Source organism: Loxodonta africana, chromosome 22 (genome assembly GCF_030014295.1).
Source record: "Loxodonta africana isolate mLoxAfr1 chromosome 22, mLoxAfr1.hap2, whole genome shotgun sequence".
Lineage (NCBI taxonomy): Eukaryota > Metazoa > Chordata > Mammalia > Proboscidea > Elephantidae > Loxodonta > Loxodonta africana.
In genome coordinates this window covers 32,864,290-32,934,999 of record NC_087363.1, presented here as the reverse complement: position 1 = coordinate 32,934,999, position 70,710 = coordinate 32,864,290, and the positions used below count along the sequence as shown (strand labels likewise).

The following is a 70,710-nucleotide window of genomic DNA, read 5'->3' as shown; positions in this document are numbered from 1 at the left end:
TATGAATATATATACGTGTGCACACATATCTGTACTTACACATATAGATACTTCTGTGCACACATATGTACACATGCACCTATCTGTACACATATATGCCCATACACCTACATATGTGACCTACACCCGATTTTTGGCTATTGTTGGTGGCGTTGCCAAATTATATGTCATATTCTCTAGCACAAACATCCTTTTCTCTTAGTGGCATTGTTTACTTTGGTCAAGCTGTCCTCATTCACCCCTTGGGGCCCCAAGAGGCACAGCCCAGGTTACACTCCAGAAACGCCCTGAGCTTTCTTTGTGGCCCAGGGCAGCCTGTCGCTTTCTCTGAAACAGGGTCTCCCTATCTGCGACCTGAGAGCATGGACCAGATAAGCACCGTGGGCCCTTTGGCTCGGCCCTTGGGGATTAAGCAGAGAGGCATCTACCCAACCCTCTGCTAATCGTTACCCATGCAGCAGCCTGAGGGATCTTTCTAAGGCATAAGTCTGACCCTGTTGCTCCTCTTGTTCTGGCCTTACCTGTAGAGCCCTGCCTTGCCACTGCCCATCTGTCCAGGCTCACCTGGATACCCTCCTTGTGACCTTCTGCTCCCTACCAGGCCTTGTGCATAGGCTGTTCCTGCTACCTGCAGTGCTATGCCCTCACTCTTTGCCCCTTAACTCTTCAAGCCTCTGCTCCAGCATCTTTTTCTCAGGATAGTCTCCTCTTCCCATCTACACTAGGACACGTTTATCGAGCTGTCATGGCACCTCATGCTTCTCCATTAGGACACGCCTCAGCAACATGTCAGGGGGTGATGATCTGAGCGATGTCTGGACTGTCAGCTGCACAAGGGCAGAGACCCAGCCGTCAGGTTCCCTGCTGGAGCAAAGCCTGGCATACAGTAAAATGCTCAATAAATGCCATCTGAATGAGTGCTTCTATGCATGCCCGTATGGGTGTACGTGTGGCTAGGGCCGTGTGTGGTCCCAGCCAGGCCACGGCAGAAGTTGAGTGCATGAGCCAGCAACCACTGGTGTCCATTTGCTTGAGAGTAATGCAGGGTGGTGGCTCCCTGAACACTTCCCTATCAAACCAGACATTCAGGTGGTTAATTTAATGACTGTGTCTCCACTAGACTGAATGCAAGCAATATCTAGAACAGTGCTTGGCACAGAGTGTGGCTTAAACTATTGTCAGATGGGTGGATGGGTGGATGGGTAGCTGGATGAGTGGAGATCCCAGGTCTCTCAGCCTGCCCCCAAGATTTGCCCTTGTCACTGCCCCAGGCATGGTCCTTTCTGGACAGGGCCTGGATTTGCAGAGGAAGCCTCTCCATGCCCCATTGTGGATTCCAGTCCCATGTTGGCAGGTCTACACAGGGGCTGCAGGGTTCCCATAGCTGGGGGGTAGAGAAAGACATCATTGGGGTGGGGGGGAGTCTGTCCACCTACCTTGTCCAGGTCATAGAGCATCTGCAGGGGACTCCTCCTTTTCCCACCGAGCCAGCCAGATCCCAGGGCCCTATTTTCTAATGCTGTGGGACACAAGAAGAGATCTGTTACTGCCATATCACACAGACTGGTTGGCTGTGGAGGTGGGGGGCCTGGCCAACTCACTTAGGGCACATTTGACCCACCTCCAGGGCCATTTATCCCAAGAATGTAAGGTTGGTTCATCTTATGAAAATTAATCAATGTAGACACCATATTCATTGAGTAAAGTGTAAAAATCACATATCCTGCCTGCCTCCTGAGACCTTGGTGAAGTATAGGGGGTAGCACTGGCAAGGCCCCTGATCCTCCAGGGAAGGATCCTTGGTGTTACCCCTCCCTCATGTCTTGCCCTCTAGAGTTGGAGGGTGTCAGATAGGGGGGGATGAGAAGGAAGGTGGTGCCTAGCCCACCAGCACCTCTGGGATAGCCTGACCACCCAACCTCACCCACCTCCACCTGCCCTCATCTTGAGCCTTGCCCCCATGGAGCCCTGAGGGGCTCCCCAGGTTGGCTATCTGTCCAATCTTCCCAGAATCTGGGGTGGGTATCCAGAAAGGGCTGGGTGGCAGTAGAGGCAGTGTGGCCAGGCTGCAAGCTTTCAGGGGTGACAGCTCCCCAGGTTAAGTGACCTATGGTGGGTTCCTATGGCAGCCTGTGTTTACCCTATCAGTGCTATGCTGCCACGTGGTAAGTGCAGGTTTAATTCTCTGCCAGACTGGAAGCCTCTGGGGGTGGGAATCTATTTATCTGTCTTCTTGCTGCATTCCCCAGTTTTTTTTAAATACACTGAAAAATAGTTTGCTAAATTTGTTCTTTTACCTAAAATGTATTATAAGGAATATTTTCTTAAACATATTAATATGAATATATTCTTAGTAATACAGTCACTATAGTTAAGGATATGTTCATGATCAAATGCTTCTGGATATTTTTCTTGAATATGATTATATCTATTAATAAATTAATATTCTAATTATAATTCAGTCTTTGAAAAGATCATCAAAATTGACAAACCTTTAGCTAGACTGACCAAGAAAAAAAGAGAAAAGATTCAAATTTCTAGATTCAGGAATGAAAGAAGGGACATTACTACTGACCTTACAAAAACAAAAGATTATATGGGAATACTGTGAACAATTGTAAACCAGCAAATTAGGTAACGTAGATGCGATAGACACATTCCTATAAAGACACTTGTAAAACCCATTCCCGCTGAGTTGATTCTAACCCATAGTGACCCTATATGACAGAGCAGAACTGCTGCCCCGTAGGGTTTCAAAGGCAGTAGTCTTTACGGAAGCAGACTGCCACATCTCTCTACTGTGGAGCAGCTGGTGGGTTCGAACTGCTGACCTATCAGTTTGCAGCTAAGCACTTATTCACTGTGCCAGCAGGGCTCCTTTATAAAGACAAAAATTGCCTAAATTGACTCAAGAAGAAATACAAAGTCTGAATAGATCTATAACAAAGAAATTGAATTTGTGAAAAACAAAACAAAAACTTCCAACAAGGAAAAGCCCAGGACCAGATAGCTTCAGGGGGGAATGTTTCATGAAGAATTAACACCAATCCTTCACAAACTCTTCAAAAAAACAGGAGAGAAAACTTCCCAATTCAAGACATCCCAAATAAAGACATCATAAAATAAATAAATAAAACTATAGACCAATACCCTGTATGAACAGGGAGTCAAAAATCTTCAACAAAGTACTTGCAAACCAAACTCAACAACATATAAAAAGGATTATACACCAGGGCCAAGTGGGATTTATCCCAGGAATGCAAGGTTGGTTTACCATATGAAAACTAATCAATATAATGCACCATATTAATAAAGGAAAAAAAAAATCATATGATCATTTCAATAGCTGCAGAAAAAGCTTTTCACAAAAATCCAGCACACTTTCATGATAAAAACACTAAACAAACTAGGAACAGAAGGGAATTTCATCCAACTGATAAAGGGTATCTACAAAAAATTCACAGCTAACATCATAAAAAGAATTTTTTTTTTTTTTTTATGATACTTAACGTGAAAGACTGAAAGTTCTTTCCCTTTGATCAGGATCAAAAGAAGAATGCTCATGCCACTTTTATTTTATCTTTTTTTATAACCTCATGGAGGTTCTAGCTAGAGCAATTAGGCAAGGAAAAAAAAAAAGGTGTCCAGTTTGGAAGGGAAGAGAGAACATTATCTCTGTTCACAGAGGATATGATCTTGCGTATAGAGAATCCTAAGAAATCCACTAAGAAAGCTATTAAAATTAATAAACAAGTTCCTGAAGATGGCAATAATATAAGATCAGTATACAAATATCAATTATATTCCTATATACTAACAATGAGTAAAGGAGCCCTGGTACGCAATGGTTAAATGCTCAATTGCTAACCGAAAGGTTGGCGGTTTCAACCTGACAGCTGCTCCGTGAGAGGAAAGACCTTTGATCTGCTCCTGTAAAGATTACAGCCTAGGAAACTCTGTGTAACCTACACTGTCCTATAGGGTTGATATGAGTTGAAACCACTCAATGGCACACAGCAACAGCAAAGATTGATCCAAAAATGAAATTAAGAAAACAATTCTATTCACAACATCAACAAAAAGAAAAAAAAAAGAGTAACTTTAACAAAAGAAGTACAAGACATGTACACTGAAAACTACAAGAAATCATTGAAAGGAATTAAAGAAGACCGAAGTAAGCAGTAAACAGAAATACAATTCATGTTCATGGATTAGAAGACTTGCAATTAAGATGGCAATACTCTCCAAATTGATCTAACAATTCAGTGTAATCCCCATCAAAATCACAGCTGCCTTTTTTTTTTTTTTTTTTGCGGAAATTGACAACTGATCCTAAAATATATGCGGAAATTGAAGAGATCCAGAATATACAAAGCAATATTGAAAAAGAACAGAGTTAGAAGACTCACATTTACGAGTTTCAGAACTTACTTCACAGCTTCAGCGATCAAGCTGTGATCAAGACTGGCAGAAGGACAGACATATAGATCAAGAGGTTAAATGGAACTGAGTTCAGAAATAAACCCTTACATTTATGGTCAACTGATTCTCAATGAGAATGCCAAGGCAAATCAATAGGGAAAGAATGTTGCTGTTGGGTGTCGTGGAGTCAGTTTTGACTCATAGTGATCCCATGTGACAGAGCAGAACTGCCCCGCAGGGTTTTTTTTTAATCTTTATAATCTTTACAGGAGCAAATTGCCAGTTCTTTCTCCCACGGACCCACTGAGTGGGTTCCAGCTCTTTCCATTAGCAGTCAGGCATTTAACGTTGCACCACCAGGGCTCCTTGGGGAAAGAACAGTCTTTAGAACAAAGAATGCCGAGACAACTGGAAATCCACATGTAAAAGAGTGAAACTACCACATTAAAAATTAACTCAAAACAGATCATAGACCTAAATATAAGAGCTAAAACTATAAAACGCTTAGAAGACAACGCAGACATAAATCTCCATTATCTTGGGTTAGAGGATGGTCCTTAGATATGACACCAAAAGCACAAGCAGCGAAAGGAGAAAGTAGGTAAACGTGACTTCATAAAAATTAAGAACTTTTGTGCTTCAAAGGATACTATCAAAAAGGTAAAGACACAGCCTGCAAACTGGGAGAAAGTATTTGCAAATCGTATATCTGATAAGGGACTAGTAACCAGAATATAAAGACCTCTTATAACTGAACAATAAAAAGACAAATAACCCAATTTAAAAATGGGAAAAGGATTTGAAGAGATTTCTTCAAAGAAGATACACAAATGGGCAATAAGTACATGAAAAAATTCTCCACACCATTCACAATCAGAGATACCACAATAAGATACAACTACACTCACTAAAAAAAAAAAAAAACACTCACTAGGATGGCTATAATAAAAAAGACACGCAGAGGATGTAGAGAAATTGGAACCCTCATCCATTGCTGGTGGGGATGTAAAATAGTGCAGTTGCTATGGAAAACATTCTGGCAGTTCCTCAAAAAGTTAAAGTTACCATGTTATTGTTGTTGTCAGGAGCCGTGGTGTTGGTTCCGACTCATAGCGACCCTGCGTACAACAGAACGAAACACTGCCTGGTCCTGTGCCATCCTCACTATTGTTGCTATGTTTGAGCCCACTGTTGAAGCCACTGTGTCAGTCCATCTCCTTAAGGGTCTTCCTCTTTTTCACTGACCTTGTACTTTACCAAGCATGATGTCCTCCTACAGGGACTGATCCCTCCTGATAACATATGCAAAGTACATGTGACAAAGTCTCACCATCCTCCCTTCTAAGGAGCATTCTGGCTGTACTTCTTCCAAGACAGATTTGTTCATTCTTCTGGCAGCCCATGGTTATTCAGTATTCTTTGCCAACACCTTAATTTAAAGGCATCAATTCTTCTTCTGTCTTCCTTTCACATGCATGTGAAGCAATTGAAAATACTGTGGCTAGTTAGAAACTGGCAAAATGGTCACGAAAGGAGAGACTGGAAGGAGGGAGCGGGCTGACTCATTAGGGGGAGAGTAAATGGGAGTACGTAGTAAGGTTTATATAAGTTTATATGTGAGAAACTGACTTGATTTGTAAACTTTCACTTAAAGCACAATAAAAATTATTTTAAAAAATACTATGGCTTGGGTCAGGAGAACCTTAGTCCTCAAGGTGACATCTTTGCTTGTTAACACTTCAAAGAGGTCTTCTGCAACAGATTTGCCCAATGCAATATGTTGTTTGATGTTTTGACTGCTCCTTCCGTGGGAGTTGATTGTGGATTCAAGTAAAATGAAATTCTTGACAACTTCAATCTTTTCTGTTTATCATGGTGTTGCTAATTGGTACAATTGTGAGGATTTTTGTTTTATGTTGAGGTGTAATCCATACCGAAGGCTGTAGTCTTTGATCTTTGTCAGTAAGTGCTGCAAGTCCTCTTTACGTTCAGCAACTAAGGTTGTATCATCTGCAAATCCTCACAACTGGACCAATACACAACATCATGGTTATTTACATGGTATATTAAGCAAGCCACCATATTTTCAAGCACTTCGTATGCATGCAGAAGTTGGACAATAAATAAGGAAGACCAAAGAAAAATTGATGCATTTGAATTATGTTGATGGCAAAGAATACTGAATATACCATGGACTGCCAGAAGAATGAACACATTTGTTTTGGAAGAAGTACAACCAGAATGTTCCTTACAAGCAAGGTTGGCAAGACTTTGTCTCATGTACTTTGGACATGTTATCAGGAAGGACCAGTCTTTGGAGAAGGACATCATACTTGGTAACGCAGAGGGTCAGCAAAAAATAGGAAGACCCTCAAGGAGATGGATTGACACAACGGCTATGACGATGGGCTCAAACACAGCAATAATTTTTTTTTTAATTTTTATTGTGCTTTAAGTGAAAGTTTACAAATCAAGTCAGTCTCTCATATAAAAAGTTGTATACACCTTGCTATATACTCCTAATTGCTCTCCCCCTAATGAGACAGTCTGCTCCTCCCCTTCACTCTCTCTTTTTGTGTTCATTCTACCAACTTGACCCCCTCTGCCCTCTCATCTCTCCTCCAGATAGGAGATGCCAACATAGTCTCAAGTGTCTACTTGATCCAAGAAGCTCATTCTTCACCAGTATTTTTTTTTTTTTTACCGCATTGTCCAGTCCAATCCCTGTCTGAAGTGTTGGCTTTGGGAATGGTTCCTATCTTGGGCCAACAGAAGGTCTGGGAGCCGTGATCACCGGGGTCCTTCCAGTCTTGGTCAGACCATTAAGTCTGGTCTTTTTACAAGAATTTAGGGTCTGCATTTTTTTTTATCCCACTGCTCTCCTGCTCCCTCAGGGGTTCTCTGTTGTGTTCCCTGTCAGGGCAGTCATTGGTTGTAGCCAGGCACCATCTAGTTCTTCTGGTCTCAGGCTGATGTAGTCTCTGGTTTATGTGGCCCTTTCTGTCTCTTGGGCTCATAATTACCTTGTGTCCTTGGCGTTCTTCTTTCTCCTTTGATCCAGGTGGGTTGAGACCAATTGATACATCTCAGGTGGCTGCTTGCTAGCATTTAGGACCCCAGACGCCACTCTCCGAAGTGGGATGCAGAATGTTTTCTTAATAGATTTTATTATGCCAGTTGACTTAGATGTCCCCTGAAACCACGGTCCCCAAACCCTTGCCCCTGCTACACTGGCCTTTGAAGCATTCAGTTTCTTCAGGAAACTTCTTTGCTTTTGGTTTAGTCCAGTTGTGCTGACCTCGCCTGTATTGTGTGTTGTCTTTCCCATCACCTAAAGTAGTTCTTATCTACTATCCAGTGAATATCCCCTCCCTCCCTCCCTCCCTCCTGTAACCATCAAAGAATATTTTCTTTTTTGTTTAAACTATTTCTCGAGTTCTTATAATAGTGGTCTTATGCAATATTTGCCCTTTTGCAACTGACTAATTTCACTCAGCATAATGCCTTCCAGATTCCTCCATGTTATGAAATGTTTCACAGATTCATCACTGTTCTTTATCAAACGTAGTATTCCATTGTGTGACTATACCATAATTTATTTATCCATTCATCTGTTGATGGGCACCTTGGTTGATTCCATCTTTTTGCTATTATAAACAGTGCTGCAATGAACATGGGGGTGCATACATCTATTCATGTAAAGGCTCTTATTTCTACAGGATATATTCCAAGGAGTGGGATTGTTGGATCGTATGGTAGTTCTATTTCTAGCTTTTTAAGGAAGCACCAAATCGATTTCCCACAGCAAAAATTTTGAGGAAGGTGCAGGACCTGACAGTATTTCATTCTGTTCTACATGGGGTCGCTGTGAGTTCGAACTGATGCGACGGTACCTAATAACAACAGCCACAGGGGCTATTAGGGGAAAAATGAGGGGCGATTGTTAAAGACTAATGTTCTAAAGCTATATATAGTGGTGATGGTTGCACAACTTTGTGAATAAGTTAAAAATTAGTGAATTACATGCTTTAAAAGAGTGAGTTTTCTGACATGAGAATTATATCTCAATAAAAAATAAAAACATTGATTATAAAAATATATTCAAGAACATTTAACATAAATCTGATTTAGAAATTTAAATATATTCAATGACTCTCTAAACATATTCTTGAATTTGTAATAACTAAATATTCATAAGCATATATTCAATAATTCATGAATATGTGAGAAAAAGAATATAGTCATAAGAAAGTTGAACGTTTCTATGACCTTTGGCTTTCAACAATATGAGGAGTCTTTAAAGTGCTGCTAAGAAGAACTGAAAAGATTCAAGAATTTTCCTTAAGACAAGTTTTGGTAAACAAACTTGGGAAATTTGATGAGCTGATCTGTTGGTAAGTTGACCTAGTGCAGTGGTTCTCCAGCTCTAGCATGCATGGGGCCTGTTAGAACACAGATGGTGGTCCAGTTGGCTGGACTGGACCCAAGGATCTGCATTTCTAACAGTTCCCAGGTAGTGTGAGGCTGCTGGTCCGGAACCCCAGTCTAAGAATCGCTGCATGGCAGCAACGCCTAGCCCATGGTATGTGCTTGACAAATAAAGATTGATTGAATGAATGAATGGTTGAATAAAAGAATAAGTTTAACAGCCAGGTTGTCCTTGCCCTGGACTCCAGGGCCCTTGGCCCCTCTGCCTGCCTCAGGCCTCTCCACACTCCAGGCTGACAACCCGAAACAAGGGCAGGGCTGGAACAAGGGGCAGGGCTCTCATGAGCAGGGCAGGTGGACAAAGGTGAGGACCTCCCAGGACTTAAACCTCAACCCCAAACTCGGGGTGCAGGGCTTTCTGTGGCACACATGGCTACCTTCCTGGGACACCACTGTCATTAAAAGATGTGCTCCCAAGAAGGTGTAAAAATGTTGGCCGGCCCCCTGGATGCATGTGTGAGGCCCCAGGTGGGTTGTAGTGGGTCTGGTGACCTGCTGCTGGTCTGGTTATAGAAGCAGCCAACTCTCCTGCATGGGTACCATGTTTTAGCACAGCCCCCACCCCAGCCATGAAAGGGAACGAATCCTTCTGACCATTTTGCAGATGAGAAGGGGAGGCTCCGAGAGGTGTTTCCGCAGCTGGCCCAGGGGTGGGAGGTCACCCAGTGCGGGCTCTCTTGGGGGCCACAGCTGGGGGGCTAAGGAAGGGCTGGTGCCCAACAGTCCAGGATTCTGGGCAGGGATCGGAGGAGAAGCCCAGAGTGACTAGGGCCTGCTCTAACCCCAGGGCCATGACTTGAGGCACCCAGCCTTCCGGAAATATCAGCCTTTGTTTAGGGCTTTTCATTTCCTGCCAGACCACAGCCTGCAGGAAAGTGGGTGCCCACCGCAGACCTCAAGGGCCCAATGATGGAGGGAGAGGGGAAGCAAGTACCAGAGAGAGGCCTAGAATAGCAGCCCCTTTGTGGCTGGCAATTATAGGGCTGGGCCGCCTCCACCCAGCCCCATCCCTGCCCACTGCAGGCCTCACCCAGTAATCACAGACCAGAGAAACCCTGTCCCAGCAGGAGGGGCAGCTGGCCATGGAGGGTGGTGTATGGGCTCGGGAGGGTCAAAAGAGAAGAGAATGGAAGACCCCTGGGTACAGTCCCCACTCTGGACAGCCAGAGGCTAGGCTCTAGGGGTAAGGGCTGGCCCCAAATACAGGGCCACGCTACTTCTTCAAGCCCCCCCCTTGATCTGCATCCTCGCCCCCCTCACTCCCAGCCTCTTGCCAGGGATAGCCAGTCTGTGAGGCCAGTGAGGGGGCCTGGGCCCAAACTGAAGAGCCCAGAGGGGCCATGAGAAAGCCACTCAGGGATTGGCTTCTGGTTTAAAAAGGAAAAGAAAACCGCAAAAGGTTGTAGAGAAAAGGAGAGAGAAGGGGGAAAGGGAGACATGAGGCAGGGTAGGAAGGACTGGGGACCAAGAAATATAGAGACAGAGAGCCACACAGAGTGACATGGACAGACACAGAATCAGAGAGAGACACGGCGACCAAAGATTCTGAAATAGCCAAAATAAACTGGCTGGGTTTGCTGTAGGGGATGACCTGCCCACCATCTAGGAAAGCCCAGGGCCCTGCCTGAGCATCACCCAGGGTCCAGCCATGGAAACCGCCTGAGCCCTGACTCTCCAGCAGTGGGCAGCATGAGGACCCTGGTGTGCATGATGCCCTGAAGGGAAGGGGAAGCTCTTAAGCTGAAGCCAGCAGTCAGCAAACTGGCATGGAGGTGCAGTGTAGGAAGCCACCTGTGGCCCAGCCAGGATTCACGGGCTCCTGAGGTGGACGGGCCCTTCCAGCTGCTTCCTGACCTCCTGGCACTGTGTTAAGTGCTTTGCATACGTTGGCACATTTTGCTCTTATCACGTGGAAACTATTATTTTCCCCATTTAACAGTGAAACCGAGGCTCTGAGAGGCAAAGACACTTGCCCAAGGTCTTCCAGCAAGTGCCGGAAGCAAGATTTGAACCCAGGCCCTCAGCGCCAGTGTCTGTGTCTTTGGTACCCATGCTGTCCTGCCTCTCAGGCGTGCACTTGGAGCCACGCTTGCTGCCAGCACACCCTGCCCATGGCCCCCAGTGTCTGTACAGCAGCCCCCAGGCAGGTGGTCTTCGTTTTATTGACTAACGAAGACATGAGTCAGGGAGGGGGAGTGAGTTGCTGAAGGTCACAGGAGGGCAGCGCAGGGACTGGACACCTGTAAACATTACACCATTTGGCCTCCTGTGCCAAATATGATATCAGGTGAAACCCCCCACAAAGAAACAAAAGGATGGTAGCAAGTCATTTCTTGGCATCCTCAGCCCACTGCAGCCCGTTTTAGGGGTGAGGGCCACTAATCACGTTGTGGGCAGTTTGAATCGTCACCATTTAGTGGAAAACCATTTGGTGGCTGCCACATCTAGTGATCAAAGATTACGACACACAGTTTCTGGTTAATAAGTTCTACCTGGTTGGTGTTGCGAGACCAGACAATCAGGGCAGCCAGGCCTGAAGGACACCGGGCCCCACGGTGAGCTTGCTCCTGCTGGCCCTGCCTCCCAACCAGTGGGCTGTGGGCACGGGTCCCCACACAGCCACCACAGGCCTTGCTTCTGGGGTCTGCCCTGAGGGGCTTTCCCAGGTGTTCAGGCTATGGCCAACAGAAGAATAAGTTGCGCAAGACCTTCAGAAGTAAGAAGTAATTCTGTGAGAGAAACAGAGGTCTTCCTACTTTTATTTAGAATTCACACTACACTATTTCCTGAGCTCCACAGGCCATCTGGAATGAAACCACGATGGGATCAGATCATTCCTGGGTATACCCCTGTTAGTTCTTCCTCCGATACGTGTCAGGAACCCACCACTCTGCGTCCCCCATGGCCTCCCCCAGGGGAAGCCCCCTCCCCCAGGCTCCCCACAGGACAGTCATAGGCACCTTCTTACCCAAGCCTGGCCAACCAACCAACCAATCGCCTCCTCCCAGAGAGCCCATCCCCCCAGCTTGGTGATCTTAAAACCCACATGGCTCCCACCGGCTAACAACACATTCCCATTCTTTCCCAGGGCTCCTCCAGCCACACTCCCACCCCACACAGAAACAGAAGAGCAGAATCAATCATTCTTGGCACTCCAGGCCCGCATCTGGCCTGTCCCACCTCAAGCCTTTACACTGGCTGCTCCCTCTGCCTGGGACGCCCCCACCAGGAACTTTTACCTGAGTAGCTGCTTCTTAGCCTTCAAATCTCAAACAGAGTCTCCCCCGAAAGAGAGCTTTCCCAATCACAGTCTCCAACAGCCCCTACACCACAATCTTTCCCAGTGTTCCCTTTAATTACCACAGCACTAATGACTGCTGAAATCATACACCGGAGGTGTTGTAGACTGATGGTCTGTAAGGGCAGCTCTGTACCTCACCCAGTGTCAATAAATGTTTAAAGACTGGTTCTGCCCACAGCTACCAGGAGAGCACCCCAACTTGTAGCCTATGATTCAAAGCCATTCATGAATGGTCCCCAACTTATACTACCTTTCTAGCTTTCACCCCACCACTCCCTCTAATGAACCTCCAGCTCTGCCCATAGTATACCTCTTTACACACCAGGCTATTTCACTCCTTCATGCCTTGTCTGCGCCATTCCCTCTGTCTTGCAACTACCTTTCCTCATTTTCTCACCTGGTAAACTCCTATGTAGCCTTCAGAGCCCAGCCTAAATGCCCCTGCCCTGTAGAGTGGAAAGAATAAGGAGTTTGGGATTTAAATCCTGATCCCCACACTTCCTAGGTGGGTGACCTTGAGCAAGTCACTTTTTTTCTCTTGATTTCAGTTTCTCCCTCTGCACAATGGGACAGTGGCATGGTGCATGTTTATTGATTCTGTCCCCGCAGCCACTCCCCCTCCTTTCACTAACCCCACTCTTGATTTCCCTTGAGCAGCAAACCTGCCTTACACTGTCATGTGGTTCTGGTAGTTGCCCTACTCCCTCCCAGAGCTGCTGGGGTAGGCATGTGACCCAGGCCTGGCCAACCAAAGCATTCTTTCCCTTCCTGCCACAGCAACTGGCTCAGAGGTAGGTACCATGTGACCTAATCCAGGCCAATGGAATGCATCCTTGGGACTTTGGCTGGAACTAATGGTAACGGCTGGGATTGCTAAACTGGTGGCCTGCCCAAGAGCGAAGCCACCACAGGCAAAAGCTGAACCTCAAGTGGGAGACATGGTTTGTGGCCCTGGATCCAAAATGCAACCATGCCTGAAAGCAGCTACACCTGGACTTTTCAGTTATATGCACAGGAAAGCCAGATAAATTCCATTTCTGGCTTAAGTGAGTCTGAGTTGGATTTGTCCTCTGAGACAGGATGCCTTCCAGGTTCTGACTCCTCACTTGCCTGTGAGTGACCAAGGGCCAGGACTGGGGAGAGAACAAGGGTATGGAGCACAGGGCAAGAGAACTGAAGGGCAGGCTACAGGGTGGGGTCAGCAGCTTAGGCTAGGCCTGTAGGGGGCTGAGTGGGAGACAGTGACACGGGACAGCAGGACTGGGACAGTCTACCTGCTCAGGCCTTTTCTGGCCGCCCAGCCATGGCCTCTGGCCTCTGCACTGGAGGAGTCCTCACGAGGCCCTGCTCAGCTCCAAGGCCAAGCCCATCAGTCCTGACCAACCTGCCTCAGCCCTAGCAACTCAGCTTCTCAGTGGTCACTGGGCACTTCTGCACTGATCTTCCCAGGACTAAATACTGTCTTATCAAGCACCATGAGTGCCCACGGGGCTGCTACACTGGCCATCACGGGCCCTGAGCACAGCAGCACAGGTGTCCATGTGGCCCTGGGTGCCCAGATGCCATTGCATCAAAGGGAGAGAGAGACCATGTGAGCCAGGGTCCCCACCGAAGGTTCCTGAATCTTTCCCGTGGAGATTCTCTAGAAAGGGTGATGCTGGAGAAGATGCTGGGTTAGCACACACCCTTGGGCAGGAGCTGGGCTCTAAGAAAGAAGTGTGGCCTGGAGACAAGGGAGGGCAGCCTGCAGCCAGGAAGGGAAGTAGGTGGTGAAGCTTCAGGAGTGGAAAGGCCTTCCCTTCTCTCCCCCTCCACTCACCCTCCTTCCATACCTGCCCATCCCACCCCCAGTTCTAGGACCCACTGGCTCTGAAGAAATACCAATGACTTCTAAACATCAGGGAAGATGCTCAACCCCTGCAGACAGGAACAGACCCTCAAAAGGTCTCTAGGGCGGGTGTGGTGGGTATTTTCCACAAAGTCCCTGTGAACCAGTGTGGGATTTAATGCAGCATCCTGTCTCTCCCTGGCTGTGCCCTGAAAGCAGAGATTTCAGAGTGTTGAGTTTGGTATTCAGTATAAAATGTAAGCTCCACGAGGAGAGGGGTAAATGTGAATTTTGTTCCCTGTTGTCTCCCAGTGCCTGGAAAGAGGTCTGGTACAACAAGCAGGCATTCAGTGAGCTCTTGGGTTGAGGGAACAACCTGGCGCTCTGTTCAAGACTCCGGGAGGCCAGTACTTGGTTCTAGGTACCACCCAGCCCTGTGTACAGACCCTAGGAGCTGGGTACTTGGTGGAGGCGACCACCTGGCCCTCCCTGTGTAGACCCTGGTAGGTGGATACTTGATCAAGGGTATCACCCCAAACCTAGAAAGGGCAAGTTCGCAGATCCAGGGAAGAGCAGTTGCCACCCCCAGGCAGGGATAGAGAGAGAGGAAAGAGGTTGAAGGGGCACAGGGCAGTGACCATGTATTGGGACCTTGAGGTCAGGTGTAAGGGCAGGAGGGTCCCAGGAAGCTGTCCAGCCTCTCCCTGGGGTCTTCCTCATCCTCAGAACCCTGGCTACTAAGTCAGCATTGACAATGGAGTCCTGGCAGCTGAGAAGTGCCAGGTGGGTTGCTCCAGACCTCCCCACTAGTAAAGGTCCTAAGCCCCTTGGGGCAGCAGGAGCCTCAGGCCTGAATTGGCAGCCCTTCAAGGTTTCCACACCCAACTTGTGGCAACACCTCCTGCTTTGGAGAAGGCAGGGACAGTGCCGGACCCACCACCTGGGAGAGCAGCTCAAATTTCTTCCCAAGTTCTCAAGCCAAGGCCAGAGGCCCTGAGCCACATCCCGTCACCCTCTTCAGCTCACAGGCAGAGTCGTGAGGGTGGAAACGGTGACTGCAGCACACTCCGTGGGCGTGGGGAGGTGTCCAGGTCAGGCCGGCTGTGTCCAGACATGGAGGGGACAGTGTGAGTGGCAGGGTGAGTGAGCACTGACAAGGCCTCCCCAAGCCTGCTTACCTGGTCTTTGGCCCAAACCTGGCCTCCATCCCAGAGGCAGCCAGGGTGAGTGTGATTGGGTGCAGGGGAAGGAAGCCCCTCACCCTAGGGTGGGCACAGCATCACTCCTAATCACAACTGCCAGTATGATGAAAAGGCTCTTTTTTCTGTCCACTACCTCACTGAATTTCACCTTAGCCCTGGGAGAAAGAACTTTTAAGCATCCCCATTTTATAGACGGGAGTACTGAGGCCCTGAGAGGGGAAGAAAGAGGACACCTAGCAGGTAAATGGTACAGCTGAAATTTGAACCCAAGGTCTATAGATTGGCCCTTATGTCCCACCCACGCCTCTAACCCTGCCCAGGACACCCTCAACCCACCAACCTGGACCCAGTCAGATCCTTCAGTGGGCAAGTAGGGGGGTTGGGTGTGGGCAGAGGCAGCCTGAGACAGCCTCATCTCTTCAGCCACCCCCATACCACTTCCCCAGTACCTGCCCACACTAGGGTTAGTTGCTTACTGCCCCCAACAGGTCTGCAAGGAGCCCAGGCGCACACACTGCCCAAGGCTGGGGATAGGAGAAGAGCGAGGACACCCCTCCTAACCACCCCCACCCCACACGCATACAAGGAAAGGCAAACGGAGCTCCAGAGGTCAGGAATCCAGAGGTGGGCTGGGCATGAGCCCCAGGCAGATCATGTGGGCAGCACTTTTGCCATCCACACCATCCCTCGCTGCTGGCCTCAGCTCCTCATCTGGGAAAGGTAGAGACTAGTAACAGTATCTCCCACCCACAGGATTGGTGGGAGGGTTTGAGGAGGGCCTGAGTGACAATTCAGCACCATGCCTGCCTGGTCTAAGGAGTCATGCTTGGCTACCTCAGTTTCCCCAATCAGACTATGAAGAGGGTGCAAGGGAGCCCCAAGTCCTTCCCAGTGTGGACTTCAGGGTGGAGCCAGGAGTTCCAAGGCACGCAAGCAGGATGGGAGACAGCTGCACTAACGGCAGATGGACAGTTCTCTAGGATACAGGAGAGGCCAGCACCCCCCACCCCACGGCGCTAACACGAGGGGCGTGGGAAGCTGAGGGGGTGGGGGCGAAGGTAAATAGGGCCTCCTTCCAGGGTTGGACAAATGCCCCCTGCCACCCACATCTGACCAGGGTCTCCAGGCACAGGTTGCGAGACCCGAACGGTTCCCTCTACTAGTCCGGGCTGGGGTACTTGCGGGGGCGTCTGGAGCCTGCCTGGGCCGCACCGGCGACCCCGCCCCCACCCCCAGCCCCGGCTCTCCTCCTGCCGGGTCGTAGGGGCAGGCCGCTGGCCGTCTAAGTCGAGGGTGGGATGGGAGGTCCTGTTTGCTCATTTCTGCTGTTCGAGGGCGCCCCAGACACTCACCGGAGCGCAGGGCGCGGCGCGCGCAGCACAGGAGCAGGAGCGCGGCGCCCAGACACGCGGCCGCCAGCAGGCGCCGCCGCCAGCAGTGCCTCCTCATGCTGGGCCGGGCTGCCGTCCGTCCGGGACCGCGGGCTGGTGCGGGCCCCAGGATCCGCCCCGGGACCCGCCCCGGGACCGGCCCAGCCCGACCCACGGCGCGTACCAAGGCGCGGGGGTGCGACGGCCGGAGCGCGGAGGGGGCGCGAAGGACGGACCTCGGCCCACGAACTCTTGCGAGTGGAGCCGGCTGGGAACTGGGGCGGTGAGCGACGGCTGGTCGGGCGGGCCTTGTCCTCTGCGCGCTCAGCCGCCCGATCAAGTGGGGCTGTCGCCCTGGGCTCGAAGGGCGGAGACTGGGTGCAGGGGACGGCGCGTGGACGGAGGGGGTGCGCCTTGCGGTCCGGGCGACGAATCCGGCCGCCCTCTTCAGTTTGCCCTGGGCACCCCCCACGGCTAAGAAGCCCTGTCAGAACGGGCGTTGGGGAAAGCATACCCTTCCAGGCACAGCCCCCTCCCGGATGGGCACGGTATTCCCTTGCCTTTTTGTTGCTTACATGCCCGAGCCCAAGGACTTGTCTGGGATAGGCAAAGAAGCCCGGCCCAACTCCCACTATCCAGCATTAGAGTGCCCCCAGAGCGCTTACTTTCCTGAGTCTCCAGATCCTGCCTGAATCCTGAGCCCTGCAAGGAGGAGAAGTAGGGTCTCAGCCCATGCCCCTCTTTTAAGGGCCTAAGGCCTACTGTACCTCATCCTCTCACCCAGAACTGCCCCAGGCACTAGGGGAGTACCCAGAACTCCCTGAGGGCACCTGTGTGTGTGTGGAGGGGTTAGGGTGGGGGAGAGTACAGTCGGTCCTTTGAAAGATAAAGGCATCCAGGACCCTTGTGGGCACATGGCTGTGTTGCCCAGGAGTCAGGTGACCAGAGGGTGCAAACAGCAGTTGGCACATGTGCACACGTTCATGTATTCATGTGTGTGCATGCACAGGCGTGTGTGTGTGCATGTACATGCATGTATATGATGCATATGAGCATGTGTGCGCGTTTATTTGAGGCCACATTTAGCACTGCAAGTGTGTGGCATAGGACACTGCGTTAAACTTCAGTTTTCTACTTGCTCTTACAACACCGAGTGAATCCAAATACCGCTGGTGCCACTCACTAGCTGTGTCCCGTCCCCTTGTCTGTATGACAGGGTAATACTGGTACTCACCCCGTAGGGTGTTGGGAGACTAGATTAGATGTTTGACACCTGGCACTCAGTGGTATAAGTACTTGATATTGTTATTTCATCGTTACTGCCATTCATGGCCCCGGTTTCTGTTATGGTGGTGATATAAAAATTTCTTTCTATCGCATTATTTAAATTTTAAAAGGGTTATTTAAGGAAGACTATTTAGTAAATAATGGTTCCACTGGCTTAAAGATACGCCCCAGGTGGTGATGGATAGCTCTCAAATGGAACGTGGGCGGGAAACCTCCTAATCCTGACTCTGCTGGAGCTCGAGCCTCTTGCTCAACAGTCACCACCCCCTGCCTCACCTGGCCCAGAGGCAGGGCTGCTGCTACTCTAGAACCAGGACCACCCCCACCCCTAGCAGCCCCAAGTCTCACCTAAACTTGCGTTTCCCCCAGATTTGAGTTTTTTTTTTTTATATGCAGCCCTAGCCCTTGGGCTGCCATCTGGTGACCAAAGTTTAAAATAACATCCTAGCCTGTCCCGGGCCATGGGTCAGAGATGCTAGAGCCTTGGCCCCTGGAGGCTGCTGGGGAAAGTTTGTTAGGGGAAGTTGGAAGGTTGCGATGCTTGCCAGAGGTCCAGGGCCTTTCCCTTTCCTGAAAAGACGCCCTCTGCCCCCCTGTGTCCTCTCGCAGGGACTCGTATTCATTCATTCAACCTACTCTGTGCTGAGGCTCTCTTGGGATGAACAGGACAGATGCAGCTTCTGTCTCTGGGGAGGAAATAGGAATAAATGTGTACTATGAGACCTTTTTTTTTTTTTATGAGGCCAGGTAAGGAGCCCTGGTGGAGCAGTGGTTAAGAGCTTGGCTGGTAACCAAAAGGCCGGCAGTTCAAATCCACCAGTCACTCCTTGGAAACCCTTTGGGGCAGTTCTACCCTGTCCTATAGGGTGACTATGAGTCGGAATCAACTGAAAGCAATAGGTTTTATTTTTTTATGAGATCAGGTAAGGAGCCCTCGCAGCGCAGTGGTTAAGTGCGTAGCTGCTAACTGAAAGTTGGGTGGTTCAACTTACCAGCCTCTCTGTGGGAGAAAGATGTGGCAGTCTGCTTCCATAACGATGATAGCCTTGGAAACCCTATAGGGCAGTTTTACCCTGTTCTACAGGGTCTCTGTGAGTTGGAATCGACTCGATGGCAACAAATAGTCAGTGGTGCCATGAAGAAGATAAAACGGGTAAGGGGATGAGGAGTGTGCGGTTCACATGTAACAAGGGTTGTAAGGCAGGCCTGGGAAAGAGGCAATGGTCCTGGAGAGGCATGAGCGAAGTGAGGAGTGAGCCACTTGGGTATCTGAGGAGGAACTTCCAAGCCCAGGCCATAACATGATGTTCCCGTTGCTGCCAGTAAGTCACATATCACCCTAAAATGTAGTGGTTTAAAACAGCCATTTTTTAATACTTACAGGGCCCGGTGGGATGCTTCTCACTGGGGGTCTCATGGGGTTGCAGCCATCTGGGCAGCATTTATCTGGAACTGCGATTGACCTGGCTGCTCCCTCACGCAGGAGGCGGGCAGTGGATGTTGGCTCAGCTAGAGCACTTGCAGGGGCCCTCTGCAGCCCGGAGTGGTGGGGGGGAAGTCCCAGAGCAGCAGACTCCTCCCTGGAGCCTGGCTGTAGGGCCTCCCTCTGGCCTGGCCACAGAGGCCCCATAGCCACACATCTGTGGCTTCCTGTCAATTACCCTAGACTCCCTTGGGGAAGTGCCAAAGGATTTGTGACATGTTTTGAAACTGCTTGTAAAATGGCAGGAGTAGTAGCATCTAACTTCAGGGGAGATAATGACCAGGATCAGCCCAAAGCTCATTCCTGGGAGGTGGAGGTCAGACATACCTCCACTCTCCAACCCTTTTTTTTTTTTTTTTAACCAATTCTGACACCAGCCGTCCCTTCCACGGCACTCTCTACTTGTATTCTGGGTTCCATGAGCCATTGCAATGGCCACACAGATCTCACGGACCGTAATTACAGTTAAGTGGTTCATTAAGGAAGGAACAGGTAACAGCTCAGGATTGGGACCAGGAAGCACGCAGGCAAAGTCTGGAAGGCTCCCCCGGAGAAGCGAGCACATCCGTCCCTTCTTCCTTGCAGGATGGCTCTCAGCCTCTCTCAGCCGTGTAAGCAAACAGACCCTTCTCTCTGCCATGCATACCTCCTCTTGGCCACACAGGCCTTCTCAGGACAGGCTCCTCTCAGCCTCCTGAGGACAGGCTTCTTCTCAGCCCCCTGAGGACCGACATCTCTGCCTTTGGCCTCCCCGCTGCTAACTGACGCAGCTCATAGTCAGTGTAGCAGTTTTGTTCAGCTCTCTTAGCTGCGTTCCTAGCAGCAGGTTTCTGCTCTCACCACCAGCTCTGCCACAGGGCCCCTTCTGGGCTTCTCAGTGTCTTCAGTGTTACAGCCCTCAACCCATTTTACAGCTATTTTAGGAGGTTCCTTGCCTCCTCCCTCTCTCTGCTTCTTCTCTCCTCTCTCTTCTTTCTTCCTGCCTGCTTCTGTCTATCTTTGTGAGGTTGGCTGCATATACAGCCACTCCTCACTTACCGACATGGTTAAGTTCCAGAGACCAGACCACTATTTGAAAATCAGTGTTACATGATAACATATCAGATCACAAAATGGAGGACAACTGCATCATTACCTAACTGCCAAATTACAACATTGCATAACTGCCAAACCACTGAGAATCACGGCCCAGCCAAGTTGGCACATAACCTTAACCATCAAAGCCATTGTTACTCTCACCTCACACCTCAGTGTTTGCTACTGCCAGACATATATCTACATTGTTAATGTGCAAAATAGATAGTAGATTTTTTACAATTGTAAATGTGAAATATTGGATAATGAGATAGTCAATAAGAAGGAGTAGGTATAAGCCAACTCCTGGTCAGTTTCAAGGTATGGCCCTCCCACCAGGGCCAAGAACTGACCAATCCCTACTGGGTAGGCCACAGATGTTTTATTTGCATAGTAAGCTATAGTCATTTCATTTGCATAAAATATATTAACCAGTCCCTGCAAGGTGCATACCAATCACAGGGCAGGCTGCAGCCCAGGGCCAGACAAAAAGTATCAAACCTCAAGTTATTTACAGTTTACCCGGGAAATGTCAATCAACCTGGAGAAAAGTAACAAACCCTCTGGGTAGAAGACTAGGGCAAAGGTAACTCCTCAGGGCTTAGGGGAAAAATCTCTCAAGCTGTTTTTCAGAAAAAAGACAAAGGGCCAGGTAAAGGAACTTATGTCACCATACCATGCCAGGTGGGAACAAGCTATTCCAGGAGCAGAAAGGAGACTCTAGAGTGGGTGATAAGTCAGAGAGGTAGGCAGGGGGGCTCAGATCATGTAGTCTATCTGCATGGGCGGTGGCTAGGGTTGATTATAAGAACAGTGGGACGCCGAGGTGGGCTGGAAGCAGATGGGTGTTGTGTGAGACCCTTCTGGTGCTGTGTTGAAAGTGGTTGGAGGACATCAGGGAGGAGGTGGCTGTAAGCAGCTAGTGTAGTGGCTGGAGAGGGACTGGAGCATGGACCAGGGTGTCTCCACTGTGTCCTGGGTCCTGGCTGGATTTTAAAGGTAGAGGGGCCAGGGGTCGGAGTTTTGGAGAGGCGTGTGGGGGCCAGGGGGCAGAGTGGCTGGAGAAGAGGAAGGAGAAGTTGGGACGGGGACAGTGATGCTGCTTGCTCAGGAAGGTTGCTGGCACATTGGAAATGATCGTCCTGGGCGGGCTGTGCTATATGGAGCCAGCTGCTAGCTATGCTGGCAGGAGAGGCTGGGTTAGGACAGGAGCAGCTACTGGGGTGGCGGGAGGGGACACCAAGGCAGGCGCCTCCTGGCTAGACAGCAGCAGGCAACACCAGGCATCAGGAACCTGAGGGCTGAGGTGCAGGAAGGGTGCAGCCTAAGGGCCTGTTGTGCCTGCCTGCCTCTCTTATTAGTTTTAACAATTTAGTCATTTTGTTTGTCCAGTTACCACATGCCCATGGGGTCAAATTTAAACAGCATCGGAGAGGTTTATAGGGAAAAGTCCGCCCCCAGTCAGCCTATTCCTCTCACCCCATTCCTGAGTCTCCATCAGAGAGCCTGTGTACATAGCTCCATTCAGGTAGTCCCCCGACTTAGGACGGAGCTCCGTTTCAACGACTCTGTAGTCAGTCAGTTCTGATGTAAGTCGAATACCTTGTTTCAGATGAACAAGCGATGCTTCATATGGTACAAAACGCTGAAGAGGATCACGCTATAGGCCTACTCTGCAATGAAGTCAGCATCAGTGTCATAACAATGAAGATGGAGTCCTAACGGCTGTCGGGCGTGTGCATAGTTCACTTGTCGTATGTTGTTAGAGTGGCGCATTGCCCAACTTTCTGTCCTGTAGGACTGGCAACACTGACTACATTGTAGAGCAGACCTGCTAAGTCAGGGACTACCTGTATAACGCCATATGTACATACCCTTTTTGTTCCCTGATATCAGAGTAGTTTGCTCTTTTCCATAAAGGCAGAAATTAAAATGATAACCATATCTTATATAATGTTAAAAGAGCCCTGGCGGCACAATGGTTAAGCACTCGGCTGCTAACCAGAAGGTCAGTAATTCAAATTCACCGGCCACTCAGCACAAGAAAAGACCTGGCAATCTCCTATAAAGGTTACAGCTAGGAAACCCTCCCTGTAGGGTCACTCTGAGTAAAAATCGACTTGATGGCATATGACAACAACGTGCAGTACTAATTTTGTGCCAGGCGCTGTTCTAAGCCTTCCACATGCATTATCTCGCTTAATCCTCAGATTCATCCCGTGAGATAGGCACTCTTACTGCCTTCATTTTACAGATAAGGAAATTGAGGCATAGATTGGTTAAGTAACTTACCCAAAGTCACACAGCTAATGAGTGAGATAGCTATGGTTTGAACTCAGCACTTTGCCATATTTAGTCTCTATGAGACCTTCATTCTTCTAAATTGCTTATACAGTTTTTTTAATTATTTATTTTGAGATAATACCCAGACGTCTCTATCTTGTCTGCTCGGTCCCCAGGGCCTAGGACAAGGCCTGGCACAAGAAGGGACACGGTCAGTCCTGCTTGGAAGGTGGGTGAATGCAGAGGGCACAACTGAGTTCCTGACGATGGGGGCAGAGCTGCCCAGACCTTGATGACAGTGCCTCACTGAGCCAGCAGAAAAGCAGGCGTGGCCAAAAGGGTGTCTGCAGCCAGACCTCTGGGTTTGGGGATTCAAATCCCAGCTCCACCCATGACCAGTGTGTGACCTCAAGCACGTCCCATCACCTCTCTCGGCCTCAGTTTTCTCATCCATAAGATGGGACGTTGGTCTCTGTCGTAGATTGAATTGTGTCCCCCCAAAATATGTATCAACTTGGCTAGGCCATGATTCCCAGTATTATGTGATTGTCCACCATTTGGTCATCCGATGTGATTTTCTTCTGTGTTGTAAATACTATACTGCCTCTATGATGTTAATGAGGCAGGGTTAGAGACAGTTATGTTAATGAGGCAGGACTCAATCTACAAGATTAGGTTGTGTTTTAAGTCAAGTTCTTTTGAGATACAAAAGAGAGAAGTGAGCAGAGAGACAAGGTCACCTCATACCAACAAGAAACAAGAGCCAGGAGAATAGTGCATCTTTTGGACCCGAGGTCCCTGTGCTGAGAAGCCCCTCGACCAGGGTAGATTGATGACAAAGACCTCCCTCCAGAGCTGATCAAAGAGAAAGCCTTCCCCTGGAGCTAGCACCCTGAACTCAGACTTCTAGCATCCTAGACTATGAGAGAATAAATTTCTCTTTGTTAAAGCCATCCACTTGTGGTATTTCTGTTATAGCAGTGCTAGATGGCTAAGACAACCCCCGTAGGACTGACTCAGCAAGTCCCTGGACTGGGCACTCACATAATCTTTTTCTGTCCTTGGCAGCTGGAGCAGTTAATTGCCACCCACGTTTATGAATTGGGAGAAGCCCAAACTGCCGCTGCTCAAGAGCCGAGGTGAACTCACTCCTGGGTTTGTTGCCTCTGCTGGAGGCAGACCCTCCCCTTTGGGTAGAAGGAAGGAGAGGTAGGGTGTGAGCTATTAGGGTAATCCTATCACTTGGTTCAGGAGAAAGATGTGACAGTCTGCTTCTGTAAAGATCTATAGCCTTGGAAACCCTATGGGGCAGTTTTACTCTGTCCTACAGGGTCGCTATATGTTGCCATCTACTCGAAGGCAATGGGAATCTCTTGGTTGAATGGGCAACTTCCAGGCTGGGTGAGTGAGACCTGGACCTGTTTCCCAGGCTGATAAGGAGTACTTTCTTACAGAGCTGTTAATGGGATTGGAGATGAGGGCCATGGGCACCAGAGGAGGACACACCTGTGGCTGGGTGGGTTTCTGCCCACCTCCCCATGAGTGCTTCTCTCCATAGATGGTAGAAGGAGGGGCTCCAAAGGGCACTGCCTGCTTTCTGCACAGGCCCCAGCGCTCTGTGCTCCCCGCACCACCTGTACCACCCCCAAGGAGCATACGACTCCCTACCAGTTCAACATCACTTGGTTCCCCATAATCAAGACATGAACCCATGAACCCCGACACTGCCACCTGGGGTAACTCCCGCAAAAGACTGCCAGAGCAACCCCCAACATCAGAGCCTGTCACCTCCCCAAAGTCATAGCCTAGAAAACACAAACTCTGGAGACTAGTACCCCACTTAAAGGACAAAGGAGCACCATATAGCCCAGCCTTCTCAGCACCAGCCCTGCCTTCCACAGTGCACAGACCTGTCCACTGCTCAGAGCATGGCCCTTCCCCTAAGTCAACACTGTCAGCGGCCAGCCTGGGGGCCAGGGACTCTGTGACCTTTGAATGGCTCCTTCCCCAGTACCCTGGCCCAATGAGGGGTGGGGGAGGTGGCCTTGGGTCTGAGGTCCCCGCCCAGCCAGGCCCTGGTGGCTGGGTCTCCCTGGCCTCCCCCCCAGTACCAGCCTCTGCTCCATCTCAGCCAGACATGTCCAGCCTCCAGGCACTGTGCTCTGGCCTGCCCCTACGGCCCCTCCCAGAGAACCGGGGACGCTGGGCTGGAGTGCCCCACGCCCCAGTCAGGACTCCTGGCTGCAGCCCTGCAGAGGAGCAGGTAAGAAGTTGTACTCTGACTCATCTGCCCCATTCCTCCTGGGGCCTTTGCCCCTGAGTGCCTCTGGGTGGTCCATAGTGAGTGCCCCCTACTTCTTGGGACACTGGTATGCGCCAGGGTCTTGTCACTGCTGGTGTCTTTTATTATTACCCCAACAGCCACCTTGGGGTTGGAATTACAGCCCCCATTTACAGATAAGGCTCCAAGGCTCAAGGTCACCCACTCAATAAGGGGTGGAGCTGCAGCTGCCTCCCAGGCGAAGGGGCAGGGGGCTTGGGAAGCGCCCTAATGCACAGCCAAGCAAGCATGTACCTCCAAGTTCAGCATTTGGGTTTTGTCTTAAATACACACATGACTTTGGTTTCCTGGTCTATCATAGGGCAGCTCTTGTTTCATTTTATGAGTAATAATAATAATAACAAAACAGTTGCCGTCAAGTGTCATGTCAGCTGAGACTCATGGTGCCTCCATGTGCGTCAGAGTAGAACTGTGCTCCATGGGGTTTTCAGTGACTGGTTTTTTGGAAGCAGATGACTAGGTCTTTCTTCTGAGGTGCCTCCAGGTGGACTCGAACCTCCAACCTTTTGGTTAGCAGCTGAGCTCTTAACCATCTGCACCACCCAGGGACTCCAGTTTATGAGTGCCTTCCCAGAAACCTTCAAGTGAGTTTGGTGCTGCTGGGTAGAACCGTACTTGTGGATGGTGGGGCTAGGGAGAGCTGTCGGTGTGAGCGTACAACCCTGAAGGCCCTCACACCACATTCCTGCCCCCTTACAGACGAGCAGACAGGCGCCTGTGCCCTCCTGAGCCCCTTAACACCCCAGACACGACATATGCCACCTGGGAACCTCACTCTACTCATTCGTAAACTGGGGATTGGAGGCCACCAAGTGAGATTTCTGTACTAAAAATTACTAAAGAATTTCAGGAGCATTGGAGGAAAGGTAGAAAATACAAATAAGCACAAAGAACAGACGAGGACTCCCACCCCCATACTCAGATTGCGCTGATTCTGCTCTTCCCACAGCTGCCCCCCTTGATTTTTCCTTGAGGGCCCCCACAGAGGGCATGAGGGGAGAGGGGGAGGTGGGCAAGTCGGCTGTGGTGAGGGGGTGGCAGGGGCTGAGGGTGGCTGCGGAGGAGGGGCATTCCTCCTCCCTCGTGCTCAGTGTATCTGCTTATCTACCGGCTGGCTCGTGGTGATGTCAGAGTAGTTAATGTTTTCTCTGCCTTGGCTAACCTTCCTGCTGGGTGTCAACAGGCTCTGGAGCCATCCCGCCCCGCCCCCTGACACCCTTTTGCTGCATCATAAAGGTCATGGTGTCAACGGGGTTTGGAGCTGTGAAGGGGTGCCCAGGAGTAAGTGCTTTGCTTGTGGATGCAGCCATTTGCTTGAAGTACACGAAGTCCTGGCCACGGTCTCCTGCCTTGCAGATTGTCCCCCCTTGTGCGTCTGGGGAGTGTGAGCTGCTGAAGAGGCTCAGTCTTCCTCCCTCTGGGGGCCAGGGTCAGCCACCATCAGCCTGTCCCCAAAACCCAATGGTGGCTGACTTGCTTTTCCTTTGGCTCATTTTTCACTCTTTATTTAAATATACTTTTTTGACTTTTGACACAAAAATTTGAAAGTGACTTTATAAGATAAAAGGGAGCTCTGGTGAATACAACAGAGAACCCCTGAGGGAGCAGGAGAGCAGTGGGATGCAGACCTCAAGTTCTCATAAAAAGACCAGACTTAATGGTCTGACTGAGACTAGAAGGACCCTGGAGGTCATGGTCTCCAGACCTTCTGTTTGCCCAAGACAGGAACCATTCCCAAAGCCAACTCTTCAGACAGGGATTGGATTGGACTATAGGACAGAAAATGATACTGGAGAGGGGTGAGCTTCTTGGATCAAGTAGACACATGAGACTATGTGGGCAGCTCTTGCCTGGAGGGCAGATGAGAAGGCAGAGGGGGTCAGAAGCTGGCTGAATGGACACAAAAATAGAAGGTGGAGAGGAGTGTGCTGTCTCATATTAGGGGAGAGCAAAAGGTGTATATAAATTTTTGTATGAGAGACTAACTTGATTTGTAAACTTTCCCATAAAGTGCAATAAAAGTTTTAAAAAAAGGAGCCCTGGTGACTCAGTGGTTAAAGAGCTTGGCTGCTTACCAAAGGCTGGTCGTTCGAGCCCACCAGCCACTCCACGGGAGAAAGATATGGCAGTCTGCCTCCCTAGAGATTGGCAGCCTTGGAAACCCTATGGGGTTGCTATTAGTAGGAATGACTCGACAGCAGTCTGTGGGGGGGGGGGGGTACACATATATGCCTGCATATATACATATATACTTGGATGTATATTTTTTAGTTGTTTTTGTTGTTTCAAAATTATATATACCATAGCAATTACCAACAGGTCCTTTTTCCTCGTGTACTTTTTAGTGACATTGTTTACCTTTGTCAAGCTGTGTATACTTCACCCTCATTTAATGTTACCTTGCCATCACCAAAAATAACACTCTAGAGAGTGAACCCCCCTTGGCCCCCACCTCTGGTAACCATGATTGAACATTAATTTCTTTATATTTACTTGTTAATGTTTCATAAAAGTGAGAACATGTAATACTTGTTTTTTTTGATTGACTTATTTCACTCAACATAACGTCATCTAGGTTCATCTACGTTCCAACATGATTTGGAAACTCATTTCTCTTTATTGCTAAGAAGTATTTCGTTGTGTATGTGTATCACATTCTACTTATCCATTAAGGATGGGCATTTAGGTTGTTTCCTTTTTGCTATCGTGAATAGTGCTGTAGTGAACATAGGTGTGCATATGTCTGTTCATGTCAGCTCTGTTACCTCCCTAGTAGGGTATATACCTAGGAGTGGAATTGCTGGGTCATATGGCAGCTCTACCTCTAGTTTTTTGAGGAACCACCAGACTGGTTTCCACAATGGCTATACCATTTTGCATTCCCACCAACAATGAATGAGGGTTCCAGTTTCTCCATGTGCCCTCTGATGCTTGTTATTTTCAATTTTTTTTTTTCTTATTTGTTTTAAATCTTGGCCATCCTAGTGGGAGCGAAGTGGTATCTCATTGTGGTTTTGATTTGCATTTCTCTGATAGCTAATGACGTTGAGTGTCTTTTCATGTGTCTGTTGGCCGTTTGTGAGCATGTTTTTTCTTTGTAAAGAAGCAAGTGGATGCATTCTCTACGTGTAGATTTTTTGAGATTGTTCCTCATCGGTGCATTTAGAGTTGCCTCAATCTTTTTAGAGTTACATGGTATTTCATTATTTAAAAAAAAAAAAAACCCACTGCACTAAAATGCTAAAATGGCTGCACTAAAATGTGCTTAATTTTGTGCTTTTCTTTCTGTGTTTAAATATGGAGCGTGGTCTGTCTCTTGCATTTTAGTCAGTGTATTTCCAGCATGAACACAGTACAACTCTGGGTGGCGAAGAAAATTTTAGTCATATAACATAAGCAGTTCCTCTATTACAGATGTCATTGAAGTTCCCCCTTGTCCTCCACCCTGTATGTAATTACTCCACGTGCAGGGGCCGTGCTGGGTATCAGTATCAGATACCGGATCTGAAGGCCTCCAATATGTGTCTGCATCCCCGCCATTACTGCCATGCTACCCTGAGTTTCACCCGTGAATGTTTGTTGAATTAATGAGCCAGAGTATATGCTAAGTACCCAAAGCAACATCCTGCCAGAGTTCCTCAGGCAGGAGAAATCTGGGAAGGCTTCTTAGAGTAGGTGGTTTAGAAACACGGGCAAGGTCTTTGGACTGGGAAATCAGAATAGGAAGGTCATGTGGAGATAAGCGGAGCATCTTAGTCTGAGTTCTCTAGAGGAGCACAACCAGTGAAATGTATATAAAAATATATAGAGAGAGATTTACTTCAACGAAATGGCTCACACAGTTATGGGGCTGGCAAGTCCCAAATCTGTGCTTAGGAGGCAGGCTGGAGATAGGGTTGAGGGGGCTGTATTATCTTACAGTTCTGGAGGTCAGAAATCTGAAATGGATCTTGCTGGGCTCAAATCAGGGTGTCAGCAGGGCTACGTTCTTTTCTGGAGGCTCCAGGGGGGAATCTATTCTCTTGCCTTTCTCAGCTTCTAGGGGCTGCCTGCATTCCTTGGCTTGTGGCTCCTTCCTCCATCTTCAGAGCCAGCGGTGTAGCATCTTCCAATCTACATCATACCATTCTGACACTCCGCTTGTCATCAGGTCTCCCCTGGCTCTCCTGCCTCTCTCTTTTACTTGCAATAACCCAGGATAATCTTCCCCGTCTCAAGATCCTTAATGTAAGCACACCTGCACAGATTATAAGGATCAAGATGGGGACATCTTTGGAAGCTGTCCACACTGCCAGAGCCCCAGGATCCTCCACCCTAGTGGCTGAACACAGGACCCTTGACAAATGAGTCCTCAGGTGTCAGCCCTAAGGACACAGGCCACTGAGCTTGTTAGATTCCTATGCCTGTTGTTAACATGGGGAGTGTGACTAGAATAGTCTGCCTGATTTATATGTCTTGACTACATCTGATTCCACCAATAAGAGCCACCTCTTGCATGCATCATATAATTAGCAGCCCACCATTTCACCAAGGAAAACCCATTTCTGACATCCTGGACGCTACGTAGCAGAGCCTCTGGTGTAGGCTGAGACATGGGAACTGAGGCGCTTGTGGTAGCACCTCTAGTGAGCGTGCTCGCTGACCACCCTGGAGTGTGAATCTCCGGTAAGGGTGCCTGCTGCCTCTCCCTGTGGGTGCTGTGGCATCATGTAAGGAGGCTGCAAAGGCAGGAATTGGTGACTATTTGGAGAGAGGGTCTGGGGAGGGGAAGGGACTAAAAAATACTCCCCTAGCTCTGGCTTGGGGTCTATAAAATAATGGGTGGGGAAAGGACCAGGCATTTAGCAACTGCCCACCATGTGTTGGGCAGTGGGCATGGTCTTATTAACACTTCCAAGTATGCTACCAAGTAAGTGGTGTAGAGGGATAAGGAGACTGAGGCTGGGCTGTGACCTGCCCATGGTGCAGACCCAGCCTGGCCACTGCTCCATGATCATCAGAAAGCACGTCCCCATCATACCACCGGACTGTCCACACACGGCCTGGGAAGCAGGCCTGAAGAGTCTCTTCCACAAGAAGGGCTCCTGGAGGGTCGCACGATTACCTGCTCCTCTGCTGAGGTTGCCAGGGTACGTGGATGTGCTGGGCCTGCCTTCCAGGCCTGCTGCAGGGCCTTGGGCAAGTGACACAACCTCTCCGAGCACCACTTTCTCATCTCAGTCATGAAAACTGCCCCAATCAGAGAGTTGGAGCATTGAATCCAAGTCAGCAGATGGAGCTTCGGGGTTCAGAAAAGCGGCAAGAATCCTCTCTGTGTTTCTGGCACAGGCTCAGTCTTGGTTTTGGATCAAATTGAGCTAATTACAGCCTTGAAGAGACTTCACCTTTAAGAATAGAGTCATTTCTATCAACTGATACAATTTCACAATTCTTCATTTTCACACCAACCTGTTGTATTTTTTGAGTTATGTAATTAGCTGAACAATGTTTCAAAAGCAGTTGACACACCTGAGTGATGAGCCAGGCCTTCCTTATCTAGTCCATTAGTGAGATGTCAACTTGGCACCAGTAATGGAAGAGGCCTTGCCTTTGGGAACGGTGAGTACAGTGGTTTTCAAACTGCAGCTGCCCTCTCCTAGCCTGTTGTGAAATCCGTTTAGGGGTTGCGATCAGTATTTATCAGAGAGTGAAATAGAAGAAGCTAGAATAAAGCCAAACCAAACTCATTGCCGTCGAGTTGCTTCTGGCTCATAGAGACCCTAAAGGACAGAGTAGAACTGCCCCACAGGGTTTCCAAGGAGCGCCTGGTGGATTCGAACTGCTGACCTTTGGGTTAGCAGCTGTAGCTCCTAACCACGATGCCACCAGGGCTTCTGAAGCGAGAATAGGAGAGAGACTATATGAGAACCCAGGTAGAAAGGCTGAGTCTTGTACATCTATACCTGTGGAGGGCAGTTGTATGTGTGTCCTGGGGTCCTTTGCTGCCACAAGTATTGCTTACGGTGGCTCACCATCAAAACTTTTCTCTTTAGTGTTCAGTCTTGCTATAAGCTCCGAGTAGCAGCTGTACACCCTTGGAGGCCTTTCGCCTCGGGGTATGGCCCATTCAGAGAAATCGGCACAAACACGGTGCACATGCGTGTACGTGCTCCCTGACCACCCTGGGATGTGAACCCCCAATTAGGGCACCTGCTGCCTCTCCTGAGTCTTCTGCTTTTGAACTCCTGGGTGTCTGGCTTCTGTCATCCTGTTTTAATGCTGGCGGGTTGCTCCGTGTTGCTGTGGGTTGTTCTTTCTTATCACTGGTCTCAGGGTACCGCAGTTCTCAGAGGCGGGGCCGGGGTCGGGGGAGGGAGCAGCCCAGGGCCTTAGCATCAGCATCGCCTGGAAGCTTGGGAGAAGAGCTCATTCTTGCCTCCCAGACCTTCTGGGACAGGTTTGCCCATGCCTGTGAGTCTGAGGATCTTGCCGAGGCAGGTTCCTGGCCACTGTTCTTAGAGAGAAACTCATATTTCTGACCAGTTTTCTTCCAAGAGAGAAGGAATCATGTGCTTTGCTTTCCTGGTGGTGCTATTGTGTGAAGATTAAATGAGAGAAACCAAAAAACCAAAACCAAACCCATTGCCATCAAGTCAATTCTGACTCATCCTGGCCCTATGGGACTGAGTAGAACTGCCCCATAGGGTTTCCAAGGCTGTAAATCTTTATGGAAGCAGACTGCCACATCTTTCTCCAGCGGAGCGGCTGGTGGGTTCGAACCACAGACTTTTTGGTTAGCCATTGAGCACTTAATCACTGTGCCACCAGGGCGTCTCCAAAATCTCATCCCACTTTAACATCACACTCAGGGCCTCATCCTGAGCAGGCCTGCTCACTTTCTTACCTCTCCCTATTGAACCATGCCAATGCCCTTGGAGAGTGATGTCCTTGTCACTCAACCCTGGGGCCTGTCCTAGTCCACATGCTGGCTGGCTTCTGGGTGCAGTAGATCCTCTAGGGTGTCCTTTTCCTCCCTCTGCCAGGGCCCCTTTCCCTCTGCTCCCTGTTGGGCTCCCGAGTTTCTGTGTCCTTGGCTGGCACCTGTGCCCCCCGACCCCCTATTAAGTGTTATGGCCTCAGGGCCCAGCCCACATGTCTCCTCCAAGCCTTACACCAGCTCTCCCCTCAATAAGCATTTACTGAATAAATGAGTGAATTCATCATACTCAACTCTTCATTACCCTTGACCCTCAAAGAGGTTTGTTCTCCAGGGTTATTTGGTTGGATAAATGACCTCAATGTCCTCCCAGAAAACTAGGCAGCACATTGGGCCCCTCCTCCACCTTGCTTGCCCCACTCCTGGCTTCATTCAGCGTTTGGGAAGGAAGACCACTGTCAAGAGATCTTCCAGGGCTCCTGCCCTCCTGGAGCTCAGAGGACAGAAATAAATAACTTAATATCAGGGGGGACAAGCTCTGAAAGGAAACAAATCGAGAGAGAGTGAGTGGGCTGTTGCCACTTTAGAAAGAGGGGTCAGAGCTGTGGATGGGTGTCTGAGAGGAGGCCTGAGTAAGGTGAAGGGGCCCTCTGAGAGAAGGGTTGGGGGCTTAGGCACAGGGAAGAATGAGTGCAAAGGCCCTGAGGCAGGACCAGGCTTGGCACAGTCCAGAAAATTAAAGATTGTCTGGAGAAGAGTGACCAGAGAGGCTTAAGTCCGAGTTGTTTGTCCTAGTTGGATAAGAAGCCCTCAGAAGGTTTTTCCTTTCTCTTGGCCTCCTGTCCCTGGCTTTAGGGTCTGTGCCAGGCCTCCCCAGATCTGGTTGGATCTCTCTCCCAACAGTGCAAATGTGCAGTGGGCAAGGCCTGAGGCTGCCCAGCTGAAATGCAACCTACCCTCCACTTGCCAAGCTTGTTGCCTGGCATACTTATTTTTGCCTGGAGGGAGGGAAGCTTCTCTGCATTTGCACAGAAGTGCCACGTAGTCTTGAGGCATTTCTGCTCCCTCTCCCCTTGGGTTTGCAGCCCAAGGGCACTCCCATTATAGCCCGCACTCCACCAGGTTGTGCCTCTTGTGTCCTCATCTGGTGCTAAGCAGCCTGGTGCCTGGGACAGGAGATGAGTAAAGAGGGAGGAGCAATCAGAGAAGTCTTCCTGTAGGCGGTGACGTTGTGATGATGGGCCTGCGGTGAGAACCAGGGGTCTCTGGGTGGGGCAGATTGGGTTCTGGATGGAGCAGAGGCAAATCCAGGTTGGGAAGGAGGATGCTTGGGGCATCATGCTTACCTGGGAGCCCCCGCTTCTCTCATCCCTCTCTTCCCCCAGCTGGCACTGAGGAATGCCCTTCGCTACTTCCCTGTGGATGTCCAGGAGCTGCTGGCCCCTGAGTTCGCCCAGGAACTGCGTCTGTATGGGCACATCTACATGTACCGGTTCTGCCCCAGCATTGAAATGAGGTGAGTGCTGGGGGCGCAGCTTTGGAGCGGGCATTGGAAAACCGCTGGGAGAGCCCTCAGCGGCAGCCAGGGAGCCTGGAGAGTCAGCAGCGAGAGGGAAAGCCAGTTTGGCGGCCCCTGGAGGAGCGTGGAGGTGGAGTACTGAGTAGATAACCCTCACGGGGGTGGAGGGAGTGTTATGTTGTCAGTTGCTGGATTCTGGAGCTGAGAGCTGACAGTGGCCCTCAGGCCTGGCCAGAAGATGGGGGTAAACCTTCTCAGATTCATCTCTCTGGCCTGACCCACCTCTTCTGGGCAATCAGTCTCATGCAATCATCAGGCCAAATTGTATACAAAATCCATTTCTAACCACCAATGCTTTGTAGTCCTGGGCAAGGCAGAGGAAAGCTTTAGAGTTCTCTGTCAGTGTCTTCGAGTATCTGCCCATTGCATCAGCACTGCGGGGTACCCCCACCCGCTGCCCCACATCCCACCATTTCTGATTCAGTAGGGCTGGGTGGGGCTTGAGATTGCATTTCCACCAGTTCCTGGATGATGTGGGTGGTCCCAGGACCTCACCTGGTGAATTCTGTTCTTGGAATATGCTAGACGCTCAGAATGGCTTTGGAGAGTCCCGGAGAACATTATTCTTCCAATAAAGGAGAAGCCATGCCTCTCATTCATGTCCGTGCTTCACACCTGGCACCTGCTGTAGAATTGGTGCCTAAGAAGCGTTTGTTGAGTGAGTGAAAGAACAAATGAATAAACTCCATCCAGACGTAAAACCCAAACCCGTTGACGTCAAGTTGATTCCAACTCATAGCAACCCTATAGAGCTGCCCCGTAGGGTTCCCAAGGAGCACCTGGTGGATTTGAACTGCCGGCATTTTGGTTAACCTTACCTCATAACCATTGCGCCACTAGGGTTTCCATCCAGACGTAGAAGCTCTGGGAAAGCAGACCTCAGCTATACTTGAAATCAGGTTTCTCGTGGTTGACTCCTGTCAATGGAGAGGGAGGGAGGGGTGGCTGGGGCAGGCTTAGCTCCTCACCCCTGGAAGTGCTGGAGCTCAAAGAAATCACCTGAGCACCAGTGGGGTTGGCCTTAGTGGCTCCAGATCCCTCTAGCCGTGGGGTCCTGAGTGAGTTCTTACCCCCACACTTTTGTGGTCACATGGTAAGATGAGGTCAGGGTGGGCCCTGAGGGTGAGGAAGGAAGGAGCCTGGAGCCTTCCTGCTGTCATGCTTGTTGTGGACTCTGATTCCAGGGCCTACCCTATTGAGCAGTACCCGTGCCGGACCAAGGCGGCTGCAGCCATCATGCACATGATCATGAACAACCTGGACCCGGCGGTGGCCCAGGTAACAGCCCTGAATCCAGCCTATGGCTGGCCCTGGGCCAGCACCCAGCCCAGCACTGTCTGATAAAAACATGAGAAACATGTTGTTTTTCTTAGCTTTTTATTTTTAAAAATTGATGGATTCACAGGAAGTTGCAAAGATAGGTCAGAGAGCTTCTGTGCATCCTTCTTGCTGTTTCCCCAATGGTTACAGGTTCTGTGATTAGGGTACAAGATAAAAACCGGAAACTTGACATTGGTCCATGGATGCAACTGAAAATTTTCTAATAGCCACATGGCGAGTAAAATGAAACAGATGAAATTAATCATAGGAATATATTTTATGTAACCCAGTGTTTCTAAAATATGATCGTTTTAACATGTAGTAATGTAAAAACTATTAATGAGACACCATACATTCTTTTTTCACACTACGTCTCTAAAGTCTGGGGGTACTTTACACTTAGACAGGCTCGATTTGGCCAGCCTCGGTCCATGAGCTTGGTGGGCCCACTGGCAAGTGCCACCAAGCTGAACTGTGAGGTCTGCCCTCACAGGCCTGCCACAGGCATCCTTCGAAAGCCCAGCTACAAATCAAATGCCAGTATTGGAGAAAGGGGAACCTTTGCGGGGTAGCTCCCCAAGTTCCTTGAGGGTGATATGTTCAGAGATTGTGACCACTTCATCCACTGGTGAGAACTTCCTTGGTGCTGGCCCTGGCTCCAGATCCTCAGACTGACCCCTGGCTCTGCCCCAGGCCGAGATCCCAAGCTGACCCCAGCCCCAGCTCCCTAATCCTGACCCTGACCTGAGCCCTTCACCCAGTCACAGACTGGACCATCCTCTCCCCTCCCACGGCTCCATCTCAGAGGACATGTATCTTCTCCAGTTTCCCCAGGAGCTCGTGACCTATGGAGGGAACGGGCAGGTGTTCAACAACTGGGCTCAGGTAAGGTGACTATGTGGCCTCCCCCAGCCCTGTCAGCCTTACCTCTCCTCCATTCCTCTGGCCTAGAAGGAGCTTATCCATGGCTTTGCAACCTGGCTCGCCACCTCCCTGCTGCCTGAAGTTCCACCATTAGAGCGTATTTTGGGATGCTCAAGGTTATAAGAATGGGCGGGAGCCGTGTAACTGGAGGCACCAGGAGCTGATGGAAAGTCTCTGGGGAGCTGGAGGGGTGGGGCATGGGAGGGGCCTGCAAGGAGCTCGCTGGGCTGGAGTGGTTATTGGGGAGACCTGGGCCTGGTGCATACACTCACAGAGGCTCCGTCTTTGATCCCCTCTAGTTCTGGCTAGTCATGTCCTACTTGTCAGAGATGACAGAGGAGCAGACCTTGGTCATGTACAGTGGACATCCTCTGGGCCTCTTCCCTAGCAACCCTGATGCCCCACGGCTGGTCATCACCAATGGAATGGTGGGTCCAGAGGCAGCGGGCTGACCTGGCTCCTATGGCTGTAGCTGGGCTTGGCAGCAAGGAGATGCTTGGGCAGGGAGGAGGGCCAGGTGCCCCCACACAACCCCCTGCCTGCTCACATCCCGCTTTTCCAGGTCATTCCCAACTACTCCTCCAGGACAGTGTATGAGAAGCTCTTTGCCTTGGGGGTCACAATGTAAGTCACTATTTCAATTTATATTGTAGTGTTTTCTCCTTGATCATGTTTTGTTATAACAGCAATGCAGCAATATTAAGTACAGTTTTGAAAAATGCTTGCAGTTGTATCACTGCAGCATAATTAATTTCTTTTTTACTTATTCCCTAGTGGTTTTTATGTTTATGCCTATAATTTTTGTATACTTGTAAACAAGTGAACATACAATTTTGGAGCCTGCTTTTTTTCCCAACATTATGAATAATTTCAAGCAGAAAACTGAAAAAATTTGCAGTGAACACCTGTGTACTCACCACCAGGACTCTGTGATTAACACACTACTATACTAGCTTTGGAAACCCCAGTGGGCAGTGGTTAAGAGCTCTGGCTGCTAACAAAGAGTTGGCAGTTCGAATCCATCAGGTGCTGCTTGGAAACTCTACGGGGCAGTTCTGCTCTGGCCTGTAGGATTGCTATGAGTTGGAATCAACTTGATGGCAATGGGTTTGGTTTTTTTGGTTTATACTTGCTTTTGGGTTGCTATGAGTTAAAATCTACCCGATGGCAATGGGTTTGGTTTGGTATACTTGCTTTGGAGCCCTGGTGATGCAGTGGTTAAGAGCTTGGCTGCTAACCAAAGGTCGGCAGTTCGAATCCACCAGCCTCTCCTTGGAAACCCTATGGGGCAGTTTTTCTCTATCCTATAGGGTTGCTATGAGTCAGAATCAACTTGATGGCAATGAGTTTGGTTTTGGTTTGATACGTGCTTTACGGAGCCGTGGTGGAACTGTGGTTAAGTATTTGGCTGCTAACCAAGAGGTTGGCAGTTCGAATCCACCAGCGGCTCCTTGGAAACCCTATGGGACAGTTCTCCTCTCCTATAAGGTTGCTATGAGTCGGAATTAAGTCGATGGCAGTGGGTTTGGTTTTTGGCTTGGCTTATACTTGCTTTATCACATGTCTACCCACCCACCCACCCATCCATCCATCCATCCATCCATCCATCCATCCATCCATCCATCCATCCATCCATCCATCCACTTTCTTCCATGGATACAGCTTATTTTTGTTGCACTGGAAGGTCCGTTGCAAATATTATGGACTTTAATTCAAAATTTGTTTATGGAGAATTTTTTTTTTTTTTTTGGTCTTTTGAGGTAGAAGGGACATGTAATGAAATGCACAAATCTTCAGTGTACCAACTGATGGGGTTTTGACAAATGCATACCTGTGTAATCTGAACCCCTGTCAAGATACAGGGCACTACCATTGCCCCAGAAAGTTCCATCATGCCCCTTCCCAGGATATTATCGATTTGTAGTTGTTGTAAAATTAATACAAGCTCCAAACTGAAAAAGATTATGAAAGGAGCTACAACGGAAAGGAAGTCCCTCTCCCAGAGTAGGTCCCCGGTTAATGGTCTTCTGTATCCATCCAAACATTTTTCTGCATGTGAGCCTATGTGAGTAAAAAAAAAAAAAAACCAGTATAAACACCTCTGTACCTTACCTTTCCCACTTTAACAATATAGTTTGCAGATTGTTCCATTTCAGAAAACGCGGGTCTAACTTACTGCAGTGTTCAATTGCATCATATAATCCACTCACCTACTGATCTGGGTTGTTTCCAGTTTTTTGCAATTATAAGTAATGCTGCAGTCAATGTTTTGATTCATACATCTTTGGCATCCAACTCAAGGATAATAACCATTTTAAATGTGATCAAGGCTGTGGTGTTGGAAACCAATTAACCAGGCCAATTAACTAGGATAATACTTTATAACGTAATAATGATAATGGTCATCGCCGTTTGTTGTTTTAGGATTCGTAGACGCCATCTTGTTTACTCCTCTCTACAATCCTCTGAAATAGTACCCTTGACCCATTTTGTGGAGGAAGAAGCTGAGACTCAGAAACTCAATGACTGTTTTGGTTGGTGATAAGTAGATACTGTTGCTGTTATTATTTATTATTGTTATTACTATCATGATGATGACAAAGAAGAAGCCTGGGGACCTCTTCTGTATGTCCAGCAGTGAGAGCACCCATGGGGTCAGAGGGACGTGGTTTAAGTTCCAGCACCCACCTCCTAACTGCAACTCAGTGCTCCTGTTTCCCAGATAAGGGATCACGAGGGTTTAAAGAGGGCGGAGCTGCAGGAATCAGAGCAAGTCTGGCTGCAGAACCCAAGGGTTTTTTTTGGGGGGAGGGGGGGTGGCAATCAACTAAAGAGAAGATACAAATTGCCAGTGGAGAGAGGAAAAGGTTTAGATTTATAAGCGGTCTGAAAAATATTAATTAAAACAAGACCTTTTGGCTCTCAGGCTGATAAAAATGAAAATGCTGGTGAGGACATGGGGAGGCAGGCAGTCACAGACGATCGGTGGGGTCTCAGTCAGGACAAGGATGGGGGTGGCTGGGAGAGGTATGACCTGGCAATTGGTGTCAAAGTTTTAGATGTATAGTGAAACCTGTGAGACCTGGAACTTGACAAGACTGCCTTGTTTTTCCAGGTCTCACAAGAGTTATGCCTTTGATGGGGTGCAGTCTTACCACTTGTCTGTCACTCATTTTCGTGGAAAATATTTGAGGTTTCCTTCTCGGACAGGTTCCGGCTTTTGCAGGTTTTACTGTATGAACTTTTGACCCCACACTTTTACTTCCAAGAGTTATCACGGGGGTGGCACGTGGCGTATCGTTTCAGCACAGAGGACCCGAGTTAGAAAGACTAAAAATCAGTTCCCAGCTCTGCAACTTATTCCTTGTGTAACCTTGGAATTGGGGCCTCAGCGTCCTCGTCTGTGAAGAGGGGATGATAATACTGGTTCCTGTCTCATAGAGCTGTGTGAGAATTAAGTGAAATGATAGAGGTAAGACCTTCTCACCCCGGCACAGGAAGGGTTAGGTTAGCCACTGGGCAGTATTCTCGAATGGATGTGGGCCCCACCGGGGAGCATACCCCAGGAAAGCACATACCCCACGGGGGTCCCTGCCTGCCTGGTGGGGTATAATGGGTTCACCTGTCTGCCTGAGCAGATGGCAATTATCACTATTCTCTTATGTTATGGAATAATAGTCACACAACCTTTCAAGTTAAAGGCGAGTCCCCATTTTTTACAGGAGCAAACGGAGGCTCCTAGTGGTCCAGTGCCTTGCTTAAGTTATGGGATAGGACTGGCATTCAGGCACAGTCTGTGAGAATCCAGAGTTCACCCTTGACCCAGAAGAGAGAGACTTGGGAGAGCCGCCGGGGGCAGGAACCCAAAGGAAAATGGATATGAATTTGAAATTTATAAGAGAGAAAAGCAAGAGGCAGTAAACCCCCGAGAAGCTCCTGAACTCAATAGTCCTTAGGGAAGAATAAAGTTAAGGCAACAGCAAAATGTCTTGTTTCCCCACAAGATTGTCAAAAATTAGAGTGTTTGGTCAGTACTGAGTGCTGGAAACAATCATGCCAGGTACTGCTGGTTTCAGTCACTTTGGAATTTGATGACAGCTATCAATACTTAAAATGTTTTCACTGGTGTCTCCGGAGCCCTGCGTTCTTGGCATCTGCCCTGAAGGGAAGCAGTCAGGAGCGTTGTGTTGTTTGTCGTTGGTGGAGGAGTGGCTTTTGACATTGTATCCTGCGTAGCCAGGGACAGGAGTGAGTAGAATCTGTACGTTCTGAGGTGGAAAGGACGCCACAGACATTATGTTCAGGGGGAAAATGGCTGTGGAAACAGTACCTCAAGTGTGAGGACGTTTATGTAAAGAAGAAGAAGAAGAAGGACCCCCATCACAAAACAATACCCTAGAGTTGGTTCACTGAAGCAGAATTCTGACTCTACAGACACAAAATACACAGATCTTAAGTGTACATCTCCGTGAGTTGTGACAACTGTGTACACCCATGCAGCCACCACCTACCTCCCCTGTCTCCCATACTCTCTCGACCCCCTGCAGTAGGTAAACAAGCAAAAAAATACAGTTGCCAAGGAGTTGCCAAAAACCAAACCTGTTGCTGTCAAGTTGATTCTGACTCATAGTGACCCTATAGGACAGAGTAGAACTGCCCCATATGGTTTCCAAGGAGTGGCTGGTGGTTTTGAACTGCTGACCCTTTGGTTAGTAGCCGACTTCTTAACCACTGCACCACCAGGGCTCCACAGGGTCTTCAGTGGCTGGTTTTCCGGAAGTAGATCGCCAGGGCTTTCTTCCAAGGTGTCTCTGGGTGGACTCAAATCTCTAACCTTTGGGTTAGCAGGCAAGCATATTAACTTTGCACCACCAGAGACTCCCCTGCAGTAGGTAGACCCAAAAATGGAGCGTGTTTGTGTGTCATACAGACGACATCACACAGAGCATACTCCTTCATGCCTAGCTTCTTCATTCCCCACCCGCATCACATGTACCAGGAGCTTGCTGTCTTCATGGCTGCGTACCATGTTCACAGTACACACTGTGTTTATAAACCACATTTACTTATCTCTTTTCCTATATGAGTACACAAGTGTAACGTGGAATTGCAGTGTTGGGGCATTTGTACATGTTCAGCTTTAGAAGCTAGGGCCAAGTATTTCCCAAATGGATTTTTACCAATTATACTACAGTGTTTAAGAGAAAAAACAATCTGTTTGTAAAAGGTCTGGTGGGAACCGAGACTGGGAGACTATAGCTTTATCTGTCTTTTTTTTTTTTTTTTTTTAATAAAGGAGACTATAGTAATGTGTTTTTGGATGATTAAAAATTAATTGTAAAAACATAAAGTGGGTGGCTGTGGTTTGGTGCCTTTGGTGCAGGGCTTACTCACTTTCCCTTTGCCCTCTCTGTGGGGAGCAGGTATGGCCAGATGACAGCAGGCAGCTACTGCTACATCGGTCCCCAAGGAATCGTCCACGGCACAGTGGTGAGAGGCAGGGGCCACGCCTTGCTGCTAGGGTGGGCCCTGGCCGCTGGGGTGGGAGGTGGGCACCCCCAGCCTCCTCTTTCCTTAGCTCACCCTGTTGAACGCCGGGCGCCGGTACCTGGGCATCGAGGACTTGGCTGGGAAGGTCTTCGTCACCTCTGGACTCGGTGGCATGAGTGGGGCCCAGGCCAAGGCTGCAGTCATCGTGGGGTGCATTGGGGTGATAGCAGAGGTAAGCCTGGCCAGAGTTCCTGATCTTTGTTCCTTGCCTGCCTCCCTCTTGCCTCTGTGTGAGGGATGCTCACCCCCACACTCACCTCTCTGGTCTTTCCCAACACCCTATACCCTGCCTCTCTCTTCTGTCCCCCCACTCATCCCCATACCTGCCTCTCTTCTCCCCTCATATTCACCCCACATCTGCCTCTCTTCTCTCCCAGCGCCTTATACCTGCCTCTCACTTCTGTCCTCCCTCTCACTGTGCACCCACTTTTCTTCTCTCCCTCACCCTCACCCCCACCTCTCTTCTCTCCCCCCTCAGCCTCACACCCACCCCTCTTCTCTCCCCCCTCACCCTCACACCCACCCCTCTTCTCTCCCCCCTCACCCTCACACCCACCCCTCTTCTCTCCCCCCTCACCCTCACACCCACCCCTCTTCTCTCCCCCCCCACACCTACCCCTCTTCTCTCTGCCCCTCCCCTCACACCTACCCCTCTTCCCCCACCCCCCCGCCCCCACCCACCACACTCAACTGTCTTCTCTCCTGGCCCTCACTCCCCTTCTCCACAAAACCTCCCTGACTTCATTGTCTGGATTCCCCTGGCAGCATAGCTTCTTGCTTTCAAAATTCCCATTACCTGAGATTGTCTATACCCATTGGCTGGTCTCCCAGCAAACTGTGACCTTCTGTGGGCTGGACTACTTCCCAGTATCGCACATTATCCCCAAACCTAGCACTGTGCCTGGAACGTGGAAGGGAGATAATAAATACTTGTGACCCCACCCCACCCCAACTCAAACGGCTCACAGTCAAGTCAGGGAGGCAGACATGTACCTTCTTCAGAGGCAGGGAGCTTTCCCCAAGGAAAGGAACAGAAGTAGAGGGTAGAGGAGGTGAGGAGCTTTGAGACCAGCCACAGTGATGCACACCAGCGCGATTTGTACTTAGTTGACACTAAGCCTGCCATTACTTACCTGTATTTGTTAGACGTGCATTTGGTTGCAGGTGACAGAACACCTAATTCCAGTGGCTTACACAAACAGGGTGCTACTTTTCTTATGCAACCAGCAGTGTCAGGGCCAACATCTCTAGAGACTGTTGGGCTTTCCTCATGGAACAAAATGGCTGCGCCAGCCCTAGCCATCCCATCCACATTCAACGCAGGAAGAAGGGAGAAGGGAAGTACCAGCTATGACTGGCTCTATATTGACAGGAAGGAACTGTCTCAGAAACTCCTTCAGTCAACACCTTCTTTTACCTTATTGATCAGTACTGGATCAAATGGATGTTCTTATCTGCAAAAACCAAACCAAACCCTTTGCTATCAAGTTGATTCCGAATCATAGCAACTGTATAGTGGCACGGTGGTTAAATTTGGCTGCTGACCAAAAGATCAGCAGTTCGAATCCACCAGCTGCTCCTTGGTAACCCTATGGGGCAGTTCTACTCTGTCTTATAGGGTTGTTATGAGTCTTACCTGCAAGGAAGGCTGAAAGCAGTGGGCAGAATTGTTGTGATTTTTTTCTGTGTGGTTCATCTCCTGGGGCTTAGCACAGTGTCTGCTGACAAAATCTCGGTTTTGTTGATAAGGAAGGCAGGAGAGGGCATAAAAACTGTGAAGATAGCTCATTGTGCGCCCTGACGCTGTACTATGAAAGTGGGCTATGGATGTGGGGGATGTCACCTTCTTAGGCGAAAGGGAGACTCCCAGGGGGTGTGTAATCGGCCACTGTGTGTCTCGCGGTCCCAGGTGGATAAAGCAGCCCTCGAGAAGCGCCACAAGCAAGGCTGGCTGATGGAGGTGACTGACAGCCTGGAGCATTGCATCCAGAGGCTCAGGTACAGCGCCAGGCTCCACCCAAAGTACAGACACCTGAGCGTGTCCATCCCGGAGGAGGGCTGGGTGCCGGGCTGCTCTGAGGGGGCCTGAATGATGCCTGGCACCTGATCGCAGGCCCCAAGCCAAGTGACTCAGAGGTCTACAGTAGAAATATCACAGGAAGGATCTTTGAAAAATCCTATTTCTTGTTCTTTATAATTGCTAGCGTGCAGAAAGCCACTGGATTTTGTTTATTTGGTAGTCAGACACTGGGTCTAATAGATTCTCAGTTTTCTTGGTGTTCCTGAGAGTCAGCCCCAACTTTTGCAAAGAATGTGCCCCCTTTTCCTCACTGCTATGGGCTCAGTGCCCAGCCCAAGCCTAGGACAGAGGAGGTGCTCAGCGTGGCGTTTTTCCTCAGTGTGCCCCTGCCAGGCTTAGACAAGTTGTCCCTCCTCTCCAGTTAGGTTCTTAGGTTGTCTGTTTGGCTTCAGGGTAGTGTGTCCCTTCCTATTTAACACCTTCCTGGGCATTTTAGTGGAAACTTGGAAAAACAGCCCTGGGTGCTGCTAATCTGATGCTGTGTTTGAAGCATTTTCACAACTGCATTATTTTGAAGAGCAGAAGCCTGTTCGGGGAACATGCGTTAACGCCATGGTTCTCAACCCCGCCTATGGTTAGAATGACCGAGGGGCCTTAAACCTGGTTTTATATGCACATTTTCAATTATACACAATAGTTGAGAAAATAATACAATGAACTCCCAAGTAGCCCCACTACCCAGATTGGGTACTATTTTCGCATAGATCTTTCTAAAGTATCAATTTGATCACATCGCACCAAAACTTGTTTAAAACTCTCAGATAATGCTCCGTTAACTTAAGGAGAAATTCCAGACTCCGTGTGTGGCACCGAAGGCCTTGCCATGTGGGCTTCTGTTTGCATTCAGGCAGTTTAGCATCCTGACTGCACTCCTCCCGCCCCGGCATGCATGCACCCGTTTCCACCCACTCGGATATTTTTGTCATCCCCTTTTATCTGCCTCCTCCTCTTGTTGCTCATATAAAGTTTGGACCATGTTGATTCCTGCTGACACACACACACGTGCATATGCACACTCACACACATATATGCACACATGTGTATGCATGCACACAGGTGTGCATACCATACACACATAATGCATGCACACATACATATACATGCACAGACATAAATATGCACACACCTGCATGTGTACATACACTCAGAGAGAGAACAAAATCAGTTCAAATCGATTTAAGCAACTGCCTAAGCAACCTCTCTTGTCAAGTTTCTTATCCCTGAGCTAGGGAAGACACAGCTGAGAATGGAATGAGCCTCGCAGGGGCTCGCGATTCCTTCCCTGGTGCTGCAGTTGGAATTCAATTCTCCTTCCCCCAAACACTTCAAGGTTCAGACTAGCCTCCCTCACTGCTTTGTGATTCTGTGTTGTTTGTTTGTTTTCCTGCTTTATTAACTTTGAGCACTGGGAAGAGAGGAGCACATTGGTCCCCTCTGGTACCTGCTCAGCTGTGCATGGCATTTTTCGATGGCAAAACCTCCATTTCTGAGCTGGTGCCACACTGTTCTACTTACTGTTGCTTTGTGATACCTTCTAATACCTGTAAGGGCTGTTATTTATTCAAATCTTCCTTCCTCCAAAATATGCTTTGATTTTCCTTGTCCTTTATTTTTCCAAATAATTTTTAAAATCATCTTAGTGAATTCTCTAATTTTCAGGATCACTTTTAGTGAGTTCTAGAAAAGTCCCGCACTTGAGTTCTTGTAGCAATAACTCTAATTCCATAAGTCATGTTTGGGATAATCGACACCATTGTCATGTTCATGCTCCCAACTGTCACCATGCTCCCCATATGTGTTATGCCTCTTGACACAGGCCCTACACTCACGCACAAGACTTTGGGGGGTCACATGGACCTTTCAAGGAGTCCTAGTGGTGCAGTGGTTAAACCGCTCAGCCACCAGCTGAAAGGTCTGTTTGAACCCACCAGCTGCTCTGTGGGAAAAAGATGTGGCAATCTGCTTCCATAAGGATTTACAGCCTTGGAAACCCTATGGAGCAGTTCTACTCTGTCCCATAGGGTTGCTATGAATAGGAACCAACTCAATGGTGGTGGGTTTGGTTTTTGTTTTTGGATTGGGCCTTTCATATTTTTGTCACTTTGTGCTCAACACGTATTGGTGGAAGTAGAGGTTTGTCACAGGGCAGTTGTGGACAGGTGTGACAGGGCCATCTTGGTCCAACTTTGTGCCCTTTTAGGGAAGCAAGGAAAAAGAAGGAGGTGCTCAGCCTTGGCTACCATGGCAACGTGGTGAATCTTTGGTGAGCAGGGGTAAGGAGAGGGAGTGGCAGCCTCAGGGACCCCAGGTGACCCTCTCCAGTGCAGGTCCTGAAGCTGGCCAGGTGCTCCTGCCTCTCAGAGCCAAGGCTTCTTTTCTGAGCTCACAGCCGCCCTCTCTGTCGGCCTCAGCCGCCTTCTTGCCAGCACTCTTTCTGGGGGAAAGCCCAATTAGACTCCATCCCTGGGTATTGACCTTTGGCTGGCAAATGTGCTACAGCCCTTTCTTCACCAACCCCTCACCTGAGGCCCAGACTGTCCCCTGCCCTGTACTAAGTGCCCATGTCTTCCCCAGGGAGCGCCTGGTACATGAGCTGGACACAACAGGGGAGCTCCTGGTGGACCTGGGGTCAGACCAGACATCTTGTCACAACCCCTTCAATGGTGGCTACTACCCTGTACAGCTTGGCTTCTTGGAGGCCCAGAACCTCCTGGCCTCCAACCCTGAAGCATTCAAGGGCCTGGTGCAGGAGAGGTGTGTCTGTGTGTGTGCACATGTGCACACACGTGCATGGTGTATACACATGCAGTGGGATGGGGCAGCCTTTCTCGTCTTGCTCTGGCGTGAGCCTGGTTCTCCAGTCAACAGCTATGTGGTCTTGGGCAAAACCCTTAACCTCTCTGAGCCTCTGTCTGCTCATATGTCAGAGGGAAGTCATGAAAATATAGGCCTCGTGGGAATATTGGGGGCAAACGAAAGGTATTTGTAAAACGCCCAGTGCCGCTTCTGACACAGTTGGTGCTCAGCGAACACTGGTAAAGTTGTGAGCCACCAGCCTGAGAAAGCTTTTGAGAAGGGCAAAAACTAAAAAAAAACTTTGAGAAGGGCGTTTGTCAGTAAATGTGTGCTCGGGGGTTGCCAGCTGGTCTGGAAAGCCATTGAGAATTTAAGGGGATGCCAGGACGGGAGAGCATGGAGGCGGAAGTGAGCTTGGAGGAGCAAGCCCAGGGAGGAGGCAGGAAGGCATGGGGGCATTGAGCTGACAGGTTTCTCCTTGCAGCCTGAGGAGGCAGGTCACAGCCATCAACAGGTTGGCACAGGAGAGCTTCTTCTTTTGGGACTACGGAAATGCCTTCCTCTTGGAGGCCCAGCGAGCAGGTGAGAGGGGCAGGCGGCCGGGGTCACAGAGACACCAGCTCTGGGCCTCCTCTCTCTCAGTCAGGGAAGCCCTGTCAATGTCCAGGGCCAGGGTGACGAGCCTGCTGGCTTCACATGCCTCTATCCAGGTCTTCTAGAAGCCAGTCCTGACAGGTGGCTTGGCCTCTCTGGCCTCAGTTTCTTCGTTTACATGAACAACATAAGGTACCCTAAAGAGAGCAAGTTCGAGTCTCAGGCCAAGCTCCAGTGTGCAAAAGTTTTTTTACAACAGTAATTTCTTTCTGTAAAACAGACGATTTGTTCACAGAGTATAGCATTCAAAAGTTACAGACAGATGCACAGGGAGAAGTCTCCCTTCAGCCTGTCTCCTGCACCCCGCTCCCTCTGAGAGGGCTCCCAAGCATCCATCGTGAGATGGGTTTGCATCTCGGGAAAGCGTGTACCGCCGATCCCCCACTGTCACACGCAAATGGCAGCGTACTGCACAGGGTTCTGCACTGGCGTTCTGCGGTTCTTCTTATACTTGAAAAAGACTGCAGGGTCCTCCCTATCAGGACCAGAAGAGCTTCCTCAACCCCCTCTGCCCTCTGTTGGATACAGAAGCTGTTTCTCACATGTGGCTCCTATGGGGTTGTATGATGACCATGTATGTCCTCACAGTGTACAGCCCTGTGCCCTTCCTGATGCCCCTGCCCCCGCCTGCCATCTACAGCGCCCAGATGAGTCAGCTCAGGTGCTCTGTCTGCAGGAGCTGACGTGGAGAAGAAAGGGGCCAATAGGACGGAATTTCGCTACCCCTCCTATGTCCAGCATATTATGGGGTAAGTGAAGGGGGGCTGCCAGGTCTACAGTGCCCAGTGCCACTCCATCCCATCCAGGCCTGGGCTCTGGACATTAGATTGAGAAGCCTAATCCTTTAACCATCACCAAGGGCATGCCCTGAGACCTGCATGGGGCTTCAGGGAGTCAAGAGGATTTCTACCATAAAACTCAGGGGAAGAGGGGCTGAAACATGTGAGAGACCTTTCTAGGGCCTCCAGGACAAGGCCACAGGAGTCAGCAGCAAGGTCACTCCTGAGGTGCACATCCCAGTCCTAAATGGGGCCTCGAGGAGGTGCCCGCCCCTGGGGCCTTGGGACAAGGCAGTGATGGCAGTGATGGCAGTGATGGTCTGATGCACGAGTGCCAGCAGTCCATGCACCTTCTGAAGCACACACCAGGACAAGCAGGGAGGAGGGGAGGTAACCGGGAAAGGTGACGTGGGGTCACAGGTGGAGGCTTCGAAAGACAAGACGAGGGAGTTGGACCTTCTCCTGTAGGCTGGGGGAGCTGCTGAAGACTTCCAGCCAGTGATGGGGGTGGAGAGGAAGGGAGGTGTCAATATGTTTTGGAAGATTCACCAGTCTTTGATGTGCAGAGAGAGGGGATGGAGAAGGATGGAGGTAAGAAGACCAAATTCTGCATTCTGGAGTTCCTTGTGGTGTGGGAGCAGGACCAGGGGTGGGGTGGGCCACCAGGCTGTGGGCTGGAGACACCTGGGGTCTCTCTGAGGAGGAGGACCCAAGGGTAGCCCACGAGAGGAGGCACTGACTGGTGCTGGGGAGAGTGGTGGCTGAAGGTCACAGAGGCCATACAGTGGACATCAAGGTTGGTCACCTAGGAAGGTCAGTTCACCTAAAGCAAATTTGCAGAAGGCCAAGTCCCTGTATTTTCTTGTTTCTCCCAAATATTTGTGTTTCGTTGTCAGATTTCCAGGTTGTCTTTGTAAAGCAATTTAAGGAAATTTCTGCTTGTCTGTGCCGCAGCTCCCTGTGGCTACAGCTAGAGATGGTGCGGGAGAGAGGGGACTGAGGGGGTGGAAGGACAAGAAGAGGGCAAATATATGAGGCAGGCTTTCTTTGAATGTAAAACGTGCAGGAACGTCCCAAAGAGAGCACATTGACAAGCACGCATACCCACTCCTCCTCAGTCCTGTAGGTGCTCCAGTCCCCAGCCTCAGGCTCACTGGGAGGGCAGGGCAGGTGTCCAGGGCAGGGTGGCAGAGACAGGTGTGGAGCAGCCAGGCCTGGCCTCGGGGACCTGCAGGGGCTCGTGTGGTAATTCAGGACCCCTGGAAGGGGCACAGAACAGGAGGAGAGGGAGGAGGGACAGAGCTGCCCCACTAGCCAGGCTGCCCTGGGCTAAATTGGGCCTCTTGTTCCTAACCTGTGGCTCTGAAGCTTCCTGTCCAATTTAGGGGCAAGGGTCTTCGGCAAGAAGTCCAGAGGCGGAAGCCCCACCTCACTACAGATGCTCACACGCTGTGTCCTCTACTCCAGCCTGTACTCGGCCTTCACCCTGAGCTCTGGGGTCATGATGCCGGCCAGGCATGCCCAGTGTGATAGGCCATTTGCCCTTGCAGGGACATCTTCTCCCAGGGTTTTGGGCCTTTCCGCTGGGTGTGCACGTCGGGGGACCCCCAGGACCTGGCTGTCACAGACCAGCTGGCCACGTCTGTGCTGGAGGAGGCCATTGCTGGTGGAGGTGATGCAGTAGGGGATACTTATGGGTGGGGTGGTCCCTTATTCCTGCCTCCATTGGGTGAGACTCTCACCATACACCTGCCTGGTAGCTGTGGCAGATTCTGCCCTGGACCCAAGACCCAGATGGTTTTGGACATCTGGGGGGCACTCAGTGGGCTATGCAAAAGAACGGTAATAATAGTAAGGGAAGTGTGGAAGATCTTGATCCCCAAATATTATTCTGAAGCAGGCCCTGGCCTCTTTGTTATCACAGTGTTGTGGTGCTGTGAGGAGCACAGGCCCACATTCCAGCCCAGCCTCTGTGTGCCCAGCTCTGTCTAGTCAGGACCCTTGGTTGCAAGGGACAGAAAGCACTCAGAGCAGCTTATGGACTCGGGTTACTGAGAAGTCACATGCAGGGCTTGCTGGACGCCTGGCTCTGAGTGGTCACAGACCCAATATACAGTGTTCCCCTGGCCATGGTTGCTCTCAGGCCCAACTTCCTTCATCATGGCCCCCATCATGCCCCCTCACGGCCCCATCATGCTTCATCATACCTCCATCGCAGGCCTCATCACTCCCCCCATCATGCCCCCATCATGGTCCCATCATGCCCCTATCACAGCCCTCATCATGTTCCCATCACATCCCCATCACTCCCTATCACAGCCCTCATCACCATCCCATCACAACCCCCATCATGCTCACATCACGCCCCCATCACAGACCTCATCATTCCCCCATCATGCTGCCATCACACCCCCATCATGGCCCTCATCACTCTCCCATCACAGCCCGCATCATGCTCCCATCACGGCTCCATCACGGCCCCCATTACACCACCATCACACCCAGATTATGTTCCCATCAAACCCGCATCATATCCTCATCACAGCCCTCGTTACGGTCTCATCACAGCCCCATTACAGCTCCCATCATGGCCTCATCATGCCCCAATCACGACGACTATCATGTCTCCATCATGGCCCCATCACAGCCCCATCATGCCCCCCTCATGACCCCATCATAGCCCCATCTTGCCCCTGTCACACCCCACTGTCATGGTGCCAACTTAGCTTCCATCACACCCCCATCACAGCCCTAATCAGAGCCCTTTCATGGCCCTATCACAGTCCCATCACGGCCCCATCACAGCCCCCATTCACAGTCTCATCATGGCCCCATCACAGCCCCCATTCACAGTCTCATCATGGCCCCATCACAGCCCCCATTCACAGTCTCATCATGGCCCCATCACACCCCATCATGCTCCCACCATGGCCTCATCACACCCCAATCACGGCTGCCATCATGTCCCACTCATGGCCCCATCATAGACCCATCACAACCCCATCATGCCCCCCCTCATGGCCCCACCATAGCCCCATCTTGCCCCCATCACAACCCCACCATCACAGCATCATCATAGCTTCCATCATGCTCCCATCACGGCTCTGATCAGAGCCCTTTCTTGGCCCTATCATACCCCTATCAGGGCCTCATCACAGACCCCATTCACAGTCTCATCATGGCCCCATCACACGCCATCATGCTCCCATTATGGTCCCCATCACAGCCCCACCAGGGACCCATCACGACCCGCATCATGTCCTCATCACACCCCACTATGCCCCTGCAGGCACATGAGCTTGGGACCTCAGGTGCAAGCTTTTGTGAGACCGCCTGCCAATGCAGGGGCTTCCCTGTTCTACCTTCCACGCTCATGTTTTTATGTCAGAGTTTCTCAGGTTTGTCTTTGATTTTGCTGACACAAAGTGTTGGTCTTGCCCTTTTACCAGAGTAATTGTGGTCTCCCCATGTCTGCATGCCCATCCCTTTTTCTCATCACAGTCTGTTCTTGTTGAATGGGTTTGATGTTGTAGTTTATTACCTGGGGAAGAGGAGGCAGTTAGTTTATGAAACATCTTCATCTGTCCAGCTCTTTTCCCGAAGCTTCTCTGAACGTTTTTGGCAAGTCCAGGCGGGCCTCTTTTACATCTCCTGCATCTTGGTGTGGGTTGTTGGGCCTTTGCTGGTTGCTCTAAATTCCCAGGGGCCATTTACCCTTGCTGTCAGCATCCTGTGTAGGTGACTGGTCCCAGGTGCATGAACCTAGGGCAGGGAACCAGGCTAGGTGTTGGAGGACCACCTATGTGGGAGGACACAGGCTGGGGCAAAGCTGAGGGTGGAGGAATAGGCGAGGTTGAGGGCCTTCTCTGTTTGAACCTCATCAGATGCCTTCTGAGGACTCCTCTGGCTCGAGAATAGCTCCACACCCCTCCAGGGGGGGAGCCCTGCCCTGCTGGCCCTGCTCCTGCCTCCAGTGGGCGCTGGTGGGTATTTTATAGCCAGCTCTCAGAAAGAAGCCCTGGTTTGTTATGCTTGCTGATGTGCATGATGTCGCTGTGATATCACTGGATGTGGAGCTGGAGGGGACATGTGTGGCCACTATCACACATGTCTCCACTACGCACACGTAGATGGAACCAGCTGTGAGGGCATATACATAGCACAGTGCAGTCAGTCAGGAGGTGAGGGCTGCAAGGATTGCCTTCGCTTTTAATACAATTTATTTAGCTGTAAGTTCACTTAATTAAGTGTTTAATGGTGTCTGTGTTTAACAACCAGCTCATAAAATTCCTGATGATTTAGCAGTCTGCTCTTATGAGCACAGTCCGCCCTGGTGCACCACGGTGGCCACCTCCTCCGCATGCCCTGTGTACTCAGCCCAGCTGGTCTCTGCTATTACTGGGATGGACCAAGCTGTTCCACCTCAGGGCCTTTGTACTTGTTCTGCCTAGAATCCCGTTCCCTCAGGCATTCACATAGCTGGTTCCTCCTTAGCATTTAGAACTCTGCTTGAGTGTCACCCTCTCAGAGAGGCCTCCTTGGTCCCCTGAACCTCCCACCTAGTCACTGTCTCACCCCATTCTTATTGTCCTCATACCACGTAGCACTCTTTGCTTCCCAGTGCCCAGCACGGTGTCTGCATACAGTCGGCTCTTCCTAAGCATTTGCTGAGGGAACGAATGTATTGGGCACTGGGCTACACAGGTCTGTGCATTCTATCCTATGATCACTGACCTTGCTGGTTCCCAGAGTTGGGAGGACTGTGCAGAGCCTTAGTCAGGGGATCTGATCCACAGGTAGACCCCTGCAACTGCCCAGGCCTACGCCCCCAGAATCTCTGCTGCAGGGCTGGAATAGAGTGTGCCCAAACTCTGGTTCAGGGGGTCGATCCACCCTGTAGCCAAGCATGTGAAAGGCCCAGTCTTCCTACTGCCCACCGCAGTGCTGAGTGACTTTTCAGGTCTCACAGTATGGGCCACCCCCATGCTGCTTCTGCCTTGATGTCTTCTCTCTTTTTTCTGAGCCCACAGCTGGCCTGCTGCAGAGCTGCTGTTGCCTCCCCACCACCCCCCACACACACTTAAGTGCCCAGCCCCCCATGCTCTGCTGGCGATTCCTCAAGGCACACCCCAGGACCAGAGGCCCCAGCCAGCCCTGGGCCATCACCAAGGTGCATGAGTCCCATCTCTTCTGAGGGGGTCTCCCAGGAGCCCTCTGCTTGCCTTACAGCCCTGTGGGGTGAGGTTCAGCACGCCCCTCAAGTCCCCCTGTAAGCCCTCTCCTCCTGCACAGGTGAAGTTAGGGAAGGATGACGGGGGTGGCCTGTTGTAGCGCTGGGCATAGGCATCCGCTGATCCCTGTCCTGGACTCAGCCTACGTGAGGGAGAGGAGGTGGGAACAGGGGTTCGGGGGGCCCTGAGAGTCCCCACCTTCTCTACCTGCAGTGAACTCATCCGTGAAGCTGCAGTATATGGACAACATCCGCTGGATCCGTGAGGCCGCCAAGCACCAGCTGGTGAGGGGCTCGGGGTCTGACTGGTGGCAGGGGTGGGCTTCGGGTGACTGGAGGAGGTCACAGCTGCCTGGTTACTGCTGCCTGCATCTGACTCTCAGTTGAGCTTGCCAGCAACCCAAGCTGGCAGATGTGAGTCCCAAGCCCTGAGAGGGTTGGACGCTGGACCTTAAGTGACTGTTCACAGTGGCCCCTTCCATGGTGGCCACTCTAAAGAGCTGTAGCAGCATCTCATCCAAGGCCCTCAGAAGGTGATGGGGCTCTGGGGCAGGCTAGGCCAGCCAGGTAGTGCTTCATTCTGTCATTCCGCAAATAGCCCCTCAAAAGGCAGCCTCATGCAGGGAGAGGAGGGGGTTCTGGGGCCAGGCAGCCTGTGCTCAGACAGCTCTACCATGTTACCAGCTGTGTGACCTTGGGCAAGTGGCTGAGCCCCTCTGAGCCCACATGGTCTCCGAGAGGAGGCGACGATGTGACAGTCCTTGCACCAGAGGCTTTGGGCGGGATCGAATGGGGCCTTCGATGGCACTTCCTGTGCACCAGGCACTGTGCCAAGTGTCCTGTGGCAGAGACGGGTGTGTCCCTGCCTCATTTTTGTAGGCGTGTGATGAGGAAAACCAGTCAGGGAGAAGTGGGCATGGGGGCTGCTTTATGTAGGGTGGCCAGGACGGGTCTCTGAGGAGTCGACATTTGAGTTAAGCTCTAGATGCTGAGGGGGCAGCCACATGGCCATCGGGGGGAGGCAAAGGGAGCAGCAGATGGAAAGGCACCGAGGTGGGGACGGACGTATAGAGGAACAAAAAGAAGAGAGGATATGTAATTCTCAGGACTTCATCCCCAGACTCTGGTGGCCAGAGGCTAGGAGAGGACTGCCCACGCCTGTGCAGGCTTCTGTGCTCACACCACGCACTCAAACTTCTGCCTTGTCCTTGAGCAGTGAGGTTCACAAGTGAGGTTTAGACACAAAAGCCCTTGTGCCAACATAGGTCTCTCTGGCTGTGTCAAGGTCAAGATGCCCAACTCCACTGGGTCAGCGGAAGGCTGGGGCTGGAGGTACAGGCGTATTCAGGGTCAGCATTGAGTGGACGAGGGGCCCTGGGAGCGAGGTGTGAGGTGAGAGTAGCAGAGCTTTGAGGGAGGGGCACCAGCCTGACTGAGCAGGTGCCTGTGAAATGATGACCATCGCAGGAGGTAGCCCCTTTTCAAACATTCAACTTAGCTTCTTCAAATGTACACACTTGAGAAAGTTGGCAGTCCTATATTAGTGCGTCCCCAATTTTCTTCTGGATACAAGAAATCTGAAAATATCTGCAACACTGATTTATACTATAGTTTTGCCGAGAAGGATTTGAGGCAGCTGATGTGGGTAAAACAAGGCTGCTCGACAGAAGCCTTGAGAAAGGAAGAAGCAAGTAGACCAGCTGTCTAGACTGAGGGCGGGCCAGGGCAAGCTCTGTGTTGTTCAAGGTGAGGTGGGAGGTCAGTGCTATTGTTGGTCTCCTGCCACCTTGTTCTCTCTCCCGGGATGAGCTCGCTGGGCAGCAGGAGCAGACACTCTGCATCCTGTTTGGGAAAACTGGGGCTTCTCACCCTCAACACCGCTGACATCTGGGGCCGAATCATTCTTCTTTGTGGGGCCGTTGTAGGGTGTTTAGCAGCACCCCTGGCCTCTACCCATGACAGCAGACCCAAAGTGTCTTCAGCCATTGCCAAATATCCTTGGTTGAGAACCACTGGGCTAAACAGTGACTCATTTTCTTTTCCTGAAGCCTTCATTTCCTGGGAACAACAGCCACCTGTCACCCCCTAGAGGTACTATAGGATAGTGGCCAAGAGTGGAGCTCTGAGGACAGCCACTGAGTCCCAGCTGTGCCACCGGCCCCTGGGTGACTAGGGGGAGGCCTGCTCAGCCTCTCTGTGAAGTAGAGCTGTGATGATAGCAACAGCATCTCCCTCTAGCACTCTCACAGACGAGGGCCTGCCTGTAAGGCACCGGAAGCTGTGCTAAGCACCACCCAGAAGTAGCGCTGGGTACTGATACTATTATCGAGGGAAGGACTTGGGGCAATGCTCGTTATATGAGGTATCCTCACAGCCAGACGGAGTCAGGGTCTTGGAGGCCCCTTCAGGGTGTACCCGTAGGTGACAGATTTTGGGGTTCTTGGGGGATCCAGACTGCATATGGACACCCGGGGATGCTGGTAAGGCTGTCTGGTGGGCTGGTGCCAGGGCTGTCTCAAGCCTCTAGGTCTTAGAGCTATAACGCCCCTGCGGTATCCTCCAGGACCCTCCTCAGGGCCATCTGGCTGCTATTGGGACTCTGGGCCTGGCCCAGGTGCTGCCCGCCTCTCCCCAGGCACCACTCTCGGCCTCTCTCGGCAGGTGGTGGGCTCACAGGCGAGGATCCTGTACTCTGACCAGAAGGGCCGCGTGGCCATTGCTGTGGCCATCAACCATGCCATCTCCCAGGGGAAGATCAAGGTGAGGTGTCTTGTGCTGCCCTGAGAGGCTTCCCTCAGCTCTTCCCACAGCACAGCCTGTCCTGACTCAGGACATGGGGCTCCTGCCCATGTCCCTACCCACGTCACACCTCAGGACCAGTGGTGAGCACTAAACTCCCACCATTTTAGGGATCCAGGTTTCACTTACAGCTTTGGTCCCTGTGGACCAGCCCTGACAGCGACTCAGAGATGAGCCATCTCGTACCAGGCTCTACTTGGGAAGGGTGTGAGGTGACCTGTGAGGAGGTGGGAAGGAGACAGTGAAGGGGCAGAGGTCCTCCTGGGGGCCCCTGGCTCTGCATGTGTGTCCATATGTGGGTAGGTGACTGGGGCTGGGAGTGGGACTAGTGTTCTCTGGGTGGTGAGGCCCGACCTCAAATCCAGGCCCTGACACTGTCACTTGGGCAAGTTGGGTGCCCCCTCTGAGCCTCAGTCTTTCTCTTTCGTGAAAGGAAAAATCTAAACCTCAAAGTGCGGCCGTGAGGATTAAGTGTGCCAGCTTTCAATACATCTTTTTAAAATTACCTTTTATAAATCATGGCAAACATCACCGGCGTTCTTCATCTTCCTTTGGGTCCACTTGACACCCTCCAGGGTATAGAACCCAGCATGAAGTGGAGGCCTTGTCCCTGTCTTGCGTGGGCTCGTGCTTCGGTTCTGTCTGTGCCTCTCTGCTTGGAAGAGCCTGGAGCGTTGACAGTCAGCCATGAAAGAGAAATCAAGACACAGGTGCATGAAGGCCACCTGTGGGAGCCTGGGGGCCTTGGCAGCAGAGATGTGGCCCCACCCTTCTCAGGGAGCACCCCAGCCACCCTCCAGGCTCACTCACTTCCAGGCTGGGGTTATCCTGTCAGCAAGGAGACTGCCATTTTAATCATCCCCTCGTTGAGCAACACTTGACCGAGCGCCTCCTCCTCTCTGCACCAGGCCCTGTTCTGGGCATAGGGACACAGCCCTGCCATCATGGTCTGATGAAGGCAGACTGATGAGGCGCAACTAATACGCAAATGAGAAGATGATTTCAGATGGCGAGGGCACTGAGTCAGGCGATGAGGAGGGGAGAGGTGAGGGAGTTGTGACTTTAGTGGGCGGTCAGGACAGGCTTTTTGGAGTTGAAGATGAACGGCAAGAATGTACCAAAATTTCTGGGAGGGGCCCTTCCAGGCAGAGGGACCTGCACGTGCAAAGGTGAGGAGGTGTGTGTGTGGAGGAGGAGCGCAGAGATGGACAAGCTTGACCTGTCCGAGGAGAGGGAGGGGGCCCCGAGGGAGGTAGCCAGCCAAGATAGAGTAGTAGGTGCTGAGGGGGAGGGTCCAAAGGGCCTCTGAATTCAGGAACACTGGGGGCTTTCAGCCTTTCAGCAGGGTACATCCTCGTAGTCCTTGTGGGGAGGGGTAAGAGGCAGCCTGCGACACTCTGTGACCACCTGTGGAGGGTTGGAAAGACCACCCCATGGCCCGGTGGTAGGGAAGAAAGGCCTGCATGGCTCTTGGTGGGAATAGCTGTGCATTGGAGTGTGGCTCTCAGTGTAGGCTCTGGCCCACATCCCTGATCTGCTTTTCCCTCCTGTTGTCCGAGGGGTGGAGAGCCAGACCAGAGCTCTCCCTTTCTCAGGGTGGTGCAACCTCATGGCCCACACTCTCCTTTCCGCCATCTTCCTAGCGTTAAGTTCCACCGTGCCCATTCCTTCAGCTGTGGCTTTCAGTTGTTCCAGGTAGAACTTATTTTTATAGTGCAACCTCCCAGTTCACAGTGATCTGTAATCTCCTTTTAAAAAAGCAGTACATGGTCCAGTACAGGGAGCTGAGTTTGCCTGTCCTTAGATCTCGCTCACTGTACCTTCCCGCGTGGTGTCCCGCCACGTGAGTGGAAAGTGGCAAAGCTGCCTGTCACATCTCACAAGTCCCCAAGCTGCCTGAGGTCCTCTGGGGAGCAAGGAGAGCTGTCAACGCATGTGTTCCAAAGTCAACATGAGTGCTTACACTGCATAACCCAAGGTCATGCCCAAGGTCGCATAGGGAGGTAGTGCCAGCCATGCCCACCAACAGCAAGTTGCTCTTCCTGGGATGACCTGCTGGCCCCTTTTACATAGTGCAGGCTCAGGAGCAAGGCTGCCTGGGGTGTGTAGAACAACGGCAGAGCCCAAACGCATGCGTTTAAATCCCAGCTCCTCCATTCACCTGCTCTATGACTTTGGACGAGTTCCTTATACTCTCTGTGCCTCAGTTTTCTCATGTGTGAAAGTGGGCCATGATAGTAGTACCTACCTGGACAGGGTTGCTGTGAAAATTGAATGAGCACCTGGTGTGAAAGACATGAGTGATGCCAGGCATATAGAAAGCTGCAAAATCGATTGAATCTATTATTAGTTGCAGGATGGCATGGTAAAGGTTTGTGTGTGGGGCTGTAGTCTGGAAGATTCTGGTAACTTCCAAAAGAATAACCCTCGTCCAGCTTGGGAGAGGCCTGTTTCATCTGATGTTTCCTCATTTCTTGAAAAAAAGAAAAACAATTTGAAGTCTTGCCCATCAGTCAACAGGTTCTTGGAAACCGTGCCTGTGATTTTTAAGTGAGGGGCCAGGGTGTTCACTCCCTGGTGTTAGAAGCCATCCTCTGACTTTTAATCTAGTGCTTTTAAATAGATAATGCCTCATGTGATTAATAAAAAGTTTCAAGCACAAATGAAAATTCAGGGAATTCCCACCTGCCCCACAGACAGCGGGCAGCCCCCCTTTCCTTGGGTGCATCTATAAACATATAGCTATGTGGACCCTTTCTCACACGGATGGCAGCACTCTGGTGTCTTGCTGACAGAGGTCTATTTTCAGGGGGAGGGACCTGAAGGGCCTCGGGTTGGCCTGACGCCTGACCTCCACCCTCCACAGGGCAGCTGGATAGTGTTGGCTGACATCTCACATTCTTCCATGCTACAGGCACCGGTGGTCCTGAGCCGAGACCACCATGACGTGAGCGGCACAGACAGCCCTTTTAGGGAGACTTCCAACATTTACGACGGCTCTGCTTTCTGTGCGGGTGAGAAAGACAAAAACATTTTAAAAAGGGTTTTAATATTGTATTTGGATTTTAATTAAAAATCAGTGGATTCATTTAGTCATTCATGATGTTGTGGAAAATATTCTGGGGCCCAAGAGACTTAATGTAGGGTGACTGTCTCAGGCCCGAAGGGTTCCTGTTGTAAAACTGGGTCAGTGCCAGGTAAACCCTAGACTTGGGTGTGTGCCTTGCCAGGTGATCAGGAGGTGCTTCAAGTTTCTGAGCCTCGATCTCCTCATCTGTAAAATGCAAGTAATAGTACTACCTCTAAGGGTTGTTGCAAAGGTGTAAATGAGTGAGTACGTATGCAGCACTTGGATCTGTGTGAGTGTTAGCTGCTGCTGCTGCTACTACCACTATAAATATTATAATTATTACAGAGGCTACCGGATTCTAATTCTCATTAGCTCTCTCATTCCTAGCGCTTGAGGCCTCCTTACATTAAGGAGGAGACCCCAAGGGAACAAGGTGGACACTCAGAAATACCACCTGCATCATTTTTTTCAAGGACTTGGGTCCATTCCCTTTAAGTTATGTAATTTATGAGTATAAAGCTGTTATTCCCTTATTATCTTTTTAATGTCTGTGAGGGGTCAGCCCTCATGTCTGCTTTAATGTTCCCTATATTAGTAATTTGTGTCTTCTCTATTTTTGCTTGGTCATTCTGGCTAAACCTGAAACCAAACCCGTCGCCACTGAGTCGATTCCGACTCATACCGACCCTATAGGACAGAGTAGAACTGCCCCATATGGTTTCCAAGGAGTGCCTGGTGGATTCAAACTGCCGACCTCTTGGTGGGCAGCCATAGCTCTTAAACACTATGCCACCAGAGTTTCCTCACTCTGGCTAGAAGTTTATCAATTTTATTGAGCTTTTGAAAGAAGAAACTTTTAGTTTCATTGATTTTTTTTTTTTTTTCCTATTGCATTTCTGTATTTGAATCCATTGATTTCTGCCCTAATCTTTAGAATTTCCTTCCTTCTTCCTGCTTTGGATTTAATTTGCTCTGTTTTTTCTGGTTTCTTAAATTGGTAGGAGTTGAAGTTACTTTCTGGTTTTCTAATATAAGCCTTAAATGTTATAAATTTGCCTCTAAGCACTGCTTTAGCTGCATTCCATAATTTTTAATATGTTGTATTTTCATTCAGTTCAAAATATTTTTAATGACCCTTGAGGTTTCCTCTTTCACCCGTGAGTTATTTAGAAGTGCATTTTAATTTCTAAGTTTTGGGGTTTTTTTCCAGATAACTTTCTATTACCTTTTCTGGTTTAATTCCATATGGTCTAAGAACTTACTTCGTTTGATTTATAGTCTTTTAAATTAGTTAAAGTTTGTTTTATAGCCCACAATATGATTTATCTTGGTGAATGTTCTATATGCAGATGAGAAGAATATGTATTCTTCTGTTACTATTTGGTCAAGTGTCTGTAATTGTCAATTTAGACAAGTTGGTTGATGGTTTTATTCAGGTAATCTGGTTTCTTACTGATTTTCTGCTTACTTGTTCTATCAATTATTGAAAGAGAAGTGTTAAAGTGTCGAACTGTCTTTGTGAATTTTCTGTTTCTCCTTTCAGTTCTATCCATTTTCGCCTCCAATCTTGAAGCCCTATTATTAGGCACATACTCATTTAGGGTTATTATGTCTTCTTGGAGAATTGTTCCCTTTATCATTATTGTAATGTTCCTCTTTATCCCTGGTAATATTCCTTGTTCTGAAATCTGCTTTATCTGATATTAACAAGGCTTGTGCTCATTTCCTATGGCTGCTGTAAAAAAAATTACCATTAATTTTAGTGACTCAAAATAACAAAAATTTGTTCTGTTACAGGTCTGAAGCTCAGAAATCTGAAATCAACTTTGCTGAGCTAAAGTCGAAGTATTGACAGGGTCATGCTCCCTCAGGAGGCTCTAGGGGAGAATCCATTTCCTTGCCTTTTCCAGATTCTAGAGCTGCACTTCTTGGCTAATGGCCCCTTCCTCCCTCTTCAAAGCCAGGGGTGTAACGTCTTTCTCTGACTCTGCTTCCTTCTGCTTCCTGTTGCTTCTGTCACGTGGCCTTATTCCTCCCTCTGCTTGCCTTTTATGAGGACATTTATGATTGCATTAGGGTCCACCTGGATAATCCATGATAATCTTCCCATCCCAAAATCCTTAACTTAATCATATCTACAAAGTCCCTTTTGCCGTAAAAGGTAACATTCACAGGTTCCAGGGATTAGGACCTGGATATCTTTGGGGGCCATTATTCATCCTACCATATAGCTGCTCCAACTTTCTTTTGGTTAGTGTTTTTATGGTACGTATTTTCCATTCTTTGACTTCTGACCTACGTCTTTATTTTTAAAGTAGCTTTCCTGTAGATGGCATATCGTCGTTAGTCAGATCTTGCTTTTTTTTTTTCCAGTCAAATCTAACAAGCTCTGTCTTTTAACTGATGTGTTCAGACTACACACATTTAAAGTGATTATTAATATGGTTGGATTAAAATATACCATCTTGCTAGCTGTTTTCTATTTGTTTACTCTTCTTTTATGTTTTCCTCTTTTTCTGCCTTCTCTTGAATTAATTGAGCATTTCTTATGAGTAAATTTTATCTCCTCTATTGAGTTGTTGTTTGTACCTCTTTTTAAAACAAATTTTGGTGGTCATTCTAGTGTTGACAATATACATTTTCAAACAATCCGAGCATACCTTCAAAAAAAAAAAGCATTATAGCACTTCTCATATAGTATTAGGAACTTAAAACAGTATAGTCTTAATTCTTCCTTCCCATCCTCTGTGTTATTTTCATATATTTTACTTTCATATTTGCTATAAACACAATACATTGTTAACATTTTTGCTTTAGACAGCCATTTTTTAGAGCAGTTAAAATATGAAAAAATATTTTTTAATTTTATTTTAATTTCATTTATTCCATTTCAAATGCTCTTCATTTCTTTATGTAGATCCACATTTACATGTGATATATTCCTTCTGCCTGAAAACTTCCTTTAATATTTCTTATAGAATAGGCCTGCTAGCAATGCATTTTTTCAGTTTTTGTTTGTCAGGGAAAGTTTTCATGTTGGCTTCATTTTCAGAGGATATTTTCACTAGAATTCTGTGTTGACAGTTTTTTTTTTTCTTTAAGCACTTTTAAGGTGTCATTCCATTATCTTCTTACTTGCATCATTTTTGTTGAGAAGAAAGCTGTAATTTTTATCCTTGTTCCTCTGTGGGTAATGCATCTTATTTTCTGGCTGCCTTTAAGATTTACTCTTTGTCTGTCTTTCATCAGTTTGATATGATACGCCTAGGTGTGATTATTTAACTTATCTATTTATCCTGCTTAATGTTCTCTGAGCTTCTTGGATCTGTGGTTTGGCATCTGCCATAGATTTTCAAAGATTCTGTGTCATTATTTCTACAAATATTTATTTCATCCCATTCTCTCTTTCTTCTCCTTCTGGAATCTAATTACACACATGCTAAATTGTTTGATATTGTCCTATAACTCTTAGCTGCTCTATGCTGGTTTTATTTATTTATTATTTTTCTTTTCTTGTGTTTCAGTTTGGGTAATTTCTACTGACCAATCTTCAAGTTCACTGATTCTTTCCTTGCTATGTCAAGTCTACTGATGAGTCTCTTGAAGGCATACTTTATCTCTATGATTATGTTTTATTTGTAGACTTCCCATTTGATTATTTCTGCAAAATACTACCCATCTGATCTTGTAGTTGTTTACCTAGTCCATCAGAGCCTTTACCATATTAATCATTGTTATTTAAAATTCTCTGTTCCAACATCTGTGTCATAACTGAGTCTGGTTCTACTGAGGTAAGGATGTTTGTGCTTAGAATTGAGCCCGGTTTTTTTTCTGCTAGGCCTTTAGTTAATCACATCAGGAGTTGGGCTGGGTTTGGTGTATGTTGTTGCTATAGTTTCCCTTAGTGTGCCACAGGCTTCAAATTCCTCTAGTGATACCTTGTGTTTAGGGTGTGGGCTGGTTTACCAGAAATTATTTTCTCAATGTCTGTTCCTCCATTAGCTTCCTTTTGCACTGTGCCACAGAGAAAACTGGCCTTACATCTCTCCCAGCTGTATTCCGCTTGTATTTTTACTCAATGCTTGTTAGCTTGGTGTTCTCTGATGTTCTAGTTGAGCCTTCATCTTAGGCAGCCACTGTGTCCCTGGGTCCCAGGGGTATGGTAGTCACAAATGCTCCTGTCCTTCCCCAGAGCAAGTACATTCTTTTTTCTGTTCTCTTCCCCCAGATGCAGTGCATTTCTGTAAGCACCCTAAGTGATAGGTTTTTTGTTTGTTTTTGTTTTGTTCTGCTCATCCCCCTGCAGATCAAGGCTTTCACTCCAAAAGAGAGATAGGGGAGATGGGTCTGGGTAGAGTTTCCCCAGCCCAGACCCAGGAGGAATACTTTCTCAGGATTCTCCCTGATCGTCCCTGTGAGCACTCAGTGGGGTTCTTGGAAGAAAAGCCTGCAAGAAGGTGTGAGCCTCAGAGTAGCCCATGCTCATCCTACGGCAATTTGTTAGAGACTTACAAGGTGACTAGCTTGGGTTTCATTTCTATATGTAGGTGCCTGTCTACCTCCAGATTACAGGTTAGTTGATTGCCCTGGGTCCTAAGTTCTCTGATGGGGTCAAGAAAAGTCATTAATTTGCATCTTGTTTTTCCTTTATTTGTTGTTTTAAGGGTGAGAGTGATCCTCTTTGGCTTTCTACCTCTCTGAGCTAAAGTTGGTACCATGTCCCTTTTAATTTCTTTGCTCTTTCTGTTTCTAAGGCACTTTATCTAACTATAGAAGGGAACAACAGTGAGTAATTGGGGAGGCATTTGTCAATTTATTCTGCATCTGCATGGGCTCTTCAAATATAAATTATTGCTGTTACTGGAACCCTGGTGGGGCAATGGTTAAGTGCTCAGCTGCTAACTGAAAGGTTGAACCAGTGGCTTCTTGGGAGAAAAGACCTGGTGATCTGCTCTCATAAAGATTACAGCCTAGGAAATCCTATGGGGCAGGTCTGCTCTGTTATATAGAATCTCTGAGTTGGAATCGACTTGACGGCACACATCAACAACAGCCACCAATTTGCCCAGTTGTTGCTCTATCCTTCCAGGCCTGAGCAGAGATGGAGCCTAGGGATCCCCATTTTTGCCCCTGGCCCAAGCTTGGCTGGCCTCCAGGCCCATCTCATTCAGGGAATAATGGGGGTGGCCTCTGTTTCCACAGACATGGCTGTGCAGAACTTCGTGGGAGATGCCTTTCGAGGAGCCACCTGGGTAGCACTTCACAACGGAGGTGGCGTGGGCTGGTAAGATGGTTTTGGAGAATGTTCGAACCGGGGGTGTGGACTGATGTGGAAGTCCTGCATGGCAGGCCAGGCTTGGGCAGCTGAAGTCCAGGAGCCTACCAGCCCCACCGTATAGCCCCTACCACTTCTGCTAATGGCTTTGTTGTAAATGTGCTCTTTATGTGAGCTGGGAGGAATATGTAGGGAAGGATCTTGACCAAGCTACTCTGTCTCTTTGGTCTCGTCCATCATCCAGGAGACTAAGTCCTGGTGTGGATATGTATTCAGTATAAACTGCAACACCATTTTCATTTCAGTTTTCAAGTGATCTCACAGGTGTTTATCATGAAATTTTCCTAGTGCTTTCCTGGCCAAGGTCTTTTTATTCCAAATCTCATAGTCTCACTTGAGAGAGCAGTGGCTTCCCAGGCGGCCGGAGCCAGGAACTGGGATTCCTGGGCTCTGGCCTCACCTCTGTCCCTGACTTACCCACAGCTCTGCCTCTCACAGGCTGTTCCCAATCTGCAAGATGCGGGGATGGAGGCCTATGGGAGGCTCTAGTTGGAGACTCCTGCTGGCATTCACAGTTCCATCATGAAGATGTCACTGCTAAGAATAATGAGTTACTAACATTTACTGAATACTGACCATATGTCAAACATTTGCTAAACTCTTTGAATGCACAAAGGTCCCTGGATGGCGCACACGGTTTGTGCTTGACTACTAGCCAAAATCGACTTGATGGCAACGGGTTCGGTTTTGGTTTTGACCAAAGGTTGGTGGTTCAAAGCCTCTCAGACACATCACGAAGAAAGGCCTGGGTGATCTGTTTCTGTAAAGATTGCAGCTAAGAAAACCCTATGGAGCAGTCCTACTCTGTCACACATGGGGTTGCCATGAGTCAGAATCAACTGAATGGCAATAGGGTTTGGTTTTTTTGTTTTGTTTTGTTTTTTACTGAACACTGACCATATGTCAAGCATTTGCTAAACTCTTTGAATCCACTATCTTACTGAGTCTTAGGAAGAAAGTACATTTTACAGATGAGGAACTGAGGCACAGAGAGATCAAGTGCTTTTCCCAACGTCACAGAGTCAGCAAGCCCTGGGGATAGGATTCAGACCAAAGAAGCTCACCTGGAATGCAAGCCCTGTAACCTCACAGGAGCTGCCCTTCGAGACCCACCTCAAAAAAAAAAACCAAGGTGGGGGAAATGCTGGCTTCTGGCTACTTGAAACAGCTGGAGGGACTGTGGCATTGGGAAGGAGGACAGCCCCCAGGCTGGCTCCAGGGGCTATCTCTGAAGTGACGTCTGAGCCCGTTTGGCCAGATCGTGTAGTCCCTTGGCCTTGGAGCCAAGTCCATTAGCAGCCAAGCTCCCCAGAGCATGCGGATGGGCTGGCTCAGAATTCAGGGCCGCAGCCCGTCAGGTGGCTTTAATTAGTGGAAAATATGACCCACGCACATGTCCTTTCCGATAAGCAGGCTGGAGAAAGCTAGGACGGATGACTGGTTATTGGGTATCTGGTATCTCTGCCCTTGATTAAGAGAAAAAAGAGTGGCTCTAACACTGTTAAGTAACTTGCCCCAGAGCCACAGGGCTGGTGGTGGAGCTGAGGTCTGCCCTCAGATCTCTCCTAGGATGCACCGCCCCAGTGTTTAGAACAAAAGAGGGCAAGAAGGGACAGGGCAGAGCAGGCCTGAGAGAGCCATGACACAAGGGCCTGGGGCAGGGGACAGGAGGATTAGTTCAGGCAGGGGCTTCCCAAGAGAACTCCCACCATCTCTCAGGAATGCCCCTGCAAATTCCTGAGTTGTGACCACCCCCAGAACTGCCCCCCAGGTTCTATGGAAAGGGACGTAGGCTGGCGAGATGCTAGAACCAAGAAACTTTATTCTGCTTTTCTTGAGGACTCTTTTGGGCAGTGCTTCAAATTCACTTTGGAATCCATAAACTTATGTGTATATAACTTAAGAAATCAGATACTTCTCTAAGGCTTTTTTCAAAAACCAGCAGGAAAAAAATCTGTCCTCAGTCATTCCTACTCCAAGAGGAAATCATGTTCAACTCTTTAGCTGCATTTTTTGTTTGTACTTAAATCCACCTCTTTAAGTTATATGCTTATAGTGCTACTTCTGTTTTTTTTCTCCTTTTCTTCTGTTGTCTACTGGCTCTCTGTGTTGGTGTTCTTACTTTCCGAGACCAGCAACAGCAGCTGCTTTCTTCTGCTCCCTCGGCTGGCTGCCTCGGCCTCCTTGGAGCCCTTCTTTCTGATGCCTTGTTTTGGTCTCTGTCTTTGGCTGTCTGTCCAGTGGTCCTTGCTGTCTGCTTATGTTTAGAGGGGTGCCACCTGGCTGGCTGGGGCCCTGTGTGTTCAGTGGGATCTTTGGATCAGGGGCTACCTGGCTGCAGAGGAGAGCTCAGGGGTCAGTCCCTCTCAGTCTCTTCTTCATGTGCCTCTGTCCTTGCACCCAGATCCAGGGGCCCTGAGTCAGCATGGTGGGGGTCAGCCTCTGGCATCTTGTGGTCTTGGCACAGGCAGCTTCTTGGCGGCTTGTTGCAAGGCAGGCATGTGGGGCTCACCGCGTGTTCAGCAGGCGTCCACCAGTCTCCCTGTGTTTAGCTTGTTCTGTCTCTCCCACTTCCAGAGGTACTTGTGCCACCAATTGCTGAGGTATTCTGGGCTCTGGGGGTGGGAGGCAGCTAAGGGGTTTACCTTAGGCTTTATCCCACAGTTGACTCATATATCATCTTCCTTGTGTCTGCTCTCCAAAAAAAAAAAAAATTTTTTTTTTTTTTTTCTCCAGCTTTCAAAATTGCATTGCTGATTCTCCTCTCTCTTTCTCTTTGTCCTTGTGGGTTAAAAATTTTGGTTACAAAATAAAAGTAAAAAATTTGGTTACAGTCATTTTAGTGGAATCTTGGAAGGGAGCAGGGATAAATGCATGCATTTACCTGACCATGTTTACCTGGATGCTGACTTTTTTTTTTTCTAACTAAACAATGTCTCAGAGCACTTGTCAAATTTGATAATGACTTCTGAGGAAGAGGACAGAGACCCAAGGGCTTCAGGAAAGGGAGGACACTCACAGGTGTTGACGGATGAAAGCCACGGTGGAAACATTCCCAGAAAGTAAACTAGCACTAAAACCCGTTGCTGCCTGACTCATAGCAACCCTGTAGGACAGAGCAGAGCTGCCCCATAGGGTTTCCAAGGACAGGCTGGTAGATTCAAACCGCCAACCTTAACCGCTGAGCCCTGGTGGCACAGTGCTTAATAGCTCAGGCTGTTCAACCACTGTGCCACCTTTTGGTTAGGAGTCATAGCTCTTAACCGCTATGCCACTCCTAAAATAGCACTACAATTAAATAAGATTCAAATTACATCTGTAAAGAACTGAGCGAGAACAAGAACAAATCTGTTAGATGTAGTCAAAACAATACTCAGAGAAATACATTCATTAGAAAACAAGAAATATTGAAAATAAAGGAACTCAGCCTTCAAATCAAGGAAAGTAGAAAGAAGGAATAAGGAAGGTAAAAATAATATAGAATCGGAAATAATGACAATGGTATTCAGTAGTCCAAGAGACCCCCATGAAGTATACTTTTAAGTGCAAAGAAGTTTCTAGGGAAGCAGTTGGTGAACTGAGAAGAGAGGGGGTATGTTGCACTCAGGAAGTCAAAGCAGTCTTCACATAGGCAGTGAGAGGTCAGGGTATAAAGTCCCAAGGCACCAATGGGCAGAGAAGTGCACATGTGGCAGACTCTGTAGGCCACCAACTTGCCAACCCCCAAGAGCCTCTTGCATTCAGAAGTAGAGTGTGGAGAGAGCACCAGGCTGCCGAGAAGGTGGCCACTCTGTGCCTCAACATGGAACACTTCTGCAACTGTGTGTGTGCTTGCTCTTCTTGCAGGGGTGAGGTGATCAATGGCGGGTTTGGCCTCGTGCTGGACGGGACAGAAGAGGCTGAGCAGAAAGCCAAGGCGATGCTCAGCTGGGATGTCTCCAATGGGGTGAGTCACCCCTCTTCTCATTTCTATCTGCAGCTCTGCTTCCCCATACTGCAAACCCGAGACAGAGCACTGCCTCTTCCTCCCCATCAGAACCTTTTGGAGTGAGTCCCACCCTTCACACTTATCCACGTATCCCCTCTCCAGCTCCGCATCCCTACTGCCAGGGTGGCCCTCCTCATCCGATCGCCCCCTTTTGGTCTCCTGCATCTGGCCTGATCCTCCAGGCCATCCTGTATCCATACAGGCTGGCCCCCAGCAGTCCCAGTCCTCCCATCCACTGCTGCATTGAGGGCTGCCATAGTAAAGAATTCTCTTTCCACATCTTTAAAGGTCCTATCGTACTAAGGTCAGAAGAATGCAGACGCTTAAGAGATGTCAGCCCTCGGTTGGCACCTGTAGTTCACCTTTGCTCTAATACTGAGTCCTCTCTTTGCAGAGCGGGTTGGGAGTGGGGAGATTTGTCCCTCTCCATGACCACATTATGGACAACGGAGAAGGGGAAGCACCACACACGGGAGGGCAGGGGGTAGATGCCAGCGAAGTGGGGAGGTGTGGGGGCTTGGGGATCCAACCAAGCGCTAGGCTCCAGAGGTGAGAGCAAGCTTGGTGTTTGGTGACAAAAGGGCCTGCCAGGCTGGGTGCTGAGGGTGAGCGGAGCAGTGGGAGGTGTTGAAGAGGTTGACTCCAAGCAGATGGCCCAGGGTTTCGTGTGTGGTGAGGTTGCCTAGAACTGATAGGCAGTACAGGCCGTCAGGATCAGGAGAGCCACGGTTGAGTTTTCCCTTTAGGAGATCACTGGCTGTGGTGTGGAGACTGGATGGGTGGGAGAAGAGATGAGGGGAGGTGTGCTTGGGGGTGGTAGCAGGGAGATCTGGGGGTGAAGAAGGCTGTGGCCATCCTCCAGTGAAGAGATGATGCCGGCTGGACCCTAGTAAGGATGATAGAGAGAAGGAAGGGATTGGAGGCAGATTGTGAAGGCAAAACTGACAGGTGGAAGTGGATTCCACGTGGATGGAGAGGAGTGTGGAGAATGACTCCTTGGTTGGGGCCGGTGCACCTGGTGAAGGTACTATCACTCTTGCAGGTGGGGGAGGTGGGGGAGTTCAGAATGGGTGGAATGATGGCTCAGTTTTAGATCTGAGATGAGTTTAAAGTCCAATGAAGAGAGGGGGACATCTGAGCTGGGGGCGGGGGCAGGTGCAAAAGACCACTGGCCCCACAGATATCAACAGAGGGTCCTGGAAGTGGAGAAGGGCAGGGAGTTTGGGACCCAGCTACAGTGTCCAGGTATCTTGCTGGGAAGTGACGCTGACACCAACTGCTGCACCACTCTCTCTCTCTCCCAACGTGGCCATGTTGTTAGGTGGCCCGGCGCTGCTGGTCTGGAAACCGGAAGGCCTATGAGATCATCTGCCAGACGATGCGAGAGAACAAGGGCTTGGTGGTGACACTCCCACACGAGGTGCCTGATGAGCGCCTGCTCCAGAAGGCCCTGCAGCTCTAAGTGGCCAGAGAGCTGGCCATGGCCCCTTCAGTCACCCTCACCCTTGGTCCTGGGCCTCAACACACAGCCACACAGCCCTCCCCCTTCTGCTGCACACCTTCCTCCCCTTGCTTTGCACGCAGCAGGAAAGAAGCAGGTCATCTACGGCTAAGGACAAACCTCCAGCCTGAGGTAGCGTTCTGTCGTCTCTCCTTGGCCTCACAGCCACCCTGGAGGGCCAGCAAGGCATGGCTAGGTGAAACTACTTGTGATGACTGCATGACCACCGTGGCCTGTACTCCAGTGATACTGTTTAATGTGGATGGATATCACTGAGCTGTCGTATACAGGTTTCCTCTGAGCCTTGCGCCTCCTCCTCCTACGCACGGGCAGACTTTCTTCCAGCGTTTCAGTGCCTCACCATACCTCCTGCATCCGTCCAGCCACTCGCTTGTCCATGTGTTTGCTTATCCAAGTGCTTCCTGTACCTCAGTGCCCCAGGCTGGTGGGGGGGACACAAATGCATGACATCACACTCTTGCCCTGAGGGAGTTTGGGGAGTAAGATAGATGGGAAATAAGCAAATAAAATGCAACGCAACACATGCTGAAGTACAGCCTGTATAAGGTGCTGTGGGGCAGAAGGGGAAGCAGGAGGTGGGATGAGGGCAGGCAACGAAAATCAAAAACGTTGCCATCAAGTCGATTCCAACTCATAGCAACCCTATAGGACAGAGTAGAACTGCCCCATACATTTTCTAAGGAGCGCCTGATGGATTCAAACTGCTGACCTTTCGGTTAGCAGATGTAGCTCTTAACCACTATGCCACCGGTGTTTCTGAGGGCAGGAAAGTCTTCATAAAACAGGTGCAACCTAGCTCTGCCCTAAAGGTCACTGATAATTTGATGGGAAAGAAGGAGAGCGTACGGCGATCCAGGGGGCTGGCACAGCATGGAACGTGAGCCAACGCACCTTGAGTCATTACAAAGGCATTTAGAAGTTCATTTCAAAGCCCTTTTGGGAACTGGGCTGCCCTGTAGGTGCAGTGTCACTCCCACCTCCATTTTGTGCCCCTCTGGGGCAGGGAGCTGCAGGTTTGGATGTGACCACCCATCATCTGGGGCTGAGCCAGGGATAGGAGGAAAACACAGGGCAGCAGTGGGGGAGAGT

General features: G+C 49.6%; 2 protein-coding genes across 2 annotated transcripts in view; one reads left to right on the top strand and one right to left on the bottom strand.

Moving 5' to 3' along the window:
* The window catches only part of CHST13 (carbohydrate sulfotransferase 13), a 21,911-nt gene extending 5,048 nt beyond the window's left edge, over positions 1-16,863 (bottom strand). Inside the window, exons 1-2 of the mRNA XM_064274235.1 lie at positions 16,594-16,863; positions 1,437-1,519 (exon numbers count right to left, since the gene is read on the bottom strand). Of these exons, the coding sequence (XP_064130305.1) occupies positions 1,437-1,519; positions 16,594-16,690 (180 nt within the window). The 5' untranslated portion in view covers positions 16,691-16,863. The remainder of the gene's footprint in view (positions 1-1,436; positions 1,520-16,593) is intronic.
* An 8,012-nt stretch (positions 16,864-24,875) lies between these two features.
* UROC1 (urocanate hydratase 1) lies at positions 24,876-70,093 on the top strand. The gene is made up of 20 exons (XM_064274779.1): positions 24,876-25,001; positions 33,381-33,511; positions 34,759-34,852; positions 35,720-35,779; positions 36,118-36,246; positions 36,381-36,442; positions 41,242-41,308; positions 41,397-41,540; positions 43,278-43,366; positions 45,649-45,711; positions 46,023-46,202; positions 46,729-46,826; positions 47,575-47,647; positions 49,228-49,349; positions 53,122-53,192; positions 55,569-55,667; positions 58,621-58,720; positions 63,979-64,060; positions 67,958-68,057; positions 69,421-70,093. Exons 1-20 carry the CDS (start codon positions 24,876-24,878, stop codon positions 69,559-69,561), a joined length of 2,031 nt encoding a protein of 676 aa, XP_064130849.1. The 3' UTR covers positions 69,562-70,093.
* The last annotated feature ends 617 nt before the right edge of the window (positions 70,094-70,710 follow it).

Excerpts from the sequence above, each read along its gene's own strand:
- UROC1 (XM_064274779.1), top strand. The coding sequence starts at position 24,876 with ATGTCCAGCCTCCAGGCACTGTGCTCTGGCCTGCCCCTACGGCCCCTC. Across the intron at positions 35,780-36,117 it reads TGTTCAACAACTGGGCTCAG|TTCTGGCTAGTCATGTCCTA; the intron begins GTAAGGTGACTA and ends GATCCCCTCTAG. Across the intron at positions 36,247-36,380 it reads TGGTCATCACCAATGGAATG|GTCATTCCCAACTACTCCTC; the intron begins GTGGGTCCAGAG and ends CCGCTTTTCCAG.